At 43.2% G+C, this 60,948-nt stretch overlaps 1 protein-coding gene across 2 annotated transcripts; it reads left to right on the forward strand.

Annotated features, from left to right (window-relative positions):
- Positions 1-14,249: 14,249 nt before the first annotated feature.
- On the forward strand, positions 14,250-58,851 carry FBXW11 (F-box and WD repeat domain containing 11). 2 transcript variants are annotated; one of them, XM_069970315.1, is made up of 14 exons: positions 14,250-14,367; positions 24,930-25,031; positions 31,022-31,084; positions 33,578-33,803; positions 38,709-38,895; positions 38,969-39,059; positions 39,725-39,862; positions 40,432-40,550; positions 42,807-43,056; positions 44,923-45,041; positions 48,892-49,002; positions 52,715-52,793; positions 53,399-53,587; positions 56,057-58,851. In XM_069970315.1, the coding sequence occupies exons 1-13, from the start codon at positions 14,323-14,325 to the stop codon at positions 53,558-53,560; spliced, it is 1,692 nt and encodes a 563-aa protein (XP_069826416.1). In that variant the 5' UTR covers positions 14,250-14,322; the 3' UTR covers positions 53,561-53,587; positions 56,057-58,851. The 2 variants fall into 2 exon arrangements, with proteins under 2 accessions (XP_069826416.1, XP_069826425.1); XM_069970324.1 differs by lacking the exon at positions 24,930-25,031 and having other exon boundaries at positions 14,251-14,367.
- The last annotated feature ends 2,097 nt before the right edge of the window (positions 58,852-60,948 follow it).

A 60,948-nucleotide genomic window follows, 5' to 3' on the forward strand; every position in this document is an offset into this window, starting at 1 on the left:
GTATGTGATTTTTGTATGGTGGTGTGACATCATTAGGCGGTGGTCATATGTGGTGAGGATTTGGCAATCAGATTTGCCCCTTGTATAGCGTTGTTATTGGCCTTTATATACTGGGTTTTATGCTTAGGATGATACCCAGCACAGTGTGGCGGTAATACAAGTTCATGGTGTGGTGGTATCATTTGTTCTGTATATCACATGTCTCTCAGTCAGTATATTAATTTGGCCAGTAAATATGGTGGCAATATGTATGGTCATATTTTTTGTACACTATATAGACCATACACTTTGCTGGTACCGTTGTTCATGTGGCAGATTTAAAATGCATTTGTTTTGGTGCAGAAATACCATACTGTAGGGCCACCGTCTGCAGAGGATCTGGTCCACTTACTTATCATCTTTAGTGTGGGAGGGGGGCGCCATGTCAATTCTCGCCTCAGACGGCAGAAAAGCTAGAATCAGCCCTGCCCACAATGCCCCCTTACCTACTGCTCAGAAATGTCAAAGACAGCAATAGATTTTACCATCCACACAAGAGATGCAATCAGCCCCTGAGTGGCCGTTTTCCTGCTTCTCGGCTGATCGCTGAAACCTTTACGCCTGCCGATTATTGGCTGTATGTTTTTAGCAACACTCCTTGCCAATAATCGGCCCGTGTAGAAGGCTTAAAGGGGAACTCCAGGTAGAGGTTAAAAAAAATGAAACTTCTGGATAAACATATAACAATACTTACCTATTTATCCCAGTTTTGAAACTACCAAAAATCCATTTGTTTTAGGGGGTTTTGTTCTGTTTTGTGTTTCTGTATTTCCTGGTTGAGCAGATGTACTCTGTACTACAGGTTCCAGAATGCATTGCTGTCCCTCAGCTGTCCCATCACAGCCCCCCACACTGCCTATTCCCCGCCCAGAGCTGTTGCAGAACATCTAGGCTGTGTTCACACATTGCAGTTTCATTTCATTGTGTTACTGAATTATTTGCAGTTCTTTATAATTTCATTGTGGTCCCACCCGCACAGCACGCTGTATTCTCTACCTGTAATGCTGAAATTGGAATAAAGCAAAGAACTTTTTAAATTAAATTTTTTTTTTTTTCTTTTCATCTCCACACACATATTAGGATCAAGCATCTTTTACCTTTGAAGTTGATTCCCACAATAAGGACTTTATCCGATATTATCTTACATGGGATATACTGTTTATGCCTTGTTTTTTGTGCAGGTGGGATTGGCAGTGCCGGCTCTCATCCTCTCTGCTGTATAGAATTATCTAATTGTGTTACTGCATCATTTTTGTGCAGATGTTGCAGTACTGCAATGACACTCCAACATGTGTGAACATAGCCCTAATTTCTCTGTAGAGTTTTGCAAAGCTGAAACACCTGCTTTTGGCCAGTCTGAGATGGTGAATCACGCCCTGCCCCCTCTCTGCATCATCAGCCTGTGTCTAGCAAACACACACAATGGGAGACAGAGGCCTGGAAGATTTGTCTCCTAAGGGGGGAGAGCAGTGGGAGCAGGAGACAATGTGGATCCGCACAGAGGCCATATTTTTTAACTTCCTGGATTTCTTTCAGCTACCAGTGTGGCAGAACTGTACAGATACGTTAATACATTGTATAGACACATCTATATAACTTTTAATATACTTTTAATAGAAAACAAGTTTTTCTTATCCAGAGTTCCCCTTTAAGCCCAGCACATTGTCCTACACTTACACAGTTAGGCTATGTTTATACAGTTTAAGAGACCGGCTGTTCCGTGACCCAGCCGGATGATCTTTGCAGCTGCAGATTCTGATGCGGACACATCCGCGCATGCCCACATTAGAACTCCCCACTGCACACTATGGAGCCGCTCGCTCCATAGTGTGCACTGACAGGGTTTATTATGGTAAAGAACTGCCATTATTTCAATAGAACAGACGTTGTTTTTAAATAACAGCAAATATCTGGCGTTAAATGGCGGCCATCCACCCAATTTCAGCATTGTGTGAACAGAGCCTTTCTTTGTTTTCAATCTACTCCTGGTTTTGGTTGCAATATGAGGACCACAATACTGACTGAAATATACTGTGTGTGAACCTAGCCAGCCAGTGTTACTGGTTTGCACTTTAAGGCTAAGTTCACAAAACATATTTTTTCGTTTTATAATGGCCATTGTTGCAGATTGCAACACCGGCCGTTATTAAATGAAAAAATACATTGCAATGATTTCAATGAAATCTCGACCGGAATATAAACACTTTGTATGCACTCCGGCAGGGATTCCTTGCAGCCGCACAAAAAACTGACATTTCAATTTTTTTCGTCCACTATTCATTGAATATCAGCCACAAAAAAAACTGACAGTGCAGACAGTGTAAAGTCCGGCTCTGGCCGCATTTTACATTGTCTGCTATGGTAAATTGGAAAGAATTCGAAATTCCAATTCAAAAGAAATTAAGTTTATCCAGCCGATACTGCAGTACCGGCTGGGATGAACTTTACTGACAGCAGCCATTCTGTGAATAAGTAATGCGGTGGAGACCGTATGGAGTTCCCAGAAAAGGACCCTCTATAGTTATGGCTGGTTGCCCCCACATATCGGACATTACTGTGTTGTTAGAATTTGTAAAGATTTTTTACAGCTTATTCAGTTCTAGTCCTAGAATATTCTGTAGGGAAATTCTTCTCTCTTTTTTTCATTTCTATGAAGAGCCATGAGATGTGAGCCGTAATAGAAGTATAAAGTATCCTTCACCTCTTTGCTTACCACCATTTACAGAAACATCTTCAACATCTGGCATCACCATCTAGCATCACCATCTGGCATTACCACCTTTAACATCTGGCATTACCATCTTTACCATCTGCCTATAACATCTGGCATTACCATCTTACCATACCTGGCACCCTCCTCCCCGCATCTGGCAGGCACTGCTAATACTGTGCTGAATATACATTGGTTGGCAAGCACACAGTACTGGCCCCCGAATGATGACCGACAGACCAGGGACATGTACTTCATTCATGCTGCGGTTAAACCTTACTTAACTATTTAACTTACTTTAACTATTGGTTATTAATAAATCTTTATCTTCAGCTGCATTTTGTGTTACCTCCATTGTTGCTGCTCGTATTAAAATTATTCAGATCATCTGAAACAGGAAAGGGGCAGGGTCGTCTTTCCCATTTGGCAGGAGGGTAGGCGGCTGCCTAGGGGGCCAGCACTCTTACGGCCGTATTAGACGGCTTGATATTTAGGTAAAGTATTAGTGCTATTGGGAGGGGGGGCGCGAGGAACAGCTAAAGATCGTCTGAATGGCGCATGGAAAACAGCAGTGGTCTGGTGCTGCTGCTCCTATTACACGGAGCAATGGCCAGCAGACCGTTGCTATCGTTATCGAGACTTTGGTTCATGCAGAAAGGTAACAATCAGCTGACATCTTGCATGTTGGCTGAACGTTGTCTTTCTGCATGAGCTATTACACCAAATTATTATTGGCCGGAACAACTGGTTATTGGCCAAGTAGGGCTGATAATGACTTTAAGTAATAGTACCCATAGGGGTCCCCTCTGCTCTCTGAACTGACTGTAAAATATTGACTGACAGACAAAGCAGCGATGAGCAATTCACTCCTCTGTCTGTCAATGTCATTCTCTCTTGCAAGAATGTGGTCATGGCCCGCACCGCAGGGACCTGTCTTGCCCATCCATCCCACCCCCACCCCTGCTGCTCTTACTAGAGGCGGTACTTCACAAATCCCTGCGACAAGAAGCTGTCAGACACATGCACCTCACCATTGTATCATCACAATGTGTGTGTGCCGGATGGGGTCTCAAAAGCAATAAGAGAGTATAGCCTAGAGCAGGGATGGGGAACCTTCGGCCCTCCAGCTGTTTCGAAACTACAATTCCTATCATGCCTGGACAGCCAAAGCTTTAGCTTTGGCTGTTGAGGCATGATGGGAATTGTAGTTTTGGAACAGCTGGAGGGTCAATTGGGACCTATATTTCTGGGGGGAGCTATGGTTAGGGTGTCCCTATATTTGAATAAATCTATTATGCATGATAGATGGTTGGGGTCAGGGTGGAGCATCATGACATCTATGGAGCCTGTCTTTAGGAACAGTATTTAGAGCTTGAGCCAGGCTTTGGCAAAATGTCAGTGTTCTGATCAGTTAAGTGCGCCTCTTCACAATGGCGAGAACCAGTTGGGGAAAGATTCAAAATGAATACATAACTTTCCATGCATATACATTAAATAAAAATGCCTTGGATAATTAAAGTGATACTCTAGAATATATATATATATATATATATATATATATATATATATATATAAATTTTTAAAATCAATTGGTTTCAATTGATTTGTAAATTACTTCTATCTCCACTGTTCCAGTACTTATCAGCTGCTGTATGTCCTGCAGGAAGTGGTGTATTTTTTCTAGTCTGGCACAGTGCTCTCTGCTGACATCTCTGTTCGAGACAGAGCAGCAGCAAATCCTCATAGAAAACCTCTCCTTCTGTGGACAGTTCCTGTATCGGAGAGAGATGTCAGCTGAGAGCACTGTGTCAGACTGGAAAAAATACCACTTTTGCAGGGCATACAGAAGCTGATAAGTATGGGAAAATTTGAGATTTTTTAAATAGAAGTAAATTACACATCTATATAACTAGTTGATTTGAAAAAAAATAAAAAAAAAAGATTTCCGCTCGATAATTCCTTTAAGGAAATAGTGTAATGGCAGAGTACATGAACCAGGTGGTCATTTTACAGTGACAGTATTTGTGACAGGTTTCATTCTTGTCAATCTGTGACTCAGTTGAGGACCCATCTCTGCTCCTTCTCCTCCAACTAGTGACAGTCTTAGATTTGGAAGTGGCTGTCTCTGCAAAAGAGGTGGAAATTTTGAGCGGACGCTTGAAATTCTGCCTGTCCCGTTGATTCCATGGGGTATCTCGTGCACCTCTGCTCAAAGATTTGATATGTCAATTGTTTCAGCAAAGAGCGGACATGCATGAGAAATCCCATTGAATCCTATTGAAGTGTCCGTGGCGCAGGCTCTGTGTGATCCTGTGTGCACGGGTCCTAAAGGTAATGCCTTTTCGACAAATGCCCTTCCCCACACCAGCCTTTCATCACGTGAAGACGTTTTCTGTTTATGGCCTGACAAAGCCCTCCTCCGCTGCTGACCGCATATAGCCTCTGCAATTTTTCCCAGGATGCACGGCATGAGTAGGAATCCTCCCTCTTGTACCTTTGACATCTGCGCTCCTGGACCATTGTTAATGGCTTTCCTACATCCATTTTGTGACAAGCACATGTGCTAATCTCCAGACTTCCTGGGAGAGTAGTTGCTAGGAGGACCTAACCTTTCACCCTGTGATGAAATTACAGATCCATTATTTTTTCCGGACGTTACATCCATAAAGTCTGCACACTACAGACATTCCCATAGACTTTTATGGGTGAATCTATGCTGTAATTACAGCCCGTACTAAGACCTGTCTTTTTTTGTGGCATAAAAAACTTCAGGACCCCCTGCAACTGAACCTCGATTGGAAGCAAAATTAGAAAAGCAGTTCAGAACAAAAGGCTTAAACAAGGGCACATGGAAGGAATTATCGACCCAAGAAACAAAGTCTATCTATCACAGTTCTTTCTTCTAAACCATGTGCAGACACAGCTGCTGGAAGATCAGGTTGCAGTGGAAATATCCAGAGGTCCTGCTGGTTTGGATACAGTGACTTTTTTCTGGGCACAAATGTCACAAACTGAAACTGAAATACTCAAATATCGTTTGCGGCTTAAAATCGAAATGAGTTAAAAATGCCTGGTGGCTTGAAGGAGGTTCAGACATTAAAAAGATAGCAATTAGGCCAGATTTCTGTTAAAAGTGTAGATGCCCTTTGGATGCAGAGTGCCCTCAAGGAGGAGCCTCAATTCATCCTTGATGGTAAGCAACTTCTGTCCCCAATGGTATAATCTGTCTCTGTCCTGAAAACAGTTTGGAAAAACCCTGCCCCCCACCCCAGTGTCCACCACTAAGCCTGAATATGCCTATGGTGGACACTTGGGGGCGGGGAATGGCCACATGCACCTCCATGTTGTCCATCTAATGGACAGAATCACCAAAGAGCAGGACAGCACAGCCTGGAGGAGGGGAGTCTGAGTTTAGCTCTATGGGGTACACAGGGAGCTGCTGTCAGTACATAAACTAATACTATACACTGAACGATTTTACTATAAAGTGGCCAATCCCTTTAATGAGCATTCCTAGAGCCAGCAATTAGCCAATGAGCGAGCTGATGAGCGAAGCTGATATATGTATATATGATATGTATATAATGGCCACACAAAGGATGTAGCAATCGTTTGGTGGGGCCAGACTGCACAAATAATTGTGTAGTGTAAAGAAACTGCAAGTGAGCACAGATCTCGGAGTGTCATGCAAACGTATAGTGTAAAGAGGCCCTAGGTGTTTCAGGAGTTTAGAGATGAAGGGGAGGTTTGAGACTAATCTGTAGGTGGATGCACAGGACAGATCCAGAGATGGTTTGTTTAGTAATGGGGTTAAGACAGAATATTTGATGGAGGACAGAAAGATACCAGAAGAAAAGAAGATTATAGCGCTGGATAACCCCTTTAAGTTTTTAGTATGCATTTAGGTCAGCACACCTAGAGCACTGCAGAAGAAACAGCAGAGGTTTTTAGCATGTTCTAGCATTGCTGCTATCTGAGTTGGAAGGTTCGGAGTGTAGGGGGTGCCGCTTCCTCCAGGGTGGTGTTAAAGGGAATCTGTCAGTTGTAATTCACAGTATAAACTGCTGACACTGTTAGATGGCTTTTAGGACAATGAGACACATTGTACCTTTCATATATCCGTCTGTACTCTGAAAATGTATGAAGAGTCAAAGAGGCTTTTTCGAGCCCCTGAAGTGCTGTAACATCTCCTCACTTCCCTCTCCCACACCTGACCCTGCTTGGAACTCAGCTTCCAGGTGGCAATTAAGCAGAGGGAAGGGAGGAGGAAACATTCCAGCCTGGAAGCACAGCTGGATATATGAAAGGTACCATGTTTCTCCTTGTCCTCAAAGCTATCTTACAGTGTCAATAATTTGAACATGTATTACAGCTGACAGATTCCCTTTAAAGGGGTTGTCCGGCGATAAAAAATTATTCACAGAATAACACACATTACAAAGTTATACAACTTTGTAATGTATGTTATGTCTGTAAATGGCCCCCTTCCCCGTGTTTCCCCCCACCCACGCTAGACCCGGAAGTGTGGTGCATTATACTCACCGCATCTCGTGTCGTCCACGGTGACGTGGCCGCGTCATCAGCCGCTCAGCCGCGATTGGCTGAGCACAGTTATGCTCAGCCAATTGCGGCTGAGCTTCGGATGACGCTGCAGAGGGCGGCCGGCACTCGGGAAGATCCGCCGGCCTCCCGAAGAAGACGTCACTGCTGAGGATCGGAGACCGTGGTCGGCACGTGACAGGTAATGTATAGCGCACCACACTTCCGGGTACACGGGTGGGGGGTAGGGGGACACGGGGAAGGGGGCCATTCACAGACATAACATACATTACAAAGTTGTATAACTTTGTAATGTGTGTTATTCTGTGAATAATTTTTTATCGCCGGACAACCCCTTTAAGTGAGTCTCACTCTTCAGACCTGCTTCAATCCAGAGAAACAGCCAGTCAAGTGTGTGGCAGTGGCAAAGACGTTTTCAGAGCTGTGGTAAAATGTCACATAGAAATAACCAACATGCCACATGCTGTACGAGACTTTAAAAAAGAATATTTTTTATTGCTTGAGGCTGGGTTCACACTACGTATATTTCAGTCAGTATTGTGGTCCTCATATTGCAACCAAAACCAGGAGTGGATTAAAAACACAGAAAGGATCTGTTCACACGGCTGTTGTATTGAAATAATGGCAGTTATTTACTGTTATATGGCGGCCATCCACTCAATTTCAACATTGTATGAACAGATCCTTTCTGTGTTTTTAATCCACTCCTGGTTTTGGTTGCAATATGAGGACCAGAATACTGACTGAAATATACGTAGTGTGAACCCTGCCTTAAAACGTTTCTTTTACTTATCATTTTATTTTCACTTTTTTTCCCTCTATCAGTTTAGTGTGAATGGGAAAAAAGATACAATTTTACCAGATCCAATTGTAATCAAAATCACAGAAAAAGCTAGTCATCTGAAGTATGATATCATGTCATGTGTGCTCCATGGCCACAGTTCTTCTGATCATAACAGACTTCAACAACCAAACAAACATCATTCATGACAGATTGTCTATAGCAGCCTGTGGAGCAAAAGAATGTGGCTACAACTGGTCAAACAAGAGGCAGCTGTAGGCAAAATGCTTGACTGAGCATGCATGTTCAATAGGAAAGCGGAATAGGCCGCTGCCAGACACCTATGGTTTACATTGGGTGGGGACCAAAGAATAGGACTGCTATAACTCAACATGCCCAATTTCTATTTTTTGTGCCATCTGCTGCCAGAGGAATGCTGCCTGATTTCTTCCGCCTGCGGGTTCATTCACCTTTTTATCAATGTAAAGGATAAGAGAGAAATGTGAGAGCTGAAAGTAATCCCATGATCCATGGCACCTTCCTGTGGTTCAGGGTTTCATAGGAGGCAGCCACCTATATCCATTAGCTGTTGATAGGGGGCTATCTCACCAAACAACCAATTGCTGGGAGCCCTATAATCCACATAATATAGGGGCTACTTGGAATTACTAAAGAAGCCTTTCCTTAGTAGTAGAGGTGAGCAAATATACAGTAATAATTACTTTGTTAGCTTAGCAGTCGGCTTATCAGCCTGCTGCCTTTTAATGGTCCTATAAGATGGCCCGATGGGGGCCCGATAATACCTGTAAACGAGCACCGATCTGCTAGATCGGTGCTCGTTTACTGGGCTTATTACACGGCCCGATAATCGTTTAACAAGGGCTGCATGGACATCGTTCCTGATGTCCTTGCAGCCCTTGCTTAAACTGCATACATTACCTATCCATGGTCCAGGGCTCCTCCTGCGCTCTGCTTCTCCCCAGGTCCCGCACGCTGCAGCTTCAGAGTGGCCTGTCTTGGATGACAGGCCGCTTAGCCAATCACTGGCTGCGGTGGTCCCAGCCAGTGGTTGGTGGAGCGGCCTGCCAGCTAAGACAAACGGCTGTGAAGCTGCAGCGTGCGGGACCCGGGGAGAAGCAGAGCGCAGGAGGAGCCCTGGACCATGGATAGGTAATGTATGCACTTTGCAAATCATCAGCCGCCGGCCACGCACCGCTATTACACATAGCGATGAGTGGTTGGTGCCCGACAATTATAGGTCCGAACCTATATCAACGATCAGCCGATGATCCTTGTCATCGGCTGATCGTTGTGTTTATTACAATAATTGGCCGGATAGGGCTGATTTGGACGATTATCGTTCAGTGTAATAGTTCCTTTACTTAGTGTTGCTCTGCTCTGGGTGCATGGAAAAGCTGGATCCAGTCCTTGGAAATTGGGAGAAGTTTCCCAGGACTGGATCCAACTTTTCCAGGCACTGAGTAAAGGCAAGAAGCTGATAAGCCGACTGCCGAGCTAAGTAAGTGATTCGCTTCATTATAACTGTATATTCACTCATGTCTACTCAGTAGTTGGTGAATTTCTGGGTGCACCATGGTTTTAGAGATGGAGCCTGCGAGTCACATGGAAACAGATGTGGATATTCTGAGTATTTATCTTTATTATAGGAATGCAGACTATAGGGGCTGCAACATAAGTCCAGTTCTGTATCTGCAACTCAATCAAGATATCTTCCTCTTCAAAACTTCGCCAAGCCATCTGCCCAGTAGAGAATTGCAGCACTACTTATCTGAATGGAGCTGTGTTGGAGATCCTGGAGCAGGTAGTCAGCAGCACCCCTGTGCAGGAAAATACAGGGTGGTCCAAAAGTATAGAGAAACCTGAGACTCCGAATCAGTACATGAGGGCTTGTAGTTCTTTTGCCAGTTGGGACACATTGGAATGTATACGCATGGTGGGGAAGTAATGGTAATGTGAGAATTATGTCTTCTGTGGACGCTTTACACATGAGAGCGAGGATGGGTAATTGTTCAGTACTTGTTATAGTGCTAGCTCTTATTAATAACTCTGAAAGAATTGCATAAGCTCTGTGGTTGCACCCTGATTTGGTGTCTTCTAACATACAGGGGCGGTCTTGGCATTTCTGGGGCCCCAAGCGAAGTTATGTCTGCCCCCCCCCCCCCCTCAACACGCGCTCCACAACAATAGACCGCTGTGTGCTGCCCCCAGTAGTATATACCCCTTGTGCACTACCGCCAGTATTATATAGACCCCTTGTGTGCTTCCCCCAGTAGTATATAGACCCCTGTGTGCTCCTCCAGCAGTATGTAGACCCCTTGTGTGCTGCCCCCAGTTATATATAGACACCTGTGTTCCCCCAGTTATATATAGCCCCCCCCGTGTGCTCCCCCAGAAGTATATAGACCTCCTGTGTGCTGCCCCAGTTGTATATAGGCCCCCTGTGTGCTGTCCCCAGTCGTATATACCCACTGTGTGCTGCCCCCAGTTGTATATACCCCCTGTGTGCTCCCCCACTAGTATATAGCCCCCCTGTGTGCTCCCTTAGGGGTATTTAGCCCCCCTGTGTGCTCCCCCACTTGGATATAGACCCCTGTGTGCTCCTCCAGTTGTATATAAACCCTCTGTGTGGTTCCCCCAGCAGTATATAGACCCCCTGAGTGCTCCCCCACTAGCATATAGCCCCCCTGTGTGCTCCCTTAGGGGTAGTTAGCCCCCCTGTGTGCTCCCCCACTTGGATATAGACCCCTGTGTGCTCCTCCAGTTGTATATAAACCCTCTGTGTGGTTCCCCCAGCAGTATATAGACCCCCTGTGTGCCCGACCAGTTATACATAGACCCCTTGTATGTTCCCCCAGTAGTATATAGACCCCCTGTGTGCCCCACCAGTAGTATATAGACCCCCTGTGTGCTCCACCAGTAGTATATAGACCCCCTGTGTGCTCCCCCAGTAGTATATAGCCCCCCGTGTGCTCCCCCACTTGGATATAGACCTCCTGTGTGCTCTCCAAGTTGTATATAGACCCCATTCTGCTGTCCCTAGTATATAGACCCCCTGTGTGCTGCCCCCAGTAGCATATAGACCCCTCTGTGAAGCCCCAGTAGTCTATAGCCCCCCTGTGTGCTCCCCCAGTTATATATAGCCCCCCCTGTGTGCTCCACCTGTTATATAGCCCCGTGTGCTCCCCCCATTTATATAGATCCCCGATGTGCACTCCACCAGTTACACAGGCCCTTGTGTGCTCCCCCTCCCATATAGTATATAACACAATAAAACAAACACATACTCACCTGGGTCCGGGCGTCTCCTCTTCTCTTCACTCCTGTGGCTGCAAGGGTTTTCCCTGCGGTCACAAGAGGCCGCGCTCCCCTTGTCCTGGCACCGATGCTCCAGTGATGTCACTGGAGCACCGGCACCACAAGGACAGAGCGACCACTTGTGACCGCAGGGAAAACACTTCCTGCAGCCACAAGAGTGACTGACAGGAAGGGAGCCAATGTCTCCCGCCCTGTCAGTGCTGCTGCATGTAACTATGAGCGCTCATTACGAGTGCTCATAGTTACAGTTCAGATGGCAGCAGCAAGCGGGGCGTGGGGGCCCCCTTGGATGTTGGGGGCCCCAAGCGATCGCTTGGGGTGCTTGGTGCCAAAGACCGCCACTGCTAACATATACTGCTTGAGTTTTCATTTTGTAACATGAGGCTCTATGACTGTGACTGTAATCATTTATGGATGCACAAACTTCAATAAAACAAGTTTAAAAAGCACAAATAGCACCCGTATAGGATCCGGCTGCTTTATCCCAATGAGAATGATCCTGATTGCCGTACTGAATTTTCAGTATGGCTGTCACAGCATTTGCAACAGAGATGGTACTGTTCAATGATGACACAAATATCTACATTAACGGGAAGGTGAATTAATCCGAAACTCTGATGCTGGTCCAACACAAATCCACACTGGACAGATCCCTCCAGGATGGTTGGGGCATAGAAAGTCACTGATGTGGTGTGGTGGAGAAAGACAGTAGACCCATTCTTCATCAATGGTAACCTTACTGCTGGCAAGTATCTGCAACTGTTATGTGACAAGGTGGTTCCATGAGTGTGCAACAAAGATGGCACATTCCCAGTGATGGTGAAGGATTACTTTGATTGCTCTCACCCCTTGGAGTTCTACCTGTGGGGTGATGTGACCTCCAGGGTCTGCACAGCATGGATGGATCCTGGATGCCTGTGCCAACATTCCCGCTGAGGTGTTGCTCTCAGTACATTGTGAATCAGAGAAAAGGATCATCTTGATTTAGGTTTTGAGCGATTAATCAAATTAATTTGCCCTTAGGGGGCCTGGCAATTAGATTTTCCTTTGAATTAGCAAATTTGCAGCAGCATGTAAGTGACAAACGCTGCAAAACAGAAAGGATTAAAGTGGAACTATCAGCAGGTTCAGGGCAATGAACCTGCTGATATCACTGAGCCACTCCTTACCTCAGGACTCCACTGTTGTTTTTCATATTTCTCTTGGTTACGGTATTGTGCCACATTTTGATAAATTGGGTTATGCTAATCCACGGGTTCAAAGACTTCTGGGCGTTCCTCTGTCAGCCCGGAGCGCCCGCTCGGCCCGTGTTATTTTTTTCACTGATGGGGTAATGCCTACATGGGTGGATTTCCTACAGGGGAGGGTATTTACTACGGGGGGGGGGGCTTACCTAAATGGGGATTGACTTGGTGTGTGTAAAGGGGGGGATCAATGAGGGTAGGTGCATAGGGGATTCTACTTACCTTGTGGGTTAACAACCGAAGAGGGGGATAACTATATGCAAGCACACAGGTTCCTATACTAGTAAAAGTATCGACCAAGTTCCAAGATGGCAGCCTTCAAGCTGGCAATGGCAGAGGTCAGATGCCCACCAAATGTTATACCATAGCCTGCAGAAGTAACAACACCCGCAAAAAGGAAAGGGGAAAAAAGGAAAAGTTGCCAAACTCGTTAGAAACCCCAGCGCTGTCTTCACAAAGTCACGGGACCAAAGTTTTAGGTGAAAGAAATAAAAAGCATTTATTTAGGATAGATGAAGAGAGCTTAGGCCCTTGAAACGCGTTATATTTGTGCTCTCCTAAATTCAGCTTTTTATTTCTTTCACCTAAAACTTTGGTCCCGTGTTTTCAAGGAGTTTGGCAACTTTTTCTTTTTTTTCTTTCCTGCAATTATACATGGGCCCCCACTCAGGGAGCATCCCGGCGTGCTACTCCATACTAGCTTGCAGTCTTTGGCACCAGGACCATTCAGACTCTACATCGGTACCCCATTTCAGGGGTGATATGCATTAATCCCAAGGGGCAACAAGGTGAGCCTCCTACTTACCTCACCTTCATTTTCCCTTACTGTATAGAATAACACATGGTGCCGCCTCTCACCTGTTTCCTTTTTTCTCTACTTTTTATTAGAGATGAGCGAATTGTTTGGACTTTTGGTCTGAAAGCAGTTCGCTCTCTCATTATGCCTGTGATCCCGGTCGCACAGTTGCGCTCCTGGGAATATGCGGCTAGGATATTCCAGGGAAACCATAGTGAATTCCCTGGAATATCCTGGCCGCATATTTGCGGGATCGCAACTATGCAGCCGGGATCTCAGGCATAATGAGAGAGCGCTGATGCCGTCGGACCAAAAGGTCCGCTCATCTCTACTTTTGACCCACAAGAAGGAGCAATGACACAATCCTGACATAAAAAGCTTTTTTTTTTTCTTTATTAAAACATACATAGTAATGGCAACATGCTTCAGTGCACTATAGTGTCAGCAATCCATTACCCTAAGGAAGGGTGTCACAGATGTAGATGTGGAGGGGAGCCAATCTACTGTGTCTCCATTGATTTTCCATAGGGACAATGCAGGGAGGACACTGAGGTAATAATGGCGTATCTGTATTGGCTGTAACTTCCTGTAGACTGTCAATAACATATATATGTGTCTATACCCGGGGCCGCCTCAGCGCGCCACACTTCCCTCCACTCCCGCTATGTCACAGCGCTCTGCCCCAGCCTTCCCATTCGATCACAAACCCCTAGCAACGAAACCCACACCGTCCAGCCTGCTATTTACGATCACGTGACGCTCACGTCATTACGTCCCTGCGTCGAGCTTCCGCCTGCTTTTGCTGCGTTTCTCGGGGTGGGGGGAAGGGGAGACTTCAGCCTCGGCGTTAGAGATCATGGAGCCTGACTCACTCATAGAGGATAAAACCCTCGAGCTGATGGTGAGTAATGGACGCGCCGCTACCGCCGGCCCCGGTATCGTGTCGTTATGTACTGCCGGGGACTCCATCCGCAGCGGCTCGCCTTGTGCTCGGGGCTCTTCTAGGAAGCAGACAGCTTCCGCCTCCTCCATCTCCGGGCGGCCGTCATGTCTCCGGCGGCGTTGGGGACACAGCCGGGTGATAGGACGGAGGTGGCGGCGCGGTGGAGAGGCTCGCCTCCCCGCTGCTCCCATCCTCCAGGCCCGGCCTCAGCAGCCATACTCCTCCGAGAGGAGGGGCCGAGCTCCCCTGCCTAGACTGCCGCATAGCATCCACAATGGACGGCGGCCGGTGACGACACTTGCGGTTCTGCTCGGTGATTTGCTTGCTTGGTTTCTTGTATGGGCGCAGGGCCGCCATAGTGTGTGATGTGGAGGCAGCTGGGGTATGGCTGCCGGGGGGAAGATGTCTTCTAGGAATAAGGCTGACTAATCCGAGCAGCCTGTGTGTATCATGTATCTATGTGCTGCCACTGCCGCTGCTGGTCCCATGGCCTCCACTATGTAACAGCATCAGCCCGATCCCCTAATGTACCATACTACTCCTGTATCCACTGACCCCCATGGCCTCCACTATGTAACAGCATCAGCCCGATCCCCTAATGTACCATAATACCAGTCCTCCATCCACTGACCCCCATGGCCTCCACTATGTAACAGCATCAGCCCGATCCACTAATGTACCATAATACCAGTCCTCCATCCACTGACCCCCATGGCCTCCACTATGTAACAGCATCAGGCCGATCCCCTAATGTACCATAATACCAGTCCTCCATCCACTGACCCCCATGGCCTCCACTATGTAACAGCATCAGCCCAATCCCCTAATGTACCATAATACCAGTCCTCCATCCACTGACCCCCATGGCCTCCACTATGTAACAGTATCAGGCCGATCCCCTAATGTACCATAATACCAGTCCTCCATCCGCCTCATCCCCATGGCCTCCACTATGTAACAGCATCAGCCCAATCCCCTAATGTACCATAATACCAGTCCTCCATCCGCCTCATCCCCATGGCTTCCACTATGTAACAGCATCAGCCCGATCCCCTAATGTACCATAATACCAGTCCTCCATTCCCCTCATCCCCATGGCCTCCACTATGTAACAGTATCAGCCCGATCCCCTAATGTACCATGATACCAGTCCTCCATCCGCCTCATCCCCATGGCCTCCACTATGTAACAGCATCAGCCCGATCCCCTAATGTACCATAATACCAGTCCTCCATCTACCTCATCCCCATGGCCTCCACTATGTAACAGCATCAGCCCGATCCCCTAATGTACCATACTAGTCCTGTATCCACTGACCCCCATGGCCTCCACTATGTAACAGCATCAGCCCGATCCCCTAATGTACTATACTAGTCCTGTATCCACTGACCCCCATGGCCTCCACTATGTAACAGCATCAGCCCGATCCCCTAATGTACCATGATACCAGTCCTCCATCCACCTCATCCCCATGGCCTCCACTATGTAACAGCATCAGCCCGATCCCCTAATGTACCATAATACCAGTCCTCCATCCACCTCATCCCCATGGCCTCCACTATGTAACAGCATCAGCCCGATCCCCTAATGTACCATAATACCAGTCCTCCATCCACCTCATCCCCATGGCCTCCACTATGTAACAGCATCAGCCCGATCCCCTAATGTACCATAATACTAGTCCTCCATCCGCCTCATCCCCATGGCCTCCACTATGTAACAGCATCAGCCCGATCCCCTAATGTACCATAATACCAGTCCTCCATCCACCTCATGCCCATGGCCTCCACTATGTAACAGCATCAGCCCGATCCCCTAATGTACCATAATACCAGTCCTCGATCCACCTCATCCCCATGGCCTCCACTATGTAACAGCATCAGCCCGATCCCCTAATGTACCATAATACCAGTCCTCCATCCGCCTCATCCCCATGGCCTCCACTATGTAACCGCATCAGCCCGATCCCCTAATGTACCATACTAGTCCTGTATCCACTGACCCCCATGGCCTCCACTATGTAACAGCATCAGGCCGATCCCCTAATTTACCATAATACCAGTCCTCCATCCACCTCATCCCCATGGCCTCCACTATGTAACAGCATCAGCCCGATCCCCTAATGTACCATAATACTAGTCCTCCATCCGCCTCATCCCCATGGCCTCCACTATGTAACAGCATCAGCCCGATCCCCTAATGTACCATAATACCAGTCCTCCATCCACCTCATGCCCATGGCCTCCACTATGTAACAGCATCAGCCCGATCCCCTAATGTACCATGATACCAGTCCTCCATCCACCACATCCCCATGGCCTCCACTATGTAACAGCATCAGGCTGATTCCCCAGTGTACCATAATACCAGTCCTGTATCCACTGACCTCCATGGCCTCCACTATGTAACAGCATCAGGCCGATCCCCTAATGTACCATAATACCAGTCCTCCATCCGCCTCATCCCCATGGCCTCCACTATGTAACAGCATCAGGCCGATCCCCTAATGTACCATAATACCAGTCCTCCATCCACCTCATCCCCATGGCCTCCACTATGTAACAGCATCAGCCCGATCCCCTAATGTACCATAATACCAGTCCTCCATCCGCCTCATCCCCATGGCCTCCACTATGTAACAGCATCAGGCCGATCCCCTAATGTACCATAATACCAGTCCTCCATCCACCTCATCCCCATGGCCTCCACTATGTAACAGCATCAGGCCGATCCCCTAATGTACCATAATACCAGTCCTCCATCCGCCTCATCCCCATGGCCTCCACTATGTAACAGCATCAGCCCGATCCCCTAATGTACCATAATACCAGTCCTCCATCCGCCTCATCCCCATGGCCTCCACTATGTAACAGCATCAGCCCGATCCCCTAATGTACCATAATACCAGTCCTCCATCCGCCTCATCCCCATGGCCTCCACTATGAAACAGCATCAGCCCGATCCCCTAATGTACCATAATACCAGTCCTCCATCGGCCTCATCCCCATGGCCTCCACTATGTAACAGCATCAGCCCGATCCCCTAATGTACCATACTAGTCCTGTATCCACTGACCCCCATGGCCTCCACTATGTAACAGCATCAGCCCGATCCCCTAATGTACCATAATACCAGTCCTCCATCCGCCTCATCCCCATGGCCTCCACTATGTAACAGCATCAGCCCGATCCCCTAATGTACCATAATACCAGTCCTCCATCCGCCTCATCCCCATGGCCTCCACTATGAAACAGCATCAGCCCGATCCCCTAATGTACCATAATACCAGTCCTCCATCGGCCTCATCCCCATGGCCTCCACTATGTAACAGCATCAGCCCGATCCCCTAATGTACCATACTAGTCCTGTATCCACTGACCCCCATGGCCTCCACTATGTAACAGCATCAGCCCGATCCCCTAATGTACCATGATACCAGTCCTCCAGTGTCCTTGTGCAGGACACTGAGCGGAGACCCAGCTCCTCAGCTTCCTGGGGAATGCAGTTGCCAGCTTTAATTTGGACCTGGTGGTATTTTTCTTACGGGCCACTCATGATGTGTTGAAGCTGTGGTGGCCTAATGGTTAAAAATGTTTGATCCGAAACATTTTTTTTTTTTTTTTTTTTTGAGGGGGGAGAATCAGTTCTGCCCCCTCTATATCTATTCTATATCTGCCTTTAAATGCATCAGGTTCTAGGCTGTTTCTAGGGGCAATGTTTTCTGTGTGTAAGATGTTACTGCATTTAAAGGGAAACTGACAGTAAGGATACTCGTGCTGCCAGTTTTCAATTAGCTACTTTATCTTTGTCGCTATTTATTTTGTGGCAACAGTGTCATAGAGGTGAGTCTGCACCCACCCCACACTTTGTCTTCAGGTTATCCCACCTTCTCCCAGAATGATGACAGTTGTCTCATCTTCTGCTGCACGGGATTTTACCTTATTTCAATACAGAGCACAAGGGTTGCTTGTTTTTTATTTATTTTCTTTATTTTACAAAGATGCTTGATCACAGAGGCAACATAGCGGTATCTATGCAGTGCTTGCTGAGAAGGTAACTGGCAGTACAGATATGTGCAGATTTGTGCAGTTTGTCACTTTTTAAAGGGAATCTAACTTGCCTCACTGCTGCGTCTTGGTCTGCCCCTTCAACTCTTAAAGCAAATGTACCAGCAGGTACATCGCTTTAATTTTTTTAATATAATAGGCCTGCGCAGGGATGCCAGTACAGCGGTCCTTTTTTATTTATTTTTTAAACCGTGACCCGGTTCCTATACACATCGTCGGTCTATTCCTGGGCACTGGCCCAGCATGCAGCGCTGGAGGGGGGGCCCGCCAGCCCCCCAGTGTGACAATCTCCCCTTTTCTCTGTGACGCGGCTCCATTAGAATCAATGGAGCCACGTCACACTGGGGTCGGTGGGCACCGGTATGCGGGCCCAGGTATAGACCGGGAACCATGGCACTGGCATCACCATGCAGATCTATTCATATAAAAAGCTTAAAGGGATGTACCTGATAGTACATTGGCTTTAAGCTGAATTAGGGAAGAGTGGCACAGACCCTACTTCTATGGCCTGTACATAGTCAGTGAGTGACGGTGTGTGGGTAATTTTTCACACATGTTTGTGTTTTTACTATGACTCAAAAGTGTGGTATGCTATAAGCGAAAACCTGCATACGTGGGGGAAATGAGCTAAAAGTATTCACTAGCTTTCTACATTTGGGCCATAGATGTAAATGGGGGATCCATGCACAAATACTTCTGTACTCTGTGTCCGGGTGTATCAGTGTTTTGGAAGGCGCAATCATGGTGTGAATCTAAGTGTACAAATACAGAATACACTATGCAAATATATAGTCTTATATGTCTTCCTATATAAAATGTATCCGGTATGTATAGTCTGACTAGACAAAGATGGTTTTTCTTGTAAATTAGTTTTCACACTGTCCGCTGGTACACGCACAATAGCTTACACTTCAGGTTTTCTGTAAAATAATTATCAGCTCTGCAATATAGTCAGTAGAAGGTGTATGGGGCAATGTCAGGGAGGAGGGGCTGCTGGAAGGATAGCCACTCTAAACAGTATATGTTAGAGGTCTTTTGGGCAAAAGTGATGGCCTATTCTGGGGATAGTGTCAATCAACATTATCAATCTGGTGTATTATTGGAATGGTATTGATAAGTCACATTGCTCCTTTGTGATGTTCATTACTGATGCTTTAGAAAGCTAATTCTCATATGGCCTAGAGGAGGAGTGCTTACACAGATCGTGTCCTTATGGAGGACCTGTCCTGTATATACTCAAGTGATGCAGTCTGTAGCTGTATGGGGTGTTCCCATTACGCAGCGGTTCGTATCCACCATAAGTGATCCACGCAGGCACACACATTTACCAACAAGGTTGTAGATGCCCAAGGCTTAGTGATACATATAGGGAATGAAGCCTAGTCCAGCTTGTTTAATCCCACAGAAGAACTACTGTAGCAAAAAATTTAAACAAAGTATCAGTCTTAGCCTTGATAGGTGTCAGAATACACAGTGTATCCCAGCTTGTATATGCAGCTGCAGACTGAACAGTGTGCCCATGCTGAGCCTAAGGTACCAATGATGTGCATCAGTGCTAGACCAGGGAGGATTGGAAGAAACTGGCCTGGTCTGATCAGTCATTTTCTTCTATATAATGTGGATGGCTGGATGCATCTGCATCACTTACCTGGGAAAACAATAACGCTGGGAGGAGAAGGCTGTGATGCTTTGGGCTGCTGGGAAACCTTGGGTTCTGGAATTCATACTGACGTATCTAAACATTACCATCTAGGTATATTATACGGTGTCTGTGGTACTTCCCTATTATACTCAGGATAATGTGCCCTGCCACACTGCAAAAATAGATATGAGGAAATTGGTTTGAGGAAGGTGAGAAGGAATTCAGGGTGTTGACTTGGCCTCCAGATTCCACGGATCTAATTCTGATCGAGTATCTGTGTGATGTGCTGGAAAAACTAGTCCAGCTAATAGAGGCTTTCTCAATGCACAGGACTGATCTGCTGACATCTGGGTGTTGGATCCCTCAGGATATCCTCAGGAGTCTTATGGAGCTTTGGCTGATCAAAAATGGTTTCTTAGCATGAGGAGACCTATAAAATATTAGTACTGTCCATCTTGCCTGTTCCACTCTACTTTATCACAGAAGTAAGACTAGGGCTGCACTGTGACTCTCTGTAGTGCTACTAATAGACTTTCCACTATAAGGCCCCGTTTACACCGAGCAAGAACAGTGGAATTCCGCGACGGAGCCCCACCATGCTACGTGTCTTGCTGTGAGTGAATGAGAAGGTGCGCGCTTCTCCGTTGCTGCCTCTCTCCGCTCAGAAGTGACATGTCACTTTTTTGAGCGGAGAGGGGAGGAAGCGGACGCACCCGCCCTCTTTCACTCACAGCAGGACACTGAGCATGGCGGGATTCCACCATGTTTGCTCAGTGTGAACAGGGCCAAAAGCTACAGCTCAGTCCAAAGGGGGACACTGGGGCAGATTTTCCAGTGCGTCAGAATTCCTGCATACACACACCAGTTGGAAAAATTTACTGGAGGCACCAAATGATGCAGGTCCCTAGTAAGGGCTCCATACGAAATTGAAACGGAAATTGGCACTTAACGCAAATGGACCATTTACCATCTGGAGATGGTCTAACCTGCCTTTTTACATTGCCATAATGTTTCATTTTCCTAATGTAACAGAGGTGGATGAGGATTGTATATTTTGTGGGACGATTTGTACTTTGTATTGACATCCTTCATTTTACCATATAACATATAGCTAAAGCAGGGAAAAAATCCTCAGTTTCAATCTACACAGGACACATTGTTCATTATTAAGCTTATTGGTTTGATCAATTGATATTAATATACCAAGCCGGATCTGAAGCATTAACATCTTAGTCAAAAAGTAATGGCAAAAAATCCTTGCAGTGCCAGCCAGAAGAGATCTCATCTTCCAAGCACCCAGCTTTCCTGGGCTTCTGAGCGGTGCAGGCGGACTGGTGAGAAATACACGTTTTCTGAGCTCACAGTTCAGCCTCCCTGTTTGCTTATGGTTTATCACAGTGCTTCTCAATTCCAGTCCTCATGGCCACCAACAGGTCATGTTTTAAGGATTTCCATAGTATTTCACAGGTGATATAATAATACTCGGTGCATCAGGTATTATCACAGGTGTTCTTTGTACAGGAAATCCTCAAAACATGGCCTGTTGGTGGCCATGAGAACTGAAATTGAGAAGCACTACTTTATCATTGCATCGACATGCTCTGCTCTACTCTACTCTGGTGCCTACTCTAGCTACCTTTTTCATACCATACAAAGGCATCATGGGATTGAGATTGATAGCAATGCACAAAGGGAGATAAAAATGAGGAGACAGGAAATGTGTGTGTGTGTGTGTAATATATATATATATATATGCATCACAGAAAAATGAAATTTCTTTGCAGTCTCTTCTGTTATTGGCCTATCGTGTAGTGTATACAGCTTGTATGCAGATCTGTGTCTGTGATTACAAGTGTGTGTCACTTTATCCAGTGGTCTGCTTCCTCTACTCTCTGCAGAAGTATTCTACACACAGGATATATTAATCAATACTATTAGGTTGCTTCAGTTTTTATTTAAAAGCATTCAAGTAATAAGAAACCGATTGCAAAGCTTCAAGTAGACGTCAAGCTTATAGGGGTTATCAGTGTTAGAAAAACATGTCCACTTTCTTCCAGAGACAGCACTGCCCTTGTCTCCAGTTTGGTGGGGTTTTGCAACTCTTGTTCCATTGAAGTTAATGGAGCTTAAATGCAGACTACACCTGTACTGGAGACAATAGTGGCGTTGTCTCTGGAAGAAAGTGGGCATGTTTTACCCCTTTAAGGGTCCATTCACATGTACAGGATAGGCCTTCCTCACACAGTCTCTTTTTGGCCTTTTAAAACCATGTAAAAAAAGCCATACACTTGAAATTTTGGGGCAGTTTATCAAGATCTTAAAGTGAATCTATACTGCTTCTCTCCTTGCCTGCTTTCTTTTTTGGCATGCCCCCTGGCTGGATGAAGGCGGGCAGAGCATGTATGCTCTAGGCCCCACAGCCAGTATGAAAGTTGTTTTTACATCTAATAGTGGCCCCCAGAGAGAGACAAACACTGGGACAGGACATAAAAATGGTAATGGCTGTTTGGGGGGGGGGGGGATCTGTCCAGGTGGCACAGAATCTTATTAATATGAAAATGTTCTGCTTACTGCTTCCCTAATTTATTAAGAGGTGCACGTTTTATAATGTGAAAGTGAGCTGGCCATGCGTTGTGCTTCTGAAATTTTACACTAGCTCCACAGCATAGGTGCTAGCAAACATTCAAACTGCCTTTGCAGAGTAAATTGTAATAAGCTGCCCTGTCATGCCCACTTTACACTAAGCTTTACCCACTTGGCGAGCAGGGTGTATAAAGTCACCAAATTTTTATGTAAAACGGAAGCAGGTGCAAAAATGTTAGGAGTTTTCACTACACTGAGAACTATGATTTCACCCCATCTTCGTTCATAAGACCAAGTTAAGTACAGTGGTGCCTTGGATTACGAGCATAATTCGTTCCGAACCATGCTGGTAATCCAAATCCACTCTTAAGCCAAAGCAAATTTTCCCATAAGAAATCATAGAAATGCAGACAATTGGTTCCACACCCCCAAAATGATTTATTATTCTGATTAACATGTAAAACAAATGAAACAAAAATTTAGGAACAGCAGAATGTGATATTATAAGTTACTGTACAGTAATGGAGAGGATGGGAAACACAAGGGCGGACAGAGACTGGAGGGAGCATGAAGGAGTGAGCAGGGCAGATGTGGGCACATACATGCAGCACTCTGTCCGGGGAGAGAGGGGTTACAGCTATGGAGAGATTACTTCCACAGTCCTGTCCCCTGATGTAAGCCCCAGCCTGAAGCGGATCTGCTATGATTTGGAAGGTGAGGGAGACTTCCTGGGTCAGAGTACAGTGCTGTAGACCATGCTATGCAGACCATGCCCCTCCCCCACTCCGCCTCCCACCCAGCACAGGGAGCTCTTAAACCAAAGCAATGCTCTTACACCAAGTTACAATTTTAAAAACTGAGCTCTTAAACCAAGATACTACTGTATACAGTACCACCATATTGGTATGGTTTTCAGCAGTGTATAGGAATGTGACCGTCTGCCTGTCGAGCACACTTATCACCACCCACTCTCCCCTTCTGCCATATGTATCCATGCTTTATGCCCTGCTTGTCTGGAAATGACCAGAGATTCAGAAGTACTATGGCAGTATAGCCAAGAAGACTCGGGCTGCATTCACACGTTCAGTGATTTTCCCGGTCCGTGATTGTGGTCCGGCAGCTACCTCCGTGATCCGTGCAAAACAGTCCGTTTTGCATCAGTTTTGTATCCGTGTCCGTTTTTTTTCACGGATCTGTCTTACAGCATTTTAAATGACATTGATTACATCACATCCGTGTTTTTCACGGATGAACACTGATGTCACATCCGTGAAAAACACGGATCTCATTGATTCCTATGGGGAATCCTTTCCGTGCATCCGTTCCGAGTAATGACATGTCCTATTTTTTAACGGAACGGATCACGGATCCGTGAAATCACGGAACATCTGAATAGCCCCATAGAAAGCAATGGGCTGTAAAATTGTCCGTGCGCACGGATCCATGAGCACGGACAACTTCCCTGAACGTGTGAATGCAGCCTCACTCTGCAGGGTGAGCATGAAGGAACTATACAGTCAGCTGCCAGAGGGAAAAGGAGTTTTATTCTGTCCTAGGCCCACCTCCCAGCAACACTAAGGGAAAGAAAAGAAATAATGGAAAAGGGTTTTTTTTTTTTGTTTGCTATAAACATTGTGAATTACTTCAAACCTGCTGTTAAAGGGTATTCTGATTTATTTAAACTTTAAACTGCAACCTAATAGAGCTGAACAATAAAAACTACTGCAGTGCTCTCCTCCAGCCCAGAGCTTGTGTATACTTACCCAGGTGAGGCGCTCTCACTGTTTTGCTGATGACCTCCTCAGGCCACAGTGGATTCAGGATAAGGATACACAGGCGTTGAGCTAGGTGAGTATGGCATAGTGCAGATTATTTTATAGCCCTTGCAGGCTCCAGTGTGAGCCCTTTTTTTTTTTTTTTTTTTTTTTTTTTTTTTTTTTAGTATAAAATTAATACCCTTTTAATAGCATTCTAGGAGTTCTGGTATGAAGTGATTTAAGGACTAACCTTATTTTCAAGGTTTACTTTAAGTATTTATACATTTTGGCTATGAATATAGTAATGGCAGAACTTGAGAGATATGTCACAGACCTTTCCTACCTAAGTCTAAAAGCATGCATTGCTTGTCCATTCTTACATACATTTAATATACTCATACGTTGCCTGCCTGAAACAATTTTTGTGGCATCTAACGGCTTCTTTTCTCCTTCCTTTTTGTCACCCTGCAGTGTTCTGTGCCAAGGTCTTTGTGGCTAGGCTGCTCCAACCTGGTAGAGAGCATGTGCGCACTGAGATGCCTGCAGAGCATGCCCAGTGTCAGATGTCTCCAGGTGCCTTTCTTCTTTCTTGTTGTACTGTTATCTGTATGCTTTGTCTTTTGCATTACCCATCACTTTTTTATGTTTTGACTTGGTGGCCTGAACAGTAAACTAATTTTGCATGATGATTTTGTTATGTAATTTGGTGTATTTGATTCATGTGAAACCTGTAGAGCATGCTTGTTGTGTTTTGTTTTTTTTGTTTTTTTTTTTATAAATAAGCTAAGCCTCATTTCATGTGGCATGTTTTCTAGAGCTGCTTCTAAGAAAGTTCTGTGCATGAGAACAGCCTGAACACAGAAATTTACTGTGGTGTATTGTTAAAATCATTATAGTATGTTCAGATCTTATAATTGCTAGCCTATAACTCTTTATAGTTGTCTTTCACTTATTGATCATAAATTCTATATAGATACAGTGGACAGTTGGTGGTTGTCAGACCTTTTATTTTTGCACTGTTTTGGGGTGGTTGAGTTGGTTCCCCCAGTAAATTTGGAAAGCACTGTTGGTGCGATTGCTGTGCTTCAGCCCAAATTCCTTTTGAATATGTGTTGGAGCTTTAAGTTGTAAAGTTGTATATTTTTCACCTTTAAATCACTTATATGAAATACACCCATGTTTAGCCAGCCTTAGGTACCGAAATTATGTCCTCCCTTTCTACCCTTGTGTAAACCAAGTGGCAACTTATCCTTATTATATTTATGTCTTTATAGATTCGCGATCCCTTTTAATGCTAATATATACAATTGTGAGACAGTTGTATCAATTTGTGGAATCCTTCAATGCATGTTTGCTCTTTGGGATGAATAAAATACCAGATCGCTCTAGGGGTCATTCTCGGTGGTGAGCAATATGAACAAGGGAAAACAAGGCTTAGGCCCCCTTCACACATCTGGGAAATCTACCTGGATTTCTAATCAGGAAATCCAAGTAAATTTCCAGACCCATATTGGGCACAAATACCCTTCAGAATTTTTTCCAAAGGGTGCCCATGCTGAAAAATAGGACATTTTTCATATGTCTGGAATTCCGCCACAGATCCCCCTTAAAACCCTATGGGGACATCCAGAAATCCGGACAGATGCATTGCATAGCAGTGACGACGTCAATCACTTGTGGCTGGAGACAGCATTATACCTGCAGCCACAAGAGGCTGCTATCTCCCCCCCCCCCCAGCATTGTAGTGCATAAGTGATGTCACTCGTGTGCATGCAAAGCGAAGGAGAAGCTGGAGGAGAGCACTGCTGCAGCAGGTAAGTATGACTTTTTTTTGTTTTCCTCTGCTTTTACGGCCACGAAATACTGATTGATTCCTAAGGATGAGCGAATTTACTGTACTAACGTACAGCTTGGCTGGAACCATTGGTAAGCTTGTCAGCCTGCTGCCTTTGCACTTGTGCCGTTCTGTTCCGGGTGCCTGGGAAAGCTGGATGCAGTCCTAGGAGAACTTCCTAGGATTGTTTCCAGCTTTTCCAGGCCCCAGAGCAGAGCGGCACAGACTTCAAAGGCAGCCAGCTGGCAAATGGAGTCTTGCAAAGCAGTTCACTTGCGTTGTAAATTCACTCATCCTTACCTGAAGCCTCTTGAAAGCCTTCAGAATCAGTGTTTCCTGGCAATGAAAACGGCACCAGACATGTGAAGGGGACCTTTGGCTTCCCTGTGTCACATTTAAGAACGCCAAGAATGCTTTCGCAGATAGCAATTTATTTTTAGAAAACAGTTTTTGTAGGTTTTTCTTTCTTGAAAAATCAATAGGCAGGTATTTGTTGAAAGTCAACATTTAATAATAAAAAGCACTATTTTTATTTACCTTTTTCTTATGAATAAAAAACTGCTTCCTAAAAAACAAGAAAAGAAAAAAAAAAACCACAAGGTTTATGCCACTTTTACAAGCCAAAGAAACACTGTGTGAAGAAGTCCTAATAAGTTTTACATAATACTTGTATGCAGTCTGTTGAACTGACTGTCAGGTATAAGCAAATGCAAGAAACTTTGTATTATAGCTTGTCAAAGAAAACATTTTTTCTTACATGTCACTCAGAAAAAATAACAGTTTTAGAGAGATTAGGTCAAATACTACCTATACAATTCTATGTGGAGGGGAACAGTGAGGAGGGAATTGGAGGGAGTACAGCAGAGGTAGACTGACACAGAGACTGCAAAGAGTACCAGAGCTTAGACTGTTCACTACTGCCTTATTGGCCAGCTTTACACTTTGATTTTTAGAAACATCCAGTCCCTTCAATTTTTTCCAAGTATCTGCTATTCTTTTGGTAAAGTAATATTTTCTCATGTTGCTTTTGATCTTTCCCCAAACTACCCTCAGATTGTGTCCCCTTGCTGTTGTGTTTAAGTTTTTTTAATAAAACCTTTTCCTCTTAGCATTATTCAGATGTTTCAATCATGTCCCCTCTATACAGATTAAGGCCGGGTTCACACTACGCAAAAAACACAGCCATATTTCATAACAACGGCCGTATTTGTGCAAACAACGACCGGTATTTGCAAAATAACGGCAGTTTTTTTTACGTCGTGTGAACATAGCCTAAGGGTCCTATTACACAGAGCGATTTTTAACGATAAACGATCACAAACAAGATTGTTTTTTGTTAACCTGATATCGTTCACCATATTACACAGAACGATAATCGTTAGTTACGATCGTTACTATGATCATTTAATCCTTTTGATCCCAGCAAAACAATGAACAATGTGCTATTAAACTGAATGATTAGTGAAAAAACGCGGAACTTGAGCGAACGAATGTGGAATTACAGCGAATGATTAACGATAATTTTAGGTTCAGTTCTAAATCAACGATCAACGACATACAAACGATTTTTCGATCGTTGCCTGCAATTACACAGAACAATTATTGTTTAAATTCGAGCGATTTAACGATTTTTGCACGATAATCGTACCATGTAATAGGGCCCTAAGGCTAGGTTTACGCACTGTAAAATAAGTTAAATACCACCATAATTTTAAGTGACAGTAAAACAATGCGTCAACAGGATGAAAAGGGCTGTACTTTTTTAAAGCAAATGGTATGGATCGCAGATGGGGATTAGATGTGTGAATGAGGTCTAGGTTCATTAAGCCTTTCCTTATGTTTTCTGCTTAAAGGCAACCTGTCACCCCAGTTGCCGGGGCAGAGCCCATCTGACCCCCGGTGAGGTCCCATATACTTACCCCTTCCACGATGTCCCGCTCCTGCCACCGAGAAATCGCCGTCTGAAGCCCTGCGCACGCGTAATGCTGATTTACCAGAGATGAGTTCGACGTCTATAGAGAATGATTGCTCCACTCATTTTCCATGGAAGTCGGACTCATTGGACATCACGTGATATTGGCCCCAGTCTTCCAGCTGACAGGTTGCATTTAAGAGTCCCACACTGGAAGTATACGTTGGGAGGTTCTCATGATGAGTAATACCTATGAAAAGGCTACAGTAAGTTTTTTTACCGTATACCTTTTACAAAATATCAGTCTTCTCTGCTGTATCCGAATACAAGGGAAAGGTAGACTACTCTTTTGGTGTTCGTTGGGTGAGTGGAGCCCTGAGGTCACACTGGGCTTCCTAGGTGAATTGGCTTGTGAATAAGTAAGACTTGTGAAAGCATAGCTAAAATCAGGAGCTACTGTTTTTTTACTGGGATAATGGATGGTAATATTGGAGATTTTCTTCAATGTGCCATTTGTATGCATGACTGGAGCTGCATAATAAATACCGCTGTGGCAGATCTCTGCATGTTGCCCATCGCAGTTTTTGAGATCTGAAGAAGTAAAATGGGGGTAGCAAACAATCCTGAGAGGAGTGCGCTTCTCACTGAGCGAACAGGGTAAATAAGTCAAGGGGACCAGGCAAGTTAGCTTAGTAACTGTAGTTGAGGGGAGTAGAAGAGGTTCTAAGAAAAGGAAAGCAACTCTGTTTGTTCTCCTATCGCAGCAAAAGTGCCAAACTTCATTGATATGAGTGTGTTGGTCTCAGAAGTAGGGGCCCTAGTGGATACTGTTCTCCCTGACAGCCAGGAAATCAGTCCAGCTAGTAGTCTGCGGGATAGTAGTGGAGGTAGGCCGAAGCAGCTGTGGTGGTTATAGCAGATTCTATAAACAGAAGGAGGGATCGAATAATTTGTTAAGAAGAACGCCTTTAAAGAAGTAGTCTTCTGAAAATGATGATATTTCAGTAGGCAGAAAGGAACATAATAAACAAGCACTTCTTACCTCTCCCTGTGCATGCAGCGCTGCCTTGCTGCATCGGGACTCTCACCGGGCTCCTGGATCTCCGTCACCACTGACGTTGAAACTCTCTGAGCAGGCAATCAGCCTGGTGGGAACCAAGGACAGGATACGTGGTAGCTGAAGGGAAGGAAGCTGAAGTTTTGGCCGTTAAATGCTTGGCCTAAGCCTTGGTGTAAGGGAAGAAGGGGTTGGGCTCCTAGAGCTTAGGCTGATTTTGTATTTGGGTACAATGTTTTCTGAAGCTAATTTTACCTTGAAGGAAGGGGGTCTTCTGAGCTGGGGGGCAATCCTAGAATGTGTGGTGAAGTAAACTAGGGATGTGGAGGGAGGACAAAGCAGATAGTGTTAGAAAGGGGTCAGAATATAGAGGTAGGATAAGAACACTATATGGAGGAGCCAACAAGAAGCTCTGTTGAATTGAATTGTCCCTGAAGTGAAGGTGTGCCCCGTGCCTAATAGTACATAAGTCCTCTTTAGAGTAGCTTCACACGTACCGTATCGATGCGTTTTTATCGCTGCGTTTTTGGTGCGATTTTTACATGCGGGTTTTGATTTTCACATGAAAATCATGTGAAAATCAAAACGCGCATGTAAAAATCGCACCAAAAAGCAGCGATAAAAACACAGTGATACGGTACGTGTAAGGGACCCTTAAAGCGGCACTATCAGCAGGTTCTTCCAAGAGAACCTGCTGATATGCCGCAGTAGCTGGGTCCCTCAGTATTAGATAAGTTACTTTAAGCCCTGGATTCCCCCGCATTTTGTAAAATCACTAAATGCTCTCATGCAAATTACTAGCATAAGAGCAGTTAGGGCGTTGCCCCGGGCCAGAGAGCATCGCCGGGCCCAGCCCTGCCCACCCCCTCTCGTCCTGCCCACTATGCATATTCAAAAGTGCATAGTGGGCTGTATACATTGCGGCTGAGCAGGGAAGCAGTCCCACCAGAGATGGGCTGCTTCCCGCGCATGCGTGGATCCCCCGGGCCGCCGCCGATCCTCCCAGAGGCCCCTCGGGACGTAAGTATAAGATAGACTTATACTTACGTCTTGAGGAACCTCCGAGTGGATCAGCGGTGGCCCAGTGGATTCATGAATGCAGCTGCAGTGTGTACAGCCCACTATGCAGTTCTGAATATGCATAGTGGGCAGGATGGTCTCTGGCCCGGGGCAACGCCCTAACTGCTCATATGCTAGTAATTTGCATAAGAGCATTTAGTGATTTTACAAACAATGTGGGGGAATCCAGGGCTTAAAGTAACTGCTATCTAATACTGAGGGACACAGCTACTGCGGCATATCAGCAGGCTCTCTGGGAAGAACCTGCTGATAGTGCCGCTTTAGGGGAAGCTATTCCTGTAGGTAGCCAGCTAGAAAGAGACTGTCCGCTGTAGCTGCGTGTCACACCGCTTCTTTATAAATAACACTTTTGCAGAAAATAAAAGCTGAGTAGCGCAATGGAGGACCACAAACAAAATCCATATAGGTGAATTCTTTATTGGAAGCACGTAGCAAATAAAGTGATTTTTGTTTATGGCCATTGGGAGCGCTGTTTCTTCCATTTTCTGCAGAAGTGTTTGGGGATGGCGCTCTGTAGCTGTACATTGTGTGATTTAAGGACTGGCTTTCTGCTGGACATTTAGTATGTGTTTGTGGAAACATATAGCAAGATATTGTTTTTGTTCTGCTTATTTTGCATGCTGTTTTTCTATTTGGAAAATGCAGTGCAAAATCTTACAATGTTCATTTCTCTTCAATAGACGACATCTGTTATGGATGATCAAAATGAAGATGAATCTCCAAAGAAAATAACTGTATGGCAGGTAGGAGCAGGAAATTTGTTTTCTAATGTATTTTTGGTTGCATTTGCATTCAACCCCTTCTCCTTTAAGGCTCTAAAAGTATGCTGGGGGAAGTCCAGAGTTTGGTAAAAAAAATAAAAATTATTAAATGAACAAGGCATCACGTATACCTTTTGTGTAGTAACTGTTTGAGCCCAGAATCGTTGCTCTCCGGCCCCACACTGCCCATTCTGATCATCCGCTGTTCTTCCCTCACTTCCGATCTCAGCTGCACTGGCCTGCAGCGCTTCTGCAACATGTCCCAGCATCCTATTCCTAGTTTCAGTTACTAAAAAATTGCAAAAGTAACAGCTTCAAGGCGGAATTAAAGTGCAAAAAAGTGCTATTTATTACCTCATGGTACAAGCATTTGTACCATGAGGTAATAAATAGCACTTTTTTGCACTTTAATTCCGCCTTGAAGCTGTTACTTTTGCAATTTTTTATGGACTATTGGTTCTCTTTTGTGGATTACAGAACCTGTAACTTTGCTTCATTTCACTATTAAGTATTTTTTAAGCTGTGGAAGTCCTTGTTTTGGACTAACAGGAGTGCTTTGGTTTCTTTTTACTATTTTTGGACTAGTTTCAGTTACTGTCACGCCCACTGTACACTCCCCTCTTTTCCTTGTCAAGCCTTTCTTTGTCCCACCCACCCCCTGACTGTTACCACCCCCCTTGTGGGCTCTATTTCTCAACCTGTATCCCAGCCTCCACCATTCTCTGTAGTTGCAGTTCTGGTACAGTATCTGCAAGCCTAACGCGACCAGTGTCAGCCCGTGGCACTACAAGCTCCAGCCCATCCTCCCCACGGTCTCCCCACATTTAGCCCCGCTCACAACACCACCATTGCCCTGCCCCTTTGACTTCATCTGTGCATAGGCCCCACCCCCTCAGCATCCATTGGAAGGGCTGGCTTAAAGGTCTAGCCCCCCCCCCCCCCCCCAATCCGGCAATGACGTCACGGAGGGGCTACGGTGGCGATATGGGCAGGGCTAAGTGGCTCTGCACCTGCGAAGCCCCGCCTAGGTACCAGAATATATATAATGTGTGTGTGTGTGTGTAGAGAAGTCATAATGCTAAAAGGGGGTGACAGTGTTACTTTAATGACTGTCCTGTCCCACAAGGGGACATCAGATCACTAACATAATACACTGCACTAGTCCTTTAACTCTAACAGGCATAGTACTCTGTGTACTCAGGCATCCATGGCAAGCACAGGAGATTGTGTCACCTGGAAACCAATAGGTAAGGACTGTGCAACATACTCTTTACATGTCGCTGTCAGTATAAGACCGCTTTATGTAAAAGATTAATCTACCAGTCAGATGTAAGAAATTAACATATTTTTGTTAGCCATGGCATTTATGGCAGTTCTATTAGTCCCACTAGGGGACCTAAAACTTTTAATGCCTTAGGGTACTATTACACGGAACGATAATCTGCCCGATTCAACTGATCATCGCTTCGTGTAATAAATACAATGATCAGCCGATGACCATGATCATCGGCTGATCGTTGATATAGGTTTGAAGGCCGCCGACCGTGCATCGCCACATGTAACAGCGCTGTGCGGCCGGTGGCTGACGATATACATTACCATTATCCAGGCTGCAGGGCTCCTCCCCTTCCCCCCCCCCCCCCCCAATTAAAAATGCTCTAAGGTACATCTTAAAGGAGAAGTCCAACGATTAAAAAAATAATAATTTCAAACTGCAGGGGGGAACATAATAAATAGAGATGAGCGAACCTCAAGCATGCTCAAGTCCATCCGAACCCGATCATTTGGCATTTGATTAGTGGTGGCTGCTGAAGTTGGATAAATCTCTTAAGGTTGTCTGGAAAACATGGATACAGCCAATGACTATATCCATGTTTTCCAAATAGCCTTAGGGCTTTATCCAACTTCAGCAGCCACCGCTAATCAAATGCCAAACGATCGGGTTCGGATGGACTCGAGCATGCTCCAGGTTCGCTCATCTCTAATAATAAACAATCACTACTCGCCTCTCCCTGTACCTGTGCAGTGCTGGATTGCTGCTACAAGGCCCCTGCCGGACTTCAGGATCTCTTTCACAGCCAATGTCATGACCCGGTTGAGGGACTGCGCGCTCGTCTAGTCAGTGACTGGGATGGGACACTGCTGTAGTCACTGATTAGCTGAACAGGCAGACCATCAGCTGGGTCAGCATCGTCCCCCTAAGTCAGGATGTCATCGGGGGGGTGGAATGCCTGGAGGTAAGCAATGATTGTTATTTTCCCCACTGCCCCAATTTTGTAATATCTTCAGACTTCTCATTTAACTAAGCAAGGTGTACAGCCTGGTCTCTGGATGTTAATTCATCCAAATTAAGCTAGTTATTCATGACATAACAGTTTGGACTGGATAGTGCAAAGGAGTTGCTGTGGCACCCCGATCTCTTTAGTAGTATATGTTGAATCATTACATGTGTCACTTGATTTTTCTCTTTTACAGATGACTAATGGAACATCATCTGTGATTGTATCCAGAAAGCGCACATCTGATGGAAATTATGAGAAAGAGAAGGACATGTGTATAAAATATTTTGATCAGTGGTCTGAATCAGATCAGGTTGAATTTGTTGAACATCTTATTTCTCGAATGTGTCACTACCAGCATGGACATATTAATTCTTACTTGAAGCCCATGTTACAACGAGACTTCATTACAGCGTTACCAGGTAAATAGAGATGTACCGTGATATGTTCCACAATAATATGGATCACAAATACTGAGAAATGGCAGTTATATTTTAATTGCAAATTTGGAAATGGTCTCAGCTGGAGATAGATATTTTTTATTTATTTATTTTTCTTATAGAAGGGCAGACTAGATAGACCAGGTGGTACTCTTCTGCTGACAATCTTCTATGTTTCTAACACGGCACTACATGAGAATTCAGCCAATGGGGCACTACAAGAGAATTCATGTAGAAGACGGGCAATTGCCTATTGTCCGCTCTGTTGGTTGAGTTAAAAACACTGTATTTGAATTGTCTTGGAGTCTTCTGCGTCGTCCAAAATAGGGGAAGTATTAAATTGTGAAATATGCCATTAGCTTGTGATATTACATTGATTAAAAATATGAAAGTAAGAGAAGTCTGGGAACCTGTCTTGTGCATTACCTATGTAGACAGAAGCACTGCACTTCTAAAAAATTGTATGCTTGTGTAAGAATTTTATTCAGATGAGAAAAAGGTGTCACAATCCAACCAGATCAAGATACAAGAAAGTATGCAACAAGGTAATACTACTGGCGACGTTTCGGTCGTGCTTCCGACCTTCCTCAGGCCAATGTAGCCATACTGTAGACCAAGTGTAATGCGAGAGAGATCTGGATCCACTGAACTATCCAGGGATTAAGTCCAATTTTCTCCAACTTCTCTATCGGCTCTTTATGGGGAACTGTATCAAAAGCTTTGCTGAAGTCCAGATAGTGATATCCACAGCACCACCTTCATCCAGCACTTTTGTATCCTCATCTGAATAAAATTCTTTCACGAGCATACAATTTTTTGGAAGTGCAGTGCTTCTGTCTACATATACTATGGGATTTAGGAATCCTTCTGCACTGGCACCCAACAGTGTTATTTAAAGGGCGGTGTGGACTGTTGCGGTTATATAATTGTCTTGTGCAATACCAACCATCCTGCGTGAATTGTTAATGAATTATATTTGATGGAATGATTGGTTTATTATGACAGTGGCACATTGCTTGGTTAGGTCATGTACGTGCCTACAGCCCACTGCAGCTTGAGTTGAATCGTTAAAATCAATCTTGTTGAGCTACAAAAAGTCACCTTCCCTCCAAATAGAGAACATGATTGTTAAGCTGACTGTTATTAAGGATGTTTAGGCATCTTTGGGCATTTAGGCATCTTTGGGCATTCAGTGTTTTGTTTTGTTTTTTTTATGCTGTATTGCTGAGGCTCCACAGAAAATAACACCCAACCCATACTCTCCTACCACGCCAGTGGTCCTCCTTTGACCTCTCCTGGTCCTCTGCTAAAAGCTCTGGCCTCTCCTTTTGAGACGGACTCTTCTTGACAGTGACAGCTTTCTTAGCCAATCACTGACTACTGTGTTGTCCCACTTCAGTTAGTAATTGGCTGAGCAGGCACATATATATATATATATATATATATATATATATATATATATATATATATATATACACACACACTGAGGAAAAAAAGTATTTAGTCAGTCACCAATAGTGCAAGTTGTCCCACTTAAAAAGATGAGAGGCGTCTGTAATTTAAATCATATGTAGACCTCAACTATGAGAGACAAAATGAGAAAACAAATCCCGAAAATCAGTCTGATTTTGTAAGAATTTATTTGCAAATTATGGTGGAAAATAAGTATTTGGTCACCTACAAACAATCAAGATTTCTGGCTCACAGACCTGTAACTTCTTTTTAGGGTACAAACCCACTTGACGTATTTACTGCGTGAATCAGTCTTAAAAATAAGCAGGCAAAACGCAGGTTGGCTTTATACGATTGTTCTGCATTAAAATACGCAATTGCGTATTTTTGAAGCGTGAAGCTACATGCGTTTTTCGCACAGGTTGTTAACAACTGATGCTTTGCTAACAACAAGCTTCACGCTTCAAAAATACACAATTGCGTATTTTAATGCAGAACAATCGTATAGAGCCAACCTGCGTTTTGCCTGCTTATTTTTAAGACTGATTCACGCAGCAAATACGTCAAGTGGGTTTGTACCCTAAAGAGTCTCCTCTTTCCTCCACTCATTACCTGTAGTAATGGCACCTGTTTAAACTTATCAGTATAAAAAGACACCTGTGCACACCCTCAGACTCCAAACTCTACTATGGTGAAGACCAAAGAGCTGTCAAAGGACACCAGAAACTAAATTGTAGCCCTGCACCAGGCTGGGAAGACTGAATCTGCAATAGGCAACCAGCTTGGAGTGAAGAAATCTACTGTTGGAGCAATAATTAGAAAATGGAAGACATACAAGACCACTGATAATCTCCCTCGATCTGGGGCTTCACGCAAAATCTCACCCCGTGGGGTCAGAATGATCACAAGAACGGTGAGCAAAAATCCCACAACCACGCGGGGGGACCTAGTCAATGAACTGCAGAGAGCTGGGACCAATGTAACAAAGCCTACCATCTGTAACACACTATGCCGCCAGGGACTCAGATCCTGCAGTGCCAGATGTGTCCCACTGCTTAAGCCAGTACATGTCCGGGCCCGTCTGAAGTTTGCTAGAGAGCATTTGGATGATCCAGAAGAGTATTGGGAGAATGTCCTATGGTCTGATGAAACCAAAGTGGAACTGTTTGGTAGAAACTCAAGGGAGGAAAAAGAATACTGAGTTGCATCCATCAAACACCATACCTACTGTAAAGCATGGGGGTGGAAACATCATGCTTTGGGGCTGTTTCCTCTGCAAAGGGGCCAGGACGACTGATCTGGGTACATGAAAGAATGAATGGGGCCATGTATCGTGAGATTTTGAGTGCAAACCTCCTTCCATCAGCAAGGGCATTGAAGATAAAACGTGGCTGGGTCTTTCAACATGACAATGATCCAAAGCACACCGCCAGGGCAACGAAAGAGTGGCATCGTAAGAAGCATTTCAAGGTCCTGGAGTGGCCTAGGCAGATATATAGATATATATATCTATTATATATGTGTGTGTGTGTATTATTATTTTGATGATCGCATCATGTCTGGACCCGGGGTCTGCCTGTCTCCTGGGGCCGGTATTTGGTGTGAAATCAACTTTCATTCCAGCGACATGGTGGGTGTCAATGAGGCGGGGCCTAGGGCATTTGTGCCCTAGTCCTGCAGTGCCTTTCCCCCTGCCTCTCTTCTTTTCTGGCTTGCCACTGGACTTGATCTTGAGCACGGCAAAGATAAAGATCCAGTCCAGAGCTTCCAAAAAACGAAGAGGGGCACAGGTTTGATTTAATGCTGTACAGATAACTTTACAGAAGTCTCCTCCTTTCTGAGCCATGTATACCATGCGTATAGCACCCCTGGGCACGGCAGAGCTATAGTATCCTCCTAGGTTTTAGAGAGCTAATGTGCAGCAAACAGTAGATGCTTTTCTCCAGAAATAATTAGAAAAAATAATGGGCGTAGGAGGAGGGGATGTTGCACACAATTCATCAGCTTGAATAACCAGCTGACACATTAAATGCTAGCCACCGATCAGCTATATGCTACTTATTTTACAACTCCAGCAGCTTCAAGTGTGTACATATAAGCATCTGTTTTGCTGCCGCCTCCAGTGCAGCTGGTGAAGGGGAGAGTTTGGGTGGCCTTGGGGTGCCCTACACTGTTGCCAGGGCTGCTCTGGAGCAGGATTCAACAAACAACTTTTATTTTTTTTCATATTAGCTGGCTCTGTAGATCCACAAATGTATAATTTATGGAGGTACTGGTGAAACAAATGGCCTACCTGTAAAATGAGCCCTCTGGAAGAGGGACACACACACAAAAGGCAGAACATATACTATATGGACAAACTTTGCGACTCCGACAAGTATACCTATAGAATCCTTTAGGACACCCTGTTCAAAATTCCTAGGCAAACATGGAGTAGTTCTGCCATTTGCAGGTATAATGGCTTCTTGTCTTCTGGGAAGACTTTTTACAAGATTTTGTACTGTGTGTGAGGGGATTTTTGCCAGTCTATACTGAGATCATACACTAATTCATGTTGCCTGGCTCACAGTCTCTGTTCTAATTATTCCCAAAGGTGTTGGATGGGGAAATTGAAAATGATGGGTACATACTATTGAGCCCCACAAAATGAACCTATATGTTCAGAAAGTAGGTTGGATATAGTGACTCATTGACTATGTCCGTCTAATAGGGGAATCTGTCAGCTGTAATTCACATTCAGAACTGCTGATGCATGCTACACATAGCAGCCAACCCTCACTGTCTATAGAATGGGCTCAGCACCTGATCCTGCTCAATTCACCCGGCTTATGTGTATAGTCGTATGGCGGACATGAAGGGTTTAAAGGGAATCTATCAGCTGCAGTGCAAAGTGCTGACACTGGAGATACATGTTACCTTCAGTATATCCATCTGTGCTTCCAGAGTGTAGAAAATGCTTTTATTCTATGTATGAAGAGTCATTGAGTCTTTCCCAAGCTCCTGAGGTGCAGCAAGCTGTAACACCACCTCACTCCCCCTTCCATACCTCACCCTGCTTGGAACTCAGGTGTCAGTGAGCAGGGAGGGGGTGAGAGGAGACAGTCCAGCTTACAGCAGATCAGAAGTTTGAAACAGCCTCTTTGACTCCTTGTACCAGGGAATAAAAGCATTTGTCTGCATCCTGGACGCAAAGACAGATATGACAGATACCATGTGTCTCCCTGAGTTACAGCTGACAATTTCTTTTTGGTATGATGAGAGTACATTGCAGTATATGCCGACATATGTTGCGGCGTAGACACAGGTTATATCCATATATTTATATGTTTTGATGAGAATTTACTAGATCTGAGATCTGGTTTGTTTTTGAGTTTTTAATGGTCCTTAAATTGTTAAATCGTTTTAACGTTTCTTATTGGTCCTCCTCATTTGTAGAACAAGGCTTGGAGCATATTGCAGAAAACATACTGTCCTACTTGGATGCCCGATCACTGTGTGCAGCAGAACTTGTATGTAAAGAATGGCAGAGAGTGATTTCAGAAGGCATGCTTTGGAAAAAACTTATTGAGAGAATGGTCCGTACTGATCCATTGTGGAAGGGTTTATCTGAAAGGAGAGGATGGTAAGTATGGAGACCTTCAACATTCAGTTCAAAACGTTGGTCCTGGTAGTAAGAACTGATTTTTGTTTTCCAGGGATCAATATCTTTTTAAAAACAGACCTACTGATGGCCCACCAAATTCCTTCTACCGATCACTTTATCCCAAAATTATTGAAGATATTGAGGTAATCAACCTTTATGTTCAAATTTCTTTTTTTACCATCATTGAGGTGGTCATAGTTTTCAGTACTTTCTTACATTGCGTATAGTAAAGCACTGCACATGGTCTTCAAGATCTAAGGACACGTGTTTCCTGGTATAAATGCTTGCATTTTTTGTTCCCCTTTGTTGTGGATCCCATCTCAGACATTTATTTAATGTCTATAATAGGGGTACCCTTTGCATTCAATATTCTAATACATTGTATACGTGCATATATATAACACACTGAAACACACACACACTCTGCTTCCAAACAGCAGCCTGGGGGAAATTATAGAGCAGCCTACTCAAGTAATGGGAAATCTAATACTTACAGTAAGCTTTTGTGTGCTTTTTTTCTCTACTCTTCAGAGACTTTTTTTTCTGATAAGATACATAGTTTATTTGCTTGTGCTATTGACATACACAGTTTATTGAAATGGTAGTGCCTGTTTAAGTACATTGTAGTTGATCAGCTTTGCAAAGAGTATTGTATAGCTGTACTTCTTGCTGTCTAAGTCACATTGACCCATAGCTTTTGTTTCACTTGCATCACCATTACCATTAGAGATGCGGAGGAGCTTTTTGTGATTGATGTTTCATCCTGTGTCTGCTAAAATTAAACATTCTCGCCATTTATTTATTTTAGACAATAGAAGCAAACTGGAGATGTGGAAGGCATAATCTGCAGAGAATTCAGTGCCGCTCTGAAAACAGTAAAGGAGTTTACTGCCTTCAGTATGACGATGACAAGATCATCAGTGGACTGCGGGATAACTCCATTAAAGTATGTTTAAATTGAATGTCTCATTAAAATAGGTCTAAACTGATGCATTATGTGAAATGAAACACATTGTATAGTAGTTTGAGAGCTGTGGGGGATGCTGGTTTTGGCAGAGTTGTGTATGTATGGGTAAGTAGTATGTCATGTAGAGTGTTTGCACAATCATAAAACACAAAAATGGGAATCGCATGACATGAGAAATCTTAAATGGGATGAAGTGCTGAGCCGAGAGCTTAAAGGGGTTATTCAGCGCTACAAAAACATGGCCGCTTTTCTCCGCTCTCACCTCTAGTAAGGGTGGGGTTTGCAAACCCCACCCAATCTGGAGACAAGAGTGGTGCAAAAGGGGCCAGGTTTTTGGAGCACTGGGTAACCCCTTTAACTACTCAATGCAGAAGATAGATTCAGTGGTCTAAACCTGACACTGAGCAATCATGATCTGTTAACCTCCTGTTTAACCCTGGACCACCAAAGTTGGTGACATTGACCCCTCCACTGCCTTAGACTTTCAGGGAATGTGGACTTTATGAAATGTTTTTTTAAATAATCAAACTTTAAAATGTTTTATACAGATATGGGACAAAACAACCTTGGAGTGTCTAAAAATCCTAACAGGACATACAGGATCTGTCCTTTGTTTACAGTACGATGAAAGAGTCATAGTTACTGGTTCTTCAGATTCCACTGTCAGGTATGATCTGCTATTGTCATTCCATTTTTAGAAGTATAGAATAATATACGTAACAAGCAAAATGTGTAATTAAAAATACAGTGGATATAAAAGACTACACACCCCTGTTAAAATGCCAGGTTTTTGTCATACAAACAAATCGGACAAAGAAGATCGTTTCATTTCAAGTGTGAACAACCCTTTATAATTGTGTTACAGTTTTGAAGCATGTTTGCAAGGAAGAATGGAGAAAGATTTCGAGGTCTAGATGTGCCATGCTGATAGACTCCTACCCACAAAATATCAGTACTGTCTTAAACTCAAAGTATTAGTCTAAGGGTGTGCAGATTGATGCATCCACATTATTTAGGTTTATTTTTTCACCCTAAAAGATTTCAGCACGCTTTTTATTAGAATTGCACAGGTTATAGGAGATCTGTTTTGGATGAGAAAATTTCTGTCTGTGCACACATTGTGAGCATAGACCGCTAATTTTCCTTAGACTTTAATGTAGCACATTATCAGTTAAGGAAAAACTACATTTTTCCCCCCCTCATTTTACTGGTGTATTTAACTTTTTATTATGTGTGAACCCATCATAAAGGTGGAATTTTTTTTTAAGAACATGACAAATTTTGTAGATTTTCTATATCCACGGTAATTCGTTAACTTTTCTCCTAATTTCCTCTTTTATTGCTTAGCCCTTTTCCCCTAGCATGAAGGGCAATTCAAAGAGTAGGATAAGCTGTCCAGAAGCACTTATGAACCATTACAGTGTGTAGTTCATGCTAGGGAAGTAGGGCTGAGCAATGCTAATAATCTGCCATGTGATTGAGAAGTCCATTTAAGCCCTGGTCCATAAGAAGCAGACACTGCCTATTATGCGCATCTGTTTCATTAAACACTGGCAATGAGCAGTAGCCTCGGTGGGTTTACTAGCTGATATCACACTAACTGTATTATGTGCTGCCCAGTTCTCACTGGCATCCTCTTCACCAGTTCAGTGCCAGCTTCCTTGCAGGTCACAAAGTGTTTGGTAGTGAGTGGTGACCTTCAGATAGAAGGGCGCAGACATTAACAGTGACCACTGCAGAGTGATGGTGAAAAAGCCTCAGTGCTAACAGTGTAGAGTGTGGGTTACAGGGGATGTTAGACATTTGCCATAGTGGTCATAAGGTGTTTAATGGGTTGCTTATAAACCTGTAGCAAACTGCCTATGTTTTACATTTAGTTTTACACAGCAGTTAATATAGTACAGTAAAATGGATGTGTGCATTTCTCTGTGTAGTTTCCCAATAAAAAAGGACCAGTCTTGTCCCAACAGTACCAGAAATGATCACATAAAAAGTACCAGCATAAATTATCCTTTGGTTAGAGGGGAACTATCAGTAGGTTATATGAATCTAACCTGCTGATGGCTTCCTAGTAGGAAGGTGGTGCTGAAGATGAAGGTATGTCTGTTACCTTCATCCTCTGCATTGTTCCTGTACTGTTAGCTCTGCTTGGTAAGCACTGCGGGTGGGGCTACCATCCTCAGCACCGATCTGGCCGACCCCACCATTGATGTTTCCTAAACAGGGCAGGCTGTCGGAGGGCATAACCCTGGCCAGCCGCCCCCAGTGGTCCTATCTGCTTAGCGGGCAGAGGGTTTAACAGCTAACAGCATGGGAACGGCACAGAGGATGAAGATAATAGACATACCTTCATCCTCACACACCTCCCCCACAGGTTAGCTTCATCTATAAATAAAAATGTCAGACTATTACCTCTCTGTGCTGCCATATTAGAACCAGTAATAAAGCAGCACGATGAGCATATTAGAGCAAATAATGCTGCCAAAATAATATTGTAATATTTATAGGCTACTTTAATACTCAAGCTTATTATAGCACCAGTAATAACAGCATCCCAGCCACTTACCCATAGTAATATAGCAACACAACGATGGTATATATGACTGTTGCCTTTTTTATAGGAGGAGCTATGTTAATTTGAATTCATAAGAAATAATACATGTAGAAATTGTTCAAAAGGTTAAAAAATTATGATGTTTGTAATCTACAGAAAAAAAGCATGGCTAAAACCATTGAAGGTTGTCACCCACTACTGTTTGCAGTGTTGTATGTATGCTCATTGGCAGTGTTTAGCTTGCTGCATACAAATTGTTTGTAAGATAAAATAGCAGAGGTTGCAGAATAGTTACTATTTATTAGGCTTTAACTGTTTTTTTGTGATGTTTCCAACTTTTGCTGTAACAATAGGATTGTTCTTTTGCAGAGTTTGGGATGTCAATAGTGGAGAGGTGCTAAACACGCTCATTCATCACAATGAAGCAGTCCTTCACCTTCGATTCTGCAACGGCTTAATGGTTACCTGTTCTAAGGACCGTTCCATTGCAGTGTGGGATATGGCATCTCCCACAGATATCACACTGCGGCGTGTTCTGGTTGGTCACCGTGCAGCAGTTAATGTTGTGGACTTTGACGACAAATATATTGTTTCAGCTTCTGGTGATAGGACAATTAAGGTGAGTGAAATATGCTTTGGAAACTTCAGAGAGTTGTCTGTGTGTATGCAGCATGGAGCTGCTCACATGTCACATTTTAGTTGACAAAACCAATCAGGACTAATAATTTTGTAGATTTTACATTCATGAAAATCAGTGTCAGTTCTCAAACTGTTCAAAAGTTTATTTGAATCTAGCTATTAGACTAATGCAGCCTTAGGGTATGTTCACACTGAGCAAAATCTGTGGAATTCCGCAGCGGATCTCCAACATCCCACCTGTTTCAGTCCCGCCTCTTGTCAGTGTTACAGTGTCTCTATGGAAGGGCTCATGTGCCTCCACTTCCGTCACTCTCCGCTCAAAGAATTGACATGTTTTCCAGGCAACTACCAGTAATATTGCACATTTGGGTTCGCTCCTCTTTAGCCATATCTGACGAGCATATTCATTAAAGCGACTCTGTACCCACAATCTGACACCCCCCCCCCCCCCCCCAAACCTCTTGTACCTTCAGATAGCTGCTTTTAATCCAAGACCTGTCCTGTGGTCCGTTCGGCAGGGGATGCAGTTATTGTCCTAAAAACAACTTTTAAGCCTGCAGCGCTGTGTCTAACGGCCGGGGCTTACATTTGTATATGCATTAGGCTGGCACCACCTCTCCGTCCTTCCTCCCCACCCTCCTCATCAATAGGAATGCTCGAGGCAGATTGCTTCCTATTCCCCACCTGTGTGCATAATGAACATGGGCTGGATCGTTAATACACCTGTGCGAAGCTCAAACAGCAGTAAATGTTCCTAGATCATTCCTAATAATGAGGAGGGTGGGAAGAAAGGACGGAGAGGTGGTGCCAGCCTAATGCATATACAAATGTCAGCCCCGGCCGTTAGACACAGCGCTGCCGGATTAAAAGTTGTTTTTAGGAGAATAACTTAATCATCTGCTAAACGGACCCCAGGACAAGTCTTGGATTAAAAGCCGCTATCTGAAGGTACAAGTGGTTTGGGGGGACAGATTGTGGGTACAGAGTCACTTTAACCTGATCACTAAGACTGGGCTGATGTAATCAGAAGTGTAATATGTTGTTGCTGCTCTACTCTAACTAGGGCTGTGGAGTCAGGGTCTGAGTCGGAGCTAGCTTTGGCTTGAGTCTGAGTTGGAAAAAAATGTACCGAATCCAGCTTTAAAAAAAAAAAAATCCTTTAAAAAATGTACAATTACGTTTTGATATGAATTTTTACAAGTTTTGCTCATATATATTTTTTATATATATATATATATATATATATATATATATATATATATATATATATATATATATATATATATATATATTTATTATGAGCAACATTCTGATAGGACACTGGCCCTCTTGCAAAAGGGTGGTCATGGAAAGGTTGTCACTATTTGGCAGTTTGTTTCTAAGCTGGAGGAGTCCATTGTGTGTGTGGGGGGGGGGGGGGGGGGGAATATCTGTGCTGTTCTCTTCCTGGATGCTGGATGTCGGTATATGAGCAGCAGTGTAATATGAAGATATCCTGTGTAGTATAGAGGCGTAGAAGACGTAAGTAGTATAGCTGTAACCTCTCTCCTCAGTGTGGTGTTTTCTCTCTGGAAGAAGATTGTGTGTTTTTCCTCAGTGCTCTATGGCTGCAGCTGTGTGTGCGTGCCATGTCTGCTATTTCTTAGGATCTTGTGGTCTTTATAGGTGAAATGTATAGAGTTTTTGCTCCTGCTTTAATTGAAAGATGCTTAGTGGATTTTGTAGGTAATTTTAATTGTTTTATGTGTTTTTTTTTATGCTTCTAAGTTTGCTGTGCCTCTAAAGAAAGAGGGTTAAGTGTGATATTTGCTTTACTTTAGAGTCTTACCACTTCTGTATTTTTTAGGTTTGGAGCACTAGTACTTGTGAGTTTGTTCGCACTCTAAATGGGCACAAACGGGGCATTGCTTGTCTACAGTATCGGGATCGTTTAGTTGTAAGTGGCTCTTCGGACAACACAATCAGGTAAATTGCATTAAACTGTGTTTTGTTTTGTTTTGTTTTTTTGTTATTACATTAACCCTTTGAGGACCAGGCCCAAAATGACCCAGTGGACCGCGCAAATTTTGATCTTAGTGTTTCCGTTTTTCCCTCCTCCCCTTCTAAGAGCTCCAGCACTCTCAGTTTTTTATCTACAAGGCCATGTAAGGGCTTATTTGTTACAGGAATAGTTGTACTTTGTAATGGCCTCATTCATTTTACCATAACATGTATGATGGAATTCCAATTATTAAATACAATTATTCTATAGGTCAGCCCGAACACAACTATATGCAGGTTACACAGATTCTCTAATGTTATATATTTTTTTTAAACGAAATCCTTTTTTTTGGCAATTAATTATAAATAAAATGGGACTATTGTGACGCTTATAACTGTTTTATTTTTTCACCTACGGGGCTGTATGGGGTGTCATTTTTTCCGCCATGATCTCTAGTTTTTATTAATACCATATTTGTGAAGATCGGGCGTTTTGATCACTTTTTATTATTTTATATATATATATATATATATATATATATATATATATATATATATATATATATATATATATATATATATATTTATATATATATATAATGTAACATAAAATCTGTAATCCGTGCACTTTTTTCCCTCTTTTCGTGTACGCCGTTTACCGTTCGCAATTACGCTTGTTATATTTTAATCGGACAATTACGCACGCTACGGTATATTATGTGTTTATTTGTTTATTTTTATATGTTTTATTTATATAATGGGAAAGGGGGGTGATTGGGGGAGGGGCTTTGGGGTTGTGTGTTAGTGTTTATAACTTTTTTTTTTTTTTTTTACACATTTGAAGTCCCTTTGGGGGACTTTTACATCCATTTTACATCCATTTTTACACTGATCATTGCTATGCCATAGGCATAGCATTGATCAGTGTTATCGGCGATCTGCTCATTGAGCCAGCCTGTGCAGGCTTAGTGCAGCAGATCGCCGATCGGACCGCACGGAGGCAGATGAGAGACCTCCGGCAGTCCGTTTTACCGATCGGGACCCCCGCAGTCACACTGCGGGGGTCCCGATTGGTAAGTGACAGGGGACTCCCCCTGTCACACTTAAACGCCGCGATCGCGGCGTTTAACGAGTTAATGACACGCGGCAGCGCGATCGCTGCAGCGTGTCATTACTGGTGAGGTCCCGGCTGCTGATTGCAGCTGGCCCCCACCTGCTATGAATCGCGCTCCGCTCCGGAGCAAGCTTCATAGCGGGAGAAACACCCAGGGCGTACAGTTACGCCCCAGGTCGTCTGGGGACAGACTTCCATGGCGTAACTATACGCCCTGGGTCGTCTAAGGGTTAAGAGAATCTCTTACTGGTTTGGACGTTGCGCGATCTTCAAAATGAATGTCTTGCCGCGCTTGCTATATCTTTTTCAAGCCCTTCCAGTTGCGGTCCCCCTATCCTACTTCCGGCAACTGTCTACATTCCTCACTAAATTTATTTGGGCACACAAGCAACCTCGTCTCGCTAAATCAATCTTATACCGTCCGAAAGCAAAAGGTGGTCTGGCTCTTCCCAATCTTTATCAATACTATGTAGCTGCGCACCTTATTCGGGTACTCGATTGGCATCGCCACGCCCCCACTAAATTGTGGGTTGGCCTGGAAATGACGATTTCCCCAATCCCACTATTGGCAGCTCCGTGGATCCCAGCCTCTGCGCGTTTTGCCAGCTCTCATCCCACTATTGTTTCCACACTGAAGATGTCATAAGCACCTTTCCACTGGCTTCCTGGCCCCTCCCCCCTCCCCCCTGTTTCCCATTTTGGGCAACCCTGCCTTTCCGATCAGCTTGGAGGACTCGGTCTTCCGAACCTGGTTGCGAGCTGGCTCCTTCCGAGCCACTACTTTCCTTCATGGCTCGGCATGGCGATCCCTTACTGACCTACGAGACCTCTTGGACCCAGCTCCCTTAGGGTTCTGGAGGGCACTGCAACAACCATTTCCTCTGCTCGCTACCGAACCCTTCTGGTTTCGCTCGCCCCTCCACACACTTTGAAACCCTCTGCTTGGGTCGACAGGTCGACAGGGTTCTTACCGGTACCCACTCCAGTTCCATCTCTTCGCGCCTCCAAGAGGCAGACTACAAACTACTCTCCCGGTGGTATCGGGTTCCCACTCTACTCCACCGGTTGTTCCCGGACGTTCCGCCACTGTGCTGGAGAAACTGCGGCGAGGAAGGCACTCTCGTACACACCTTCTGGAGTTGCCCCGTACTGGTACCTTTCTGGAAGGAGGTGTGGCGTATCTCCTCTACTTTCGCAGATCGCAAGCTCCCCTTTTCCCCGGCGCTTTTTCTCTTGCATATTGCGGACATCCCTCTCAAATCCTACCGACGCTCTGTCCTCCGACACCTGATTAACGCTGCACGAGCCTGTATCCCGGCCCTTTGGCGCCGTCCTGATCCTCCCAGTATAGCAATGTGGATTCGTAAAGTTGAGGACACCAAACATATGGAAGACCTTACAGCTCAGCTGCACGGACATAACGCAAAGTTTTTTCGGACGTGGTTCTACTGGGACCAATTCACCGAGACGGATGAGTACCGGACCCTTCTGGCTCAGTGAAGAGCGGCCCTACCTGTCCTCCCCCCCCCCCCCCCCCCCACCCTCTCCCTCTTATTCTTTCTTCTTTCTCTCCCTTCCTTAACTTTGCCTACTACTCTAGTGGTCCCCTTTTTGGTCCCCGCCTGGGTAGTTGTGTGCCCCAGGCTTTCTCTCACCAGTGCAAGCTCTCCCCTATAGGGTGCTGTGTGGTGTAAATTGCCTCTTTATTACCATAAATATCAGGTGCTTTTGTTGTCATGGTTTAATCGGGTTCTTTTTCTCTAAAGTATTGTTCCACCCTAACGGGTGTGGTTTACACTGCTGTTTTTCTTTTTTTTATTTATGTTAAATGTTTGGAAAATTTAATAAAATTGAGAATTTAAAAAAAAAAAAGAGAATCTCTTACTATGGATAATTCAGATTACTGTTGTGCAAATTGGATTGCACTGACCCCCACAGTCCCATGGTAGCGGACTCATTACCCCGCAATGAATGGTGCATACCTGTTGGCCCACGCCCTATTCATTTTCTATGAGTTCAGCTCACAGAAGTGGTTGGTGTTGCCGTGCCCACGCAGGGTTATTGAGTGCTCTATTGATTGTGGTATGATTGTGTCCCCCATCTGTCGGACCCCCAGTGATCAGCTTCCTATTCTATGGAATAACAAAGTCTGACCCACACCAAAATCTGTGCATGTGCCCACCTGTTGCATCCCTGTGATAAATACACTTAAAGGGGTTGTACACCCAAAAAATTTTTCTTTCAAATCAACTGCTGCCATAAAGTGCCAGAGATTTGTAATTTACTTCTATTAAAAAATCTCAAGCCTTCCCAGTACTTATCAGCTGTTGTATGCCCAGCAGGCAAGTTGTATTATTTCCAGTCTGGAGAGCAGGAGAGGTTTTTTATGGGGATTTGCTGCTGCTCTGGACAGTTCCTGACATGGACAGAGGAGGCAACAGAGAGCACTGTGTCAGACAGGAAAGAAAACACCACTTCCTGCAGGACACACAGCAGCTGATAAGTACTGGAAGACTTAAGATTTTTTTAATAGAAGGGAATTACAAATCTCTGGCACTTAATGGCACCAGTTGATTTGAAAGAAAAAAAATTTGGTGAACAACCCCTTTAAAGATAAGTAAGACTATAAATAGATCATTTATTTTCCTCCTATATCTGTCAAATTACTTCTTTATTATCAAAGAATGGAATCTGTATTTATTTATTTATATTTTTTAACAGATTATGGGATATAGAATGTGGAGCATGTTTACGGGTTTTAGAAGGCCACGAAGAACTTGTGCGCTGTATAAGATTTGACAACAAAAGGATTGTCAGTGGAGCATATGATGGGTATGTATCTCAATGTATAGAGGTGTATGTAGAGTAAGAAAACCTTATATTGACATAGGATACTTTTTATAGTGGTTGTATTTTTCTCCCTGTTTAAGAAGGTAATTATTTACTCCTGTTTTAGAGGGATTTTTCCACAAATACTACTTACCAAGATGGGAGATTTCTTAGGGCCCCACTGCTGGAAACTGAGCCCTCATTGACAGTCAAGTAGGATCAGTGATGGGAGGGAGAGCAAAGAAGTACTACAGCTTGCAGTAGGTCAAGAGCTTAGAGACAGCTCTTTGACTCTTTGCACTGAAGAATAAAAGTATTTTTGCATTTTATGTTTGTCACCCAGTCCTAATGTTGGTCTAGCAGTGTCAGCAGTTTGGAACATGACGTGCATCTGACTGATTTTACTTTAAGTCCCCATTTTCTTGGTACAATATTTTTATTAAATTTTAAAGAAATTTTTTAAACAAAGCATAAAGACAATAAGGTAAATGTAGGTAATGGTTGATTTCCAAAAACACACAGGAAACAACATGTTTCCAGAAAAAGATATCAATATTAGTGATAAGCGAATACTGTTCGATCGAATAGATATTCGATCGAATAGTAAGGTATTCGATCTATCGAATATTATAGAATAGTTCGCCGAATATTCGATAAATATTCGATAAGCGTTAAAATCCCCCAGCTTCCGTTTTTTATCTCCAAGTGGTCGAATAGATGTTTTTTTTTTTTTATAATCGAATACTTGTTCCCATTGACTTTAATGAGATCGAATATTCAAACGAATATTCAGGAGATATTCGTACGAATATTCGAATATTTTACTATTCGTTCATCACTAATCAATATACACACAAACACTCACACCTCAACAAGAAGAAAATAACTAAACTACTAACAAACTAACAGAAAAAAAGAAAGAAAATAGAGCAGATGATCTCTGATCAAGATCAGAGTAAGATTAGGATTAAACTAACAGATCTGCGTGGAATGTGTAAGATTCAAAATTTTGTATCTGTAAGATATTAAACTATTCGAGATAGTATAAATGAGAGGGGAATGAGACAGTCAAGGACTATATCATACTACTAATGGAGGTGATAACGTGGTGTTAAATTGTGTTTCATAAAAATTCCTCCAAAGATCCCAAATTTTATAAAATTTGGTAGAGGAGTTAGAACCAATTGCTATGTATTCTTCGTAGGAATAACACAGTTTCAAACTATTTTTTACTTCCTCTATAGAAGGACATGTAGTAGTTCTCCAGTATCTAGTGAGAACTAATTTAGCTATAACTAGTAGTTTACACGTTATAAATCTCTCATTTATTGGTATAGACAAAATATCTATCATAAGCAATACTAGTTGAGGGTTATAAGACACATTTCGTTTGACAATTTTTGATAGTAGTTCAAATACATCTCTCCAGAATTTACCAATAATTGGGCAATACCAAAGTAGGTGAGACAGGTTACCTATACAATTAGTTACTCCAACAAAGGTTAGTATTGTTAGGGTACATTTTACTTATTTTCACAGATGTATAAAACCAGTACAGCCATGTTTTGGTAATAGCTTCAACATGAATAAACCCTTTTTAAACATTTTAGTAAAAAAGATATTGCAAGTCCCCATTTTCTTATGACTAGGACTACCATTGTTAGTAGCAGAGGAGTTTGTATGGAGCATTGGTCAAATACTTCACTGAGGGCCCAATAACACGGATCGATTAGCTGCTGAATCAGTATCTGACATGTAAGAGCTTTTCCAGGATTAAAAAGCAGCTACTTACTTGCAAAAACAGCACCACTTGTGTCCTCGAGTTGTTTGGTATTACAATTCAGCTCCATATACCTCAATGGTACTGAGCTGCAAAACCACACACCAACTGAGGACAGAAAATGTGCTGTTTCTTGAAGATGGCAGCCATGTTTTTTTGAGCCTGGACTAGCCCTATAAAAATCATCGTCTGCCGGTTGGACGTGGCTATATGTAATGATAGCTCATGGAAGTATAATGGAAATAATTATTATACTTCAGGTTCACAGGTGTCCTTCTGGCTTTTCCCCGCTCTCCACAGCCACCACTGACACTTCTGAACCCATCTATGCAGTGACAAGCTGCTTAACCAATCAGTGGCCATGGAATTGTCCTGCCTTGGTCAATGGTTATCTGAGCCGCCTGTCAATGCAGAGGTGGCAGGGAAAAGCCAGGAGGACATCATGTTAGTGTTAAGAGGCAAGTATAACTTTATTTGCTATATACACAGCAAGGGAATATGCTTAGACAGCTCTGACTATCCCTTGCTGCACGATCATCAAGTGAGCAGATCAGCGCTCGCTTACACTGCCCGTGTAACTTCTGTGGGTAGTTTGTGTTTAACCCTTTGAGGACCAGGCCCAAAATGACCCAGTGGACCAAGCAAATTTTGATCTTAGTGTTTCCGTTTTTCCCTCCTCCCCTTCTAAGAGCTCCAGCACTTTCAGTTTTCTATCCACAAGGCCATGTAATGGCTTATTTGTTACAGGAATAGTTGTACTTTGTAATGGTGTCTTCATTTTACCATAACATGTATGACGGAATCCCAAATATATTATTTATAAGGATATAAATGGGTGAAATTGTAAAAAAGAATGCAATATGGTAACGTTTGGGGGGTTCCTGTGTCTACGTAATGCACTATATGGTAACAGCGACATGATACCACTATTATTCTATAGGTCAGCCCGATCACAACCATATGCAGGTTACACAGATTCTCTAATGTTATATATATATATTTTTTATGAAATCCTTTTTTTTTTTTTGGCAAATAAATATTAATAAAATGGGACTATTGTGACGCTTATAACAGTTTTATTTTTTTTACCTACGGGGCTGTATGGGGTGTCATTTTTTCCGCCATGATCTCTAGTTTTTATTAATACCATATTTGTGAAGATCGGACGTTTTCATTACTTTTATTAATTTTTTTTATATATAATGTAACATTAAAATCGGTAATCCGCGCACTTTTTTCCCTCTTTCCATCTACGCCGTTCACCGTACACAATGATTTTAATCAGACAATAACGCACGCTACGGTATATTATATGTTTATTTATTTTTATGTTTTATTTATATAAATTTAAACTTTTATTGGGGGAGGGGTTTTGGGGTAGTGTGTTAGTGATTTTTAACTTCTTTTTTTTTTCCACACATTTTAAGTCCATTTGGGCGACTTGTACACTGATTACTTTCATTTAACACACTGATCATTGCTATGCCATAGGCATATCATTGATCAGTGTTATCGGCGCTCTGCTCATTGAGCCTGCCTGTGCTGGCTCAGTGACCAGAGCGTCGATCGGACCGCACGGAGGCAGGTGAGAGACCTGCGGTGGTCCGTTTCAACCGCAGTGTGACTGCGGGGGTCCCAATTGGTAAATTACAGGGACTCCCCCTGTCACCTACACTTAAACGCAGCGTTTAAGGAGTTAATGTCACGCTGCAGCGCGATCGCTGCAGCGTGTCATCAACGGTGAGGTGCCGGCTGCTATGAAGCTCAGGACGTATCGGTACGTCCAGGGTCGTCTGGGGACAGACTTCCAGGACGTACCGGTACGTCCTAGGTCGCCTAGGGGTTAAAGACAAAACCTAAAAACGTTTTCCATAACGACTGTGATAAATGATTATTTCTTCCAGTTATATTGTGTTTTCTGTTGCCTTTTTCTAGAAAAATAAAGGTTTGGGATCTGCAAGCTGCCTTAGATCCACGAGCACCTGCCAGCACCTTATGTTTGCGTACTTTGGTGGTAAGTATGAATGACTGTAAAGAATTTTCCAGCGCAAGGTAGTTTATCATGATTAAAGTGGGTAACAGTGCTGCGTCTTTAGACATTAATACAGACATACCAGAGGCTAATATATTAGGAAAAAAAGAAACTACAGAACAAAGAAACCTGAATCGGTACTGTGCCATTGCCATTATTTTAACACAACAGCAGTTATATGCTGTTAAATGACGGACATCCACTAAATTTTAACAGTATGTGAACATGGGGAGAGATTTATCAAACATGGTGTAAAGTGAAACTGCCTCAGTTGCCCCTAGCAACCAATCAGATTCCACCTTTCATTTTCCAGTTTCACTTTACACCATGTTTGATAAATCTCCCCATAGTCTTTTTGTGTGTTCTATCCACTTCTGGTTTTGGTTGCAAAATACTGAGCAAAAGTACTGTGTTGGAACATAGCCTAAACCTAGACTGATGTATTGCAGATCTTCCTCTATTTTGACTACATGATCTCCATATTCCAGTAGATTTTATATACTGAGCTCAGATTTAATATTTGCTGCATATTGCATGTTTTTATATATGTCACACAGTTGATAAACGACTCTTTAATCCCCTTTTAGGAACATTCAGGACGTGTGTTTCGGCTTCAGTTTGATGAATTCCAAATCATTAGCAGCTCCCATGATGATACGATTTTGATCTGGGATTTTTTAAATGTTCCTACAAATGCTCCAAATGAAACCCGCTCTCCATCTAGGACATATACCTACATCTCCAGATAGCATCATGCACTTTTATTTCCTTACCAGGTAATTTTAGATTTAACAATTAATGTGAATAGGAAAAGAATGGTGTAAAATGCCAGACATGATACCATCTTATTACTTGTTGAGGGTGCGTTCACACGTACAGGATCTGCAGCAGATTTGATGGCGCAGATTTGAAGCTGCAGATTCAAAGCAAATCAATTCTGGGCCATCAAATCTGCTGCTGATCTGTTGCAGATCTGCTGCAGATTTAAATCTGCTGCAGATCCTGTATAAGGGTGCGTTCACACCTACAGGTACAGATCTGCAGCAGATTTGATGGTGCAGATTTGATGCTGTACTGAGGTTTTTTTTAATGAAATGAAAATCAGCTGCGGATCCGGTAAGTGTGAACGTACCCTAAGAATAAGAAATGCGAAAGTTGAATTCTCACATGGCATCTATGACAGATATTGTTGTGAGTTGAGTTACTTAGTATTGTTTCTCTATTCATATACTGCTGCTTTGAGCACTGTTGTGTTTGGATCAGACAGCAGTTTGATTCCCTTCCAGGGTCAACAAACACTGCTTGGTTCTGTCTAAAAGCGTGTAATGTCATCTAAAGCATGTAATTTATACAAGCTGATTATCAGTTGAAAACTGATAGGAACACTCGTTCTTAATATTTAGCGTGTGTAAATAGGCTAGTGATCAACCGACAAACACAAGAAGGCACAATGCAGGCATTAAAATTATCATTGTTGGCTTTACATCACTCTGTGTACATGGGGGATGTGCGACTAACAGGGATGAAATTAAATGCCCACATGAACGATCCAGCAGTCATTGCACCATGTGAAGGCTTATTAAATGAGTGTAAACAGCAGGATTATGCTTTTTATGAACACTTGCTCACCCTGTGTTAAGGGTCTCTAGATTATAACATATGTTATATGTAACATATAACATATGGCAGACTGTAGCAGTAGGTCAGCCACAGCAGTCATAGAGGCCTTGTACAGGCCCTGGGCTGTCAGGGCAACATATGGGCTTGAGAGACCAATCCTTCTCTCTATACCACTGACAAAGTGCATTTACATTTGCTTAATTGGAAACTTCTGTCAGATAAGGGTTTTGTTTTTAATACTTATTAGGAAGAGGTACAATCTCCTTAATAGCATGGGAAACTATTATCACTTTACTGCTGCTGTAGGTGGAAGATGTTTTCTGTAAGGTGGTCTCATTCTAATGATGGGTGGGGACTAGGTTGACAGAATGTTAGTGTGACAGCTCTATTCTTCTCATGACATGGCTCAGGCACTGCACATTCTTACAGTAAGACCCGTATGTATGTGTGAATACAATACATATACTCACACTCAAGGTGTATGTGTATATATAAATCTCACACTACAAGGGTAAAATAATACTATCACATCATGACGTCTACCCATTTAGTGGTGGATACAAGCCCTTCACTAGTGCTCCTTCCTGCTGATCCACTCATCCACTCACAGTGGCGACCTCATTATCACAAACTTTATGCCCCAGCGCGCACACATAACTCACATGCACATGAATGTAAACCACAATCATAGGTGGGCACAACCTTACTAGTTGTATAGGGCCCACGAGTGCAGCTGAACACACAAATCTAGAAACAAGCTGCGCACACCAGAAATAGATCTTAATAAACTAGTTTTTATTGTGACTGCAGAGTGAATAAATCAGACAAATGTGTATTACATTTACATCAAAAAGCCATACAAAAAAATCATGCACATACAACCTGTGATTGTGTGAACACCCACTGCTCTCACTGCTATACCAGCCTTCTACAATCGCAGGTTGTATGTGCACGATTTTGTGTTATATTTGGGATTACAGGTTACTTGTAGTATTTTTCTCTATAGCCTTACCTTTTGGGGGGCTCGAATTACAATGTAAGTGCATTATACTTTTTACAGTGAGGCATATCTATAACTTTTTGAATGTTGCAGTGTCTCCTATTTTGTGTATTTCTCTCTTAGCCGTTTTAATAACAGTATTTTACATTCAGATGTCTGGTGTGCACTTGTTTATTATATGCTTTTGGTTTCTAATCATGTCCATAAAGCATGAGTAGCACCCCATTACATTAGTCTATATCAGTGTTGCCCACCTTCTCTATTGATTCACAGCATGAAGTTAGTTCAGCAGAGGCCTGCCAGGTTGTGCCAAAGCTTGCTCCATACACCCTTAATGGCTCCACCATGTACTGGTATCTTATGGTGGGTTGAGAGGTTAATAAAGGAGGTGACATGGTACTTTTTAAGGCCCTATTCACAGTACTATGCTGCCAACTGAATATGAAGTATTTTAACATTACTATGAGCCTGCAAAGGTCTTTACGTCCAATATCTTTTTTTTTTTTTTTTTTTTTTTTTTTTTTTTAACCCTCTATACCCGTTTCACACGTTTATTCTATGCTGGCATGATATATGAATGCTGTATGTATAGTAACTAATTATTGCATAACGTCTTCTTTTCTAGGGATTAGCTATACTGAACTACTGTACTGGATATGTGGATACTGCGAGAAGCTCATGTACTAGTAATTTGAAATTGTTACTGGTGCCACTTACAAGTCAAGTTTAACTTATATTGTCTCTCGTTCTTATTACTATGAAGTTACAAGCCACTTCAAGAGATGCACATTGAAGTTCTGTTCCATAATTTGCATCTAGAATCCAAAGCTGAAAGTGTAAATTTTATATAAGAACTGAACATTTGCTGAGGGGAATAAGTACAAAAGGATGCAACCTCATTTTTTTTGCACTTAGTGACTCTGAAGGAGAATGTTTCCCAATAGTTTTTGGGTGCCAAACATATCCAAATGTTCTTTGTGCTTCATTTCTTTTCAACTTTGAACACAGAAAATACTTTGTTTAGCATGTATGTGGTAGGAAATGTAACTGTATATGCCAATTGTTGCTCTGTTGGAATATTTTTTTCACTCACGTACATCAATCTTTGTGTTTCATTGATGACAGCTACTTGTTTGCTTTTGTAGCATCTTTTTTTTCCTCCTTACACGTTTTTCATCGACACAACCGAGCTCAAAGGATTAGCCATGCAACACTAGCAGAAGGAAAATGGGGTGCCCTGTTGTTGGGACACAGAGCACAAGTGTTAGAAGTATTGAATTCTGAAAGTTCAATTTGTTACGTAAACTGGAAAATTATTAGTCAACAAATCTTTTCTACATTTCTGGACTGTTACACGGCCATGTTTTTCTCCTACAATATGACGTTGGATATTCAGTTCCTACATCAGAGATTTCAAATCCATCGCTCTAATAAATACCTACATGTCACAAGTAGCTCTTACTGCTTGTATCTTTCTTCTATGGTACAAAAGGAATTTATTGTTGGAGCAAGCTCATCACAAAGTCAGTGATAGGAAATTAATGTTTTCTTACTCCCCAGAGGAGGGCTATAATCATTCCAAGTGAGTGTTCTAAGATTCCTAGTCCTTTTGCTTAGCATAATTCGGTGATGGATTTGGTTGACAGGTGCACTTTAAAGAAAATATTTGGAGTCAGTATTCAGATGTAACAAAACAGGTTTTAACATTAAACGCCCCGTCATTTTAAAATTTGTTGCTAATTTCGTGCCAAAGTAACTTATGTGATGTGTTTTTTTTGTTTTGTTTTTTTCCTTTGGGTTTTTCTTTTTTTTTTTTAAGTTGCAGTTATATTGTAAAATGCATTTTGGCAGGTTAGATCTTGTAACATTTGACATGTTAACGTTCAACTATAACTTGGCTTTTTGTTGGTAATTCTGTTTTATAATTGATTAAAATGTAAAATACGTTTACGTGCAAATGTGAATAGAATATTAATATGCCATTTAAATTGTAAATTTTCATCTTATTAACCAACATGACTTCCGCAGTCCGAAATCACACACGAGATGTACTGTAGTTGTCATGGAACAAATGTGCACAGTATGATTCCTGTCGGTCACACGATGTATATAAGCACAAATCTGTTAACAGCTTTGTTCAGTGTTTGAAAGTTCAGTCAGTACTTCTGTTTGCCTAACATTAAAGTCTACAATACTGTCTGCCATTTATATTTTGAATGATGGGCTCTCAACTGTTACATGGAAATTATGGTAGGTTGAGTCTTTTCACACTGAATACACCAGAAATGTCTAGTGAATTAGAGAACTAATTTATAGGGAATCCCGTTGAAACAGTTCCTTTTTAATTTTACATATTTTCATATGGAACAGTCTTTAAAGTGAAGCCCTGCTTTGGAACAATAGCCTTAACCAGTTACTTGGGTGCTGCCTAATAAACCTCTAATAACAAAAAGTGTCCAGAACCAGAGCATTAAGTCACTGGGTGTTAAGCTAATAGAATTCCATTTATAGATGTGTATAAAATCAGCTACCTGAACAGACTAAACAAGGAAGGCAGTATGGGACATCTGTGGTATGTGTGTGTGTTTTTTTTGCCAGTGCCCCCCACCCCACCCCCTCTATTTGAGGTCATTGACAAAACGAAACTCCATTTGTAAAATATACAAGTTGATAACAAGATTTCCTTAGAGGGTGTTACATAGCCCAGCCTCTAATAGCTGAAGTGGGGCTACATTTTAAGATCAACATATTTTTATTTTCTTTCTTACTGGCTAAGAACCAAATTACTTATTTTTCCAACACCTTAAAGCAACATATGCTTAAAATGTAGCTATTTAGGTAACTGTTTTTGTGTGTTTTCCTGCTTAGCCATATAATGAAATCCTGTAACTGTTCCTTTACATTTGAAGACATTAGTAACAGCCTTGCTAACAGTGATGGCTCTTTTGCCCTGTCAACCCTATATTTGTGTAAATTTCTTAGTATTGAGCAAAAGTTGCTTATTCTATTTACCCAGAATTACCGCTCATTTAAGAATGTGTATAAAGCTTGTATGGAAGAAGTCATCCACCCCGTCACGCCCCCCCCCCCCCCCCCCCCCATCCTTAAAACATGTTGTTTAAAAACAATATTTTGTAATTCTATTTAGTGTAACTTGCAGGTGAAATATTGTCCCTTTATAGAAACTCTGAAATACACTAACTTTCTGGCTGCGCTCTTGACATTATTTTGCTAACAATTACTGGACATATGTACATGAATCCTATTTAATTAGAAGCACTGGGAAACTTTTTAGTTCTGTGTTTATCCTTTATTTGAGCATATGTGTATGAATAGCTTATTGAAACTGTAAATATATTGTTTATCAAAAGCTTTGTACTGTGGAATGTGCTTAATAAAAAAAAAAAACTGCTGATAGTAGTAAGCCTTCAGTTATGAATGTGTAATGTGACAGAAAAGGATGGTCCCTATAGATTGTACACCTCTTTATGGTAGCCGACTACAACCAAATCCTGTGTAGTCTTAGGGGCCTATTCCATCGCTCCGTGGAATAGAGACGACAATCAGCCAATGATCGTGTCATTGTCTGAATGTTCATTTAGGTTCCAACCTAAAATAGTCGGGCGCCGACCGCGCATCGCTGCGTGGAATAGCGGTGCGCGACCGACTATTTTAGAAGCACCATACATTACCTTCTCCTGCGCTCCTTCTTCCTCCTGATCCCGCACGCAGTAGCAGCTTCGGCGCGGCCTGTCTTCTGAGGAGAAGACCTGCAATATGCTAGGTAATGTAAGGTGTTTTAAAACGAGGGCTGCAAGGCATCGGTAACTATGTCTCTGCAGCCCTCGCTAAACTTTTATTGTGCCGTGGAATAGGCCCAGTAAACGAGCGCCGATCGGGAATTTTAAAAAAATCTGGACTTCGGGGCACGCCCACGTGACGGCATAATGCTACGCTAAGCCGTCGGAGCTTCTGACCCATCCACCTAGTATGCTGTGAGCCATGTGCGCTCTCTGGCCGCGATCCAAGGTGTGCAATGGCGGAGAGAGTCCGGGTACAGAGCCTCCTGACTGGATCCGCTAACGGACCGTTTGGGGAGATGGATTTCCCTAGGATGCCGGGGGGTCCTTGGCGGTGCCGCCGTGATGCAGGCCGCGGAGAGGTGACGATGGGGGCTGGCGGAGGTCATGTGATGAGCGGCCGATTCAGTTAAAAGGATCCGCCTATCACAGGTTACTGTGCGGAATTCGTCATCGACCCAGGTGAGAGCTGGGCTGCTTGCACTGTGTGAAAACCAGTGACTGTGGCTGCTGCTGTCTAACACGTGCTCGCAAGACAACAGGACAATATCGCTTTACAAAGGGCAGGTAATGGAGATGAACTATGAATTTGCTTTTTAACTTGATCTGGATGCTGCTATTAAATATTTGCCTAACTGTTTTAAATGGCCAGCTGCCCTCTCATCTATATATATATATATATATATATATATATATATATATATATATATATATATAACAGTACATTATATGAGAGACCTCTCTGCCTACGTCTCTATAAGGACGCTCTCCGGCTACCATCCTGCAGAAGAAAATAGTTTGCTGATTCTAGAAGCACTACAGTGATTTAAGCTATACGTTTTCTCAATGTAGAAATAACATCTCCCTATGCTGACAATTGTGAAATTACTAAGGGCATCCATCGAGTTACTGTGTTGTGCAACGAGGGCCGGGAGGCTTCTTCTTTAAGTTGGTTTATGTGGATTTGTTTGTTATCTGAATCTACATTGTATTGTGACAGCTGCATGACTGGGTATGATGGATTTGATCTACTGCATCAGAAAGAAATTACCCCCCTGGTATATCCAGAATAACTAATACGACTGAACTGGATTTAGGAGCCATGCTCAATATGAGACTTTGAGAACTTGGAGGACTGAGCATAAGATTCTACATAGCACTACATTCTAGGCTAATCGCTACCATTGCAGTATAACAGTACAACAGGGGAAGGAGGTGGTGTTCTCACGAGGTGAAGTGTTATTGTGAGACATACCCCAAACAGAGATTTCTTATGGTCTGCCAGAAGTAGTCTCTATTTATTATACAATACTCTGTTAATACTGTGGTGTGATCCTTAATTCTGTCCTTGATTTTCTCCGATCATTGTAATCTATATTGGAGGGTGTGGTGGTAGGTTAAATTCAGGAAATGGCATCTAAGGTTTATGGGAAGAAGAATGCTGGGGGAAATAAAGGTGGTGGCAGTCAGCCTCCTCCACAAAAAATGGACAAATACCTGAAATCCCCAAGTGTACACACCTCTAGTTCGTTAGATAACACCATGAATTCAGAAGCGGTTAATGTAGAGGAATCATTTACACAACATCCCTCAGTCCTGGATACGATTCTTGCAGAAGTTCAACGATGCAATACAGGACTGGAGGATGTGAAAACGCAGATAGGTCTGGTGTCAGATGTATCCATCATCCGGGATGAGTTAAATAAAATACGGGACA

The sequence above is a fragment of the Dendropsophus ebraccatus genome, chromosome 1 (assembly GCF_027789765.1).
Source record: "Dendropsophus ebraccatus isolate aDenEbr1 chromosome 1, aDenEbr1.pat, whole genome shotgun sequence".
Lineage (NCBI taxonomy): Eukaryota > Metazoa > Chordata > Amphibia > Anura > Hylidae > Dendropsophus > Dendropsophus ebraccatus.

Excerpts from the sequence above, each read along its gene's own strand:
- FBXW11 (XM_069970315.1), top strand. The coding sequence starts at position 14,323 with ATGGAGCCTGACTCACTCATAGAGGATAAAACCCTCGAGCTGATG. Across the intron at positions 39,863-40,431 it reads TGCGGGATAACTCCATTAAA|ATATGGGACAAAACAACCTT; the intron begins GTATGTTTAAAT and ends TGTTTTATACAG. Across the intron at positions 40,551-42,806 it reads TCTTCAGATTCCACTGTCAG|AGTTTGGGATGTCAATAGTG; the intron begins GTATGATCTGCT and ends GTTCTTTTGCAG.